At 45.7% G+C, this 71,021-nt stretch overlaps 4 protein-coding genes and 1 long non-coding RNA gene across 8 annotated transcripts; 1 reads left to right on the forward strand and 4 right to left on the reverse strand.

The window, feature by feature from the left end:
- Positions 1–6,857: 6,857 nt before the first annotated feature.
- Positions 6,858–15,784, reverse strand: LOC125525171 (ABC transporter C family member 10-like). Of its 3 annotated transcripts, none has more exons than XM_048690187.1 (14): positions 15,395–15,784; positions 14,017–14,083; positions 12,545–13,932; positions 12,024–12,344; positions 11,862–11,948; positions 11,690–11,767; positions 11,085–11,546; positions 10,814–10,978; positions 10,357–10,651; positions 9,169–9,383; positions 8,767–9,072; positions 8,207–8,270; positions 7,719–7,958; positions 6,858–7,554 (listed from the first exon to the last, which is right to left on the reverse strand). In XM_048690187.1, the coding sequence occupies exons 1-14, from the start codon at positions 15,404–15,406 to the stop codon at positions 7,445–7,447; spliced, it is 3,810 nt and encodes a 1,269-aa protein (XP_048546144.1). In that variant the 5' UTR covers positions 15,407–15,784; the 3' UTR covers positions 6,858–7,444. The 3 variants fall into 3 exon arrangements, with proteins under 3 accessions (XP_048546144.1, XP_048546145.1, XP_048546146.1); XM_048690188.1 differs by lacking the exon at positions 15,395–15,784 and adding an exon at positions 14,438–14,691; XM_048690189.1 differs by lacking the exon at positions 11,085–11,546.
- A 1,542-nt stretch (positions 15,785–17,326) lies between these two features.
- Positions 17,327–26,271, reverse strand: LOC125525170 (ABC transporter C family member 10-like). Of its 2 annotated transcripts, none has more exons than XM_048690186.1 (13): positions 25,972–26,271; positions 25,242–25,329; positions 23,012–25,050; positions 21,917–22,237; positions 21,755–21,841; positions 21,046–21,633; positions 20,774–20,938; positions 20,322–20,616; positions 19,541–19,755; positions 19,146–19,451; positions 18,822–18,885; positions 18,259–18,498; positions 17,327–18,060 (listed from the first exon to the last, which is right to left on the reverse strand). In XM_048690186.1, the coding sequence occupies exons 2-13, from the start codon at positions 25,255–25,257 to the stop codon at positions 17,951–17,953; spliced, it is 4,446 nt and encodes a 1,481-aa protein (XP_048546143.1). In that variant the 5' UTR covers positions 25,258–25,329; positions 25,972–26,271; the 3' UTR covers positions 17,327–17,950. The 2 variants fall into 2 exon arrangements, with proteins under 2 accessions (XP_048546143.1, XP_048546142.1); XM_048690185.1 differs by having other exon boundaries at positions 25,939–26,271.
- An 8,547-nt stretch (positions 26,272–34,818) lies between these two features.
- LOC125523531 lies at positions 34,819–36,753 on the reverse strand. Its single transcript, XR_007290283.1, has 3 exons — positions 36,276–36,753; positions 35,802–36,194; positions 34,819–35,356 (listed from the first exon to the last, which is right to left on the reverse strand). It is a non-coding gene; the product is annotated as an uncharacterized LOC125523531 (long non-coding RNA).
- A 23,928-nt stretch (positions 36,754–60,681) lies between these two features.
- Positions 60,682–61,344, forward strand: LOC125520851 (histone H3.2). Its single transcript, XM_048685884.1, has one exon. The coding sequence runs from the start codon at positions 60,753–60,755 to the stop codon at positions 61,161–61,163; it is 411 nt and encodes a 136-aa protein (XP_048541841.1). The 5' UTR covers positions 60,682–60,752; the 3' UTR covers positions 61,164–61,344.
- Positions 61,345–63,318: 1,974 nt separating this feature from the next.
- Positions 63,319–65,257, reverse strand: LOC125523142 (DIMBOA UDP-glucosyltransferase BX8-like). Its single transcript, XM_048688199.1, has 2 exons — positions 64,540–65,257; positions 63,319–64,396 (listed from the first exon to the last, which is right to left on the reverse strand). Exons 1-2 carry the CDS (start codon positions 65,255–65,257, stop codon positions 63,507–63,509), a joined length of 1,608 nt encoding a protein of 535 aa, XP_048544156.1. The 3' UTR covers positions 63,319–63,506.
- Positions 65,258–71,021: the final 5,764 nt, after the last annotated feature.

Below are 71,021 nucleotides of genomic sequence, written 5' to 3' on the forward strand. Positions count from 1 at the left end.
GTTGAATACCGGGAGCCCTCCCCGTAACCGTTTGGGACTCGCCTTTAATCGAGAAAACATGCTAACGGGCACGATTGGGTTACCCACGTCTGTATTGATGAGAATCCCGTAAAAGGGGGGCACACGATCTCTGCTTTGACAAGACGTGCCAAGGAAACCGCCTCGCAAAACACGCTGAGGTGGAAAAGTGAAAACGATTCGAGTGAAGGACTTGGCTGTAGTGTGATGACGCACTGCGGAATACGTCAGCAGATTTGATTTGTGTTAATATTATTCTCTCTACGGCAATATGTGGAAGCTTATTTTGCAGAGCCGGACACTACTCTTGGTGTTTACAATCTTCTATGAAGGACTTGGAGGAGGAACCCGCCTTGCAATGCCGAAGACAATTTGCGCGCCGGACTCGTCGTCATTGAAGCCTGGTTCAGGGGCTACTGAGGGAGTCCTGGATTAGGGGGTGTTCGGGTAGCCGGACTATACCTTCAGCCGGACTCCTGGACTATGAAGATACAAGATTGAAGACTTCATCCCGTGTCCGGATGGGACTTTCCTTGGCGTGGAAGGCAAGCTTGGCGATGCGGATATTCAAGATCTCCTACCATTGTAACCGACTCTATGTAACCCTAACCCTATCAGGTGTCTATATAAACCGGAGGGTTGTAGTCCGTAGGCAATCAACTCCATACACAACAATCATACCATAGGCTAGCTTCTAGGGTTTAGCCTCCTTGATCTCGTGGTAGATCTACTCTTGTACTACCCATATCATCAATATTAATCAAGCAGGACGTAGGGTTTTACCTCCATCAAGAGGGCCCGAACCTGGGTAAAACATCGTGTTCCCTGCCTCCTGTTACCATCCGGCCTAGACGCACAGTTCGGGACCCCCTACCCGAGATCCGCCGGTTTTGACACCGCCAGCGACCCTTGCCGGGAACAACGACTCCCTTGCCGGGAGTGGGCCGACTCGGTCGTGGGCCTCGTCAAGGCCCACGACTTTCTTCCTTACGGACTATATAAGAAGTCTCTGGCCAGTGAAGTAACCTAGTTTGGTTCACTCATTCCCTCTCGCGTGACCTAGCCGTCATCTACTGTTCCTCACTCTGTGCTGCCTCCGGCGATCCCATCCCGACGACCGCGTGCACGGCTGGTCGGGAGAGCAGGTGCCTCCGGAACCCTGTCGTTCGAGATCCTGCCCGGGAGAACGGCAATAAGGTTTTTGGGGAGCGTCTCGACGCGACTGCTCCTGATCCGTCCCCAACTCTGTTCGCCTCTGCTTCCACTACTTCCTCTGCATCGACACCATGGCCGACGACGCCGCCGCTAAGAAGAAGGCCACGAACGACGCTGAGGCTGCTGCTGCAGCCGCCGCGTTGGCCTGGCCAACCGGAGGGTATGATCTGTTCATCCCTCGTTTACTCGTATTTATGCTAGCCGTATATGTGTTGCTCATAGAAGGTTCGGTTCTATGTTCTGCACGCGCTAGTATGCTTAGGTATCGCTGTGAGATGCATACCTTTTATGCCATACTTACTGTTTACTCGTGGATTAGTCTAATCAGAAAAGTGCTAATATTTTCAACAAATATTTCATGTGTGATAGCTGCATTTGGACCAAACATCCCGACCTATACTCCGCCCGGGGTGGCCCAACCTAAACCAACCAATGCGAGATTGGCAGCGTGGAGAGGAAAGCGGCTACATTTCATGGCACGACGACGGAGGGAGAAGGCGTGAATCGATAGTAGGGGCAAAAAAGAAGGGAAGGGCTCGACAATTTACAGTCGCGGAGTTAGCCCAAAAGATGACGACCCATGTTGTAAACCAGAAGGCGGAAACAAAAGAGTAAGTTCGCGCCAACTCCTGTTCCACGAAAGCCACTAATCAGCGAGTACTCCTTTAGGAGCCCCTGTAAGAGTCAGTTTTAGTGGGCTGTGAGCGCGCCACTTAGCCGCCGCCACATGTCGCGCTCTGAACGCTTCCTTCAAATTTTGTTCTTTTTTCTGTATGTTTTTTCGACTTTTAGACTTTTCGGTTTTCCCTCGGTTTTTCTTTGGTTTTGGACCAAAAAAATTTGGCAACAAAGTGCATTATGTTTTTTTCCTGCGAGAGCACAAATTTACTTCTCGTGGAGGCACGGATTTGCTTTCGCGAGAGACACAGTCGTGTCTTTTAGAAAAAGAAAAAAATAAGTATTTTATTTCCTTTTGGAGAGGCACGGATTTACTTCTTGTGAAGGCATGGATTTTCTTCTGCGAGACACACAATCGTGCCTCTTGAAAAATGAAAAAAATGTGTTTTTGTTTTTTTCGTGAGAGGCACAGGTTTACTTCTCATATATGAAAAGATTCGCGAGAGGAACAGATTTGCTTCCACGAGAGGCACATCCAAAAAGGAAAAGATGTCTTTTAAAAAAACTTCAGGGAGAGGCACTAATTTACTTCTCATGTATAAACAAATTTGCTTTTGCAAGAGGTATAATCGTGCCTATCGTAAAAAAAAAGAGCTTTCTTTTTCTTTTTTTTCCGCGAGAGGCACAGGCTTACTCTCTCTGTTCCATAATACTCCGCGAGAGGCACATGTTTTTTTTTTTGAAAAAAGTTCGTCGAAACCTATCAACATGGAATCAAGTTTTGAAAATCTCAACGCGAGGAATCCAACGGTGAAAATAGTTTGAAATTTGAACACACGGTTTAAGAGATAAAACATTGAAATAAACGAATCTACAAAAAAAAACTCACAGGTTACGACAAGTGGCGCACATGTAGTGCGCCACTTGTCTCAATCTAACGAGGTGTGAGCCACCTTTGCAAAGAGTATTTCTTGATTAGTGATTTCGTTGCTCCGCGCTTAAGCACCCTCTTTTTTTCCTTTTCCTTTTCCTTTTTTAAAGAAGCGCCAGTTTTAGTTTTTTTTTGAGTAATCTCGCAAACTTTATTGAATCAAAGTAATGTCCATAGGTACAATAGTTGGGTCATGAGGATTGCCCAACCAAACATGCCCACCTAAGGAAAGATTACATGCATACTTTGCGAGATTGTGTGCCTCAAAATTGAAGTTTCTACACTCAAATAAAAACTTGCAAGAAGAAAAATTAGAGCTACAAGCTAATATTTCATGTGTGATAGCTGCATTTGGACCAAACGTCCCCTGATTGATATCCTTGACTACACCTTGGCAGTCGGAGGCAATAACCACGGCCTGAGCTTGAAGATCTTCTGCAAGTGCTATCCCCGGTTGACCTTGGGCATGGCCCGTTTAGGCCCCGTTCGGAGCAAAGGATATTAAAACGTAGGAATTTGACAAACCGTAGGAATGGGAAAGGAGAAGAAGAGCGAAACAGAGGATCTAGAAAGCGTAGGAAGCTTGAGAAAAATGAGTTCGGATCGCTGTAGGGAAAACACAGGAGGCAGCTTATGCATGGGCTGTGAAGCATAGATTAAAGTATATTTTATTCGGCGTACAATGCCTTACCTCCAAACTGAAGCAGGCACACAAAGGTATTACTATATTTTACTTGGATCCTCCATGCCGAACGCAGTTCATGGTATTTCCTTCGTTTTGGATTCCTGTGACTTTTCCTTTAAATTCCCGCAAACCGAACAGGCCCTTAACTTCTTTTTTTTATCATTCCCTCAATACGCATGCGTGGCGACTCTATCACGCTTAGTGCGAGTGCCTTTCCGTCTAGCAGAAGGTTTTGCCCCTGCGCTGTAGCTACTGGCCTGACCCACTTTCATCGGTTTTTTTCCTTCGCTGGGACTCGCTCGATCGAGCTGGTTGGTTCGTTCACCTCTCTGGGTGGGTTGGTTGCTGAATAGTTCGTTCCGTTTTCCTTTTTTTTTCCAAAAAAAATAACCTTTTCGTTTTTCTTTGTTAGTTCATGGGTTTTTGGTTTTGTCTTTTCTTTGCTTTTTTTAATCCGTTTTCTTCATTTTTTCTTGGTTTTATTAGGCTTTCTTTTCCTTTCCTTTATTTCTTTCTTAGAAGTTTTTCTTTTTTTCTTAGTTTTCAGCATTTTTCTTTGTTTCTTTCTCAGTTTTCTCAGTTTTCATTTTTTTGAATTAGTTCCTTCGGGTTTTGCTTTTTTTTTATATAGAAAGACTGTAAGGGAACCCCCTACAGTATAATTGGTGCAACAAACTTAAATTGCGAGTATCATGCCTTAAATCTGGGTGGGTGGAAAGGCATCAGCCCCTTCCCACCACTAGGCTATGCATTAGTCTGCGTTTTAGTTTTTTTAGTTTTCTTTGATTTTCTTTTGGGGGGGTTCCTTTTTTTAGTTTTCTTTGCTTTTTCTTTTGGGGTTTTTTGTTGAGTTTCTTCATTTTTCTTTGTTTTTATCGTTTTCACAGGTTTCTTTTTAGAACACATGTTTCATTTTTGTCAGTACACATTCAATATTTTTTGTATATATCTAAAACATTTTTCACATGCACGTTAACATTTTGAAATACCCCCCCCCATCCAGAATTACTCTTAGATTTGTCTACATATGAATGTATCTAGACACGTTAGTGTTAGATATATTTGTATCTACACAAATTTAAGACAACTAATTTAGGACATAGGTAATACATGATTAACATATTTTGAGAACTTCTATTATTTGACCTTTTCCATACACATGTGCATCTTATGTATATATCAACATATTTTTCTAATACACATTTAACATTTTTGAAATACAAGATTAAGATATTTGTAATACATGGTCAACATTTTTCTATACGCATTTAATATTTTTTCAAATGCTTTATGGCCATTTCTCAAATACAAGATTGACATTTTCTTATTATGAGGTCAACATTTCTTCTATTCGCATTTAAAAAAATTCAAGTGCTTGATTTACATTTTTTAGTATACATGAGAAACATTTTCTCTATACACATTTACCATTTTCCAAATGCTTGGTTAACATTTTTTAAAATGTTTATATAAAGTGTTTTTTGTAATATATCTATAATGTTTGGAAGGATAAGTAAAACTAAAATAAAGCAAAAAAAACGAAAATGAGAAAATGAAAAACAAATGAGGTTGCGGCCTCCAGCGCTCCTGGGCTGGCCCATCTTGCGCTCCACCTTCACGTGAGGCTTCCCTACGTCTCGCTCTAACCATAACGCAGTTCTTTTCAGCCAGTCCTACCGGTTTTCGAAAACTTCTTAAAGGTAGAGGTTCCACCGGTTTTTTCTAGAATTATTTTCCTTTGTTTTTCTTCTTCTTATTTGTTCTTTTCTTTTTGTTTTTCATTTTCTCCCTTTTTGTGGATTTCTTTTCTAATTCATGATTTTTCCCCAAATTTATGGACTTTTATTTCAAATTTGTGAATTTTTCGCCCGTGAATTTGTTTTCAGATTCATGAACTTTTTTTGAGTGCATTCAATTTTAGGTCTGAATTTTTTTCAACTTCGTGAACTTTGTTTTCAAACTTCATGGTATTTTTTAAAGTTCCACAAAGTTTTCTCAAATCTCGTGAACTTTTTCAAATTTCCTGACCTTTACATTTGAACTATTTCCAAATTTGTTAACTTTTTTCTATTTCATTTAGTTTCTCCAATTTTTGCAAACTTTTTTCGAATTTGTGAAGTTTTTTCAAATATCGTGATCTTATTTAAAAACAAACTTTTTCCCAATTTTCATGAACTTTTTTAAAATTTTGATTTTTTAATTATTCAAACTTCTTTGTTCAACTTTTTTAGAACTTAATGGTTGGTGATCAACCCATCAATAGGCGGCGGTCAAAGGTTGAGTCAAATCCGTGAATTTTTTTCTTTGTAGAATTTATGATTTTTTATATGTTTACATCTTACGAAACAAGATCCTGTTTTTTCTTTTAGCGAACAGTAATGGGACGGCCTGCAAGCACACACGTGAGCGCCAGGTTGCGCAAGTAGCGCTTAAGGCACTAAAGAGAGGCTCTCTGCGTTGGCACCATATTGCCCTCATCTCGTCTTCTCGAACTCATGAAAAATCGAACACGGCGGCCGACGGGATCCGCGCCACCTTTCCCCGCTGGCATGGCCGGAGAGAATTAGGAATGTTTGGCATCGAGGATGGAACGTGAAGGATTCTAGGATGGCCATGTCAGGCGCATGCCGGTGATGCGCTAATTGGCCTTTTCACTATTTATTGTAGGATGGCCATGTCTGGGTTCAAGTCTTACACTCGATATTGGTGTTTGCATTATTCCTGGATTTATTTTAGGCTTCCGGCGATGTGCATTCAATGGGAGGAGAATTTTCAGTCGACTACGAGACGTCTGTGGTGACTTCGTAAAATCTCAAGATGTTATGCCGGCTCAGTCACTTGGAGGTGCTCAACTGCTCATAAGGTAGGGTGTGCATGTGTGCGTTCATAGAGAGTGAATGTATGCTCGTGTATGTCAGTGACTTCAATTGTACCGTGTTAAAAAAAAGACTGGTATGAACAACAGTCGGTGAATTGTGCCATTCACACAGGGGAGGGCTTACTCCTACATTTTTCAGAATCCAGCGAAGCAAAGAAGCACAAAGGTGCAGGTACCCATTTAAAAAGTTAAAAAATATCCAATTTTGTTAATCAATAGTCATTCTTGGATTAGAAGATTTTTCTTCATAGTGAAAAAGTAGAATGAGAAAGCTAATGAACCTTAAATCCACCCTCGGAATTTACAAAGTCGACGGATTTTCCTTTTGCTACGCTCTGCACGTGCAACCTCGGGGATTTTGCTAGTTCAATGTGGAAACAGGGCCTTTATGTCCAACAAAAAAATTTAGACACGATGCAACCGATCCACTGATTCAGCCACGTCATTCAAAACCATGAACATGTGCAGAAACAACCCAATCCATGTGCAGAAACAACGCATTGGATCCTATCTATACAATGGCATCCTTTCCTCCCAAGTTTCTTTCTCAAACAGATCACAGTGCTCTGTCTCCAGTGTACAAACAAAAGCAAATACTCCGGATATGCATCGCAATATAAATAGGCAAGGTGCTTTCCGTTGGAGAAATACATCGACAACTGAAACCAATCAGATATATTTACATTGCATAGCCTGAAACCTCATGTATAAAGTCGACGCATTCAGCACAAGCTTGCTAAGCTGCTGTAAATGATGAGGAAGTGAATGCACTATCTAGTCGACAAAGGACTTGACCAAACACGTATCTGAAACTCGTATCGCAGGCAGAGGTTGCAGATTTGAAGTCCCTCCAATTTAGCGTTCTATATTTTATTACTGGAGCAAGGAGAAATCTTCAGGGATTTACTCTGTTCAGCTTCACCAGTCCAGCGTATTGCACAGAATTTCTGGTAGCAATAGATATCAAACGAAATTTTCAGGAAACTGACCAATACTCATTGACCAGAGATCAATTCAGGGATTATTGTATATCTTCAGGCATAACACTTTTTCCTAAGAGCTGATTTATCAAGTGAGCAATCAAAATCTGCAGTCTCTTCTAAATATCTGTGTTCGATGTGTGTGACCGGTACTCCTCGACCAGCTTGCAAAAGAGAGATCCTTCAGTTTCCATGAGCTTTGTAGGTTTGTCATACTCCACTGCTTTCCCTGGAAGTGTTCATATATAACTCATTAGTATGGGAAAGATCCAGAATACATTTCGCTTCAACTACAGTTTGTACATTCCATATTAATTTCGGGTCAATAAGACGATGAGTTCTACAAACAGGTCACTGTATGTTTCTTATAAATTGCTGGTAAGAGAAACATACCGTCGCTCATTGCAAGTACCAGATCGCAGTCCATAACTGTTGGTATACGGTGGGCCACTGTAATAACAGTGGAATATTTGAATTCTGTTCGGATCGTTTTCTGAAGGATAGCATCTGTTGCATTGTCTATAGAGGCTGTCGCTTCATCAAGAACCAAGATGCGGCATCTTCTCAGAAGTGCGCGTCCCAGACAGAAGAGCTGCCTTTGGCCCATACTCCAGTTCGACCCGTCTTGCACAACTATTATAGCCAGATCTTGATCAATACTATGAATGAGATAGTTCCAAGCATCATGCTAGCAATAGGATATAGCTTGTCTAGGACTACTAACTTTTTCACATATTTATTGTCAGGTGTATTTTCGTACCTATTTTGAATTTCTGAAATCACTAGTTAGAGCAAAGTGCTGTTTACGAATTTACTCCCTCTGTAATAATTAACAAATGAACTACAGAAACAACAAAATTTGATGAAGTGAAGTTTCCTACCATGTGAATCCAATCCCTGTTCCTTCTCCCGGACAGCTTCAAAAAGTTGACATTTGTCAAGAACCTGCAGCATAATAATTAACAAACAGAGTAACCACTTTAGTGATTCCTTTTGAAATCTGTCATAAACTCAGAAAGGGGAGCACTAAGCATTAAGAGGTGCGAGATAGCTTCAAGATGTGTGGCTCTACACTCCTACCAGGCCATCACCCTTGTTTGAGTACTGCTCAACTAAAATTTGGGTGCCCAGTTCTTCAATCAGTGAAAAATTGTCTAGTTCCTCCTAGGAAATCCAGTTTTTCTATGAGAAAGGCTGCTTGTCATTTCAGATTCCTGTAATTCAATTTATCCGCCCAATTTTTGTTAATGTCCTGAACTTTCTGAAACTGTTAGGTATATATTAAAGTAAATGATCTGAATTGCGACAGTGCTAAAAGAGGACTGCCTCATGATTAAACATTACATCAGGTTCTTTTGTTGTGATACCTTGTCATCATAATATTATCTGATCACTGGGCAAGATGACAAAAAGCAACATCATTAGCTGTGTAGAACCTTACCTCCCATATTTGTTCATCTGAGAACTGCCCAAGAGGATCTAGATTGTATCTTATTGTACCTTGAAAAAGTGTTGGATCTTGTGGAATGATACCCAAACGCGAACGCAGGTCATGCAAGCCTATCGTACTGATGTCCACAGAGTCTATAATTACTTTCCCTTCGGTAGGTTCAACAAGACGAAACAATGCACCAATTAACGTTGTCTTGCCACTTCCTGTTCGACCAACTATACCAATCTTATCTCCACCTTCAAACTTGCAAGTGATTCCGTGTAGTACAAGTGGAAGATCTATCCTATACCTGATCTGTCAAATGAAAATCAATTGCATACATTTGTAAGAAGTGTTAATAGGATTTTTTTGCCTTGTAAGATGTACGTGTAAATATTTATATCTGATTACCTTCAAATCCCTAATATCCACATTACCATTCTGGGGCCAATCTTGTAATGGTCGATTTTCTTCAACAACTTCTGCTGCTTCACTTTGTATGTCCATGTACTGGTTCACCCGCTCGACCGATATTATTTGATTCCCGAGGTTGCATTGGAATTGAATAGAGGCAACAAACATTATATTTAGGGAAAGACCATAGGACAATGCCATTCCCACAAAACCTTTGAAGGCACGAAAGCGAGGAATTAGTTCTACTATTTTTAATGTTAATGCAATTGGAATTAATTCTACTATGATAGTATCAAATACTTTATTTAGTTAATTTCGACACATGAGCATTAGGACTAAAACTGCATCTTCATAAAAGATACAATCCTATACATAAAATCGTCAGAACAAGTGTAGCTTGAGAACATACGGTGTTTTATACTCACCTTATTCAGACTGGCAGAATGCAGCAAATATATTTTTCTTGTAACGATAAACATTATTACCTTAGTTCATAAATACAAGGCGTTATAAAAAGCATTCAATCAAAGATTTATAACTTTGACTACTAGTATTATATAAGTAAGAAGTATTTGGACTGGTAGGTCAAAATACTATCATTAAATTTTTCATCGATAATATTTTCATACTCCCTCCGTCTAGGTGTGTAAGTCATCTTACGAAAACCAAATATTCCCAAAACACTAAGGCGCGGTGCATTAACTTTTACCTCGTTTCTTGTTTCTTGACATATCAACCAATAAGAGATGATGAGTGTGTATGCTTTTAATGACTTGAGACTTCCAAACACGACATGCAATGGTTAGTTCATTGCATGCAATGCTATTAATTAGCAAATAAACATTAAGGTCTCTCGTTTTCCCCTCCTCCTTGGTCACGGTGCACAACCTAAGATGACTTACTCACCTAGACGGAGGAAGTACTATAATTCTCTTCTAGTTTTCTACAAACATATACATATAAAAAGTACTGTTCAAATAAATTTGTGAGACACCCATGTCCTGTGTGAAACGTCATCTATTTACGAGTGGAGTCAATGAAAAGGTAGCAATATTTACATGTCAATGCATCTAACATCTAACACCTTTTACAAATCAGATGCAAGCAACAATGCCCATAGAATGAGCTGGCTACTCCACTTTGTCCAAATATTTCAATCACCATGGTGTTCATATAATTGCTTACCAGGGCTAAGGGTTCCTTGAGGAAGAAGGGCCATGACGAAGGCCGAAAAAGAAAGAACTGCGGCGGTCATTATCTCCAGTCGTTGAATCAACCATTCAGTTGCTGCAAAATTATAGAAATATGGACTGGCATTCTTGTCAACAAGATCCAAATTCTTAGCAAAGAAACGATCTTCTTCCTCAAAGGCCCTTATTGTTATAGCCCCTGAAATCGATTCACCTAAGTGATTTGCTAGAGCAGACATGGTAGTACCATTGATCCGCATCAATTCCTTGGCCGACGCTAGATAGTACCTCTGCATGAGCAAACATAACAGGTTTCGGTTAATGAGAACACCAAACTGTAGGCTCATTCACTCTCGGACGAAAATAGCAGCACAGAACATCAATTGGTGATTGAAATCGAATAATCCTACACATCAGCCTTAGCCACACAAAAACAAAGTCATACCAACTACCTGCAACCAAATTGCCAAAACTATCATTGGCACGGATACGGACAGAACTTGCCATGTAATAACAACCAATACCCCTAGATTGCCATATGCGATCAAGCTGCCACCAAGGCTAAGCGCAAAGGCAAATGGAATATCAAGGTCAACAATACACAAATCTGAAGAGACCTGCAGTAGAAGAAAAAAGGAACGAGTTAATCTATCGTAAGAAAAATCTCTGGGTGTAACACATAACTGAAATTTATTGTATTTTTGATTCATTTAGAATTCCTACCCGGCTAAGAACCCTTCCTAGAGGAGTAGAATCAAAAAAGGACATTGGTGCTCGGAACAATGAATTGAGCAATTGGGAAAATAAGGATCTTGATGCATGCATCCCGAGAACCACGACTAGCAAAGATCTTGATAGCAAGAAGAACATTGTGCAAACTCCGATAATAATGTACACGGAAATTAATTTCAGCGCACTAACATGAGGATTTTGGACATTAGCAGCCATCCACCAATTCTGTAATATTTGCCCAGCTACAAAAAATGTGTGGGAAATCATAGACAAAGAGAAATACAGGAGGCCTTTGTTCTGGCACAGGTAAAGCATATAAGGCTTAACTCCTGCATCCCCTGTTTCTCTTTCCTCTTTCTTGATCAGTTGATCTGCCGGTGATGGTTTCACAGATTCTGTATATCCACTTCCATGAATACCATATGTCTCCTTTATTGATACTCCCTCTGTAAACTAATATAAGAGCGTTTAGAATACTAAAATAGTGATCTAAACGCTCTTATATTAGTTTACAGAGGGAGTACTTCCTTAGATCTTTGAGTGGGTTTGCTGTTATTAAGATCCGAAACACCAATAGTATCATTATCGGCACTTACAAGGTCTTTAAATTCTTTACAATCTGCCAATAGATCTTGGTAAGGTGCAGACCGAATAACCTCTCCATGTGACATAAACTGCCAAGAATCATCAGTAGTTTTAGATGACATTAACAATTAAATAAAGTTAATTACAGAGAAATAGCTATATCTTCGAAGTGGACAGAGGTACCAAAATGGAGTCAAATACAGGTAGAAAATCCACTTGGTGCGTCACCAAAAGAACAGTCTTCTCTGATAGAGCACTCATGACATATTCCTGTTAGAAAGAGCTTCGTAAAACAGTTCATGGTCAAATAGAAATAGAATCTGCATCTGCTGATATCATCCTTACATTGAAAAGACTTGTGGATGTATGGGCATCAACAGCACTGAAAGGGTCATCAAGAAGATAAATTTCTGCATTTTGGTATAGTGCACGAGCAAGCTGGACCCGCTGCTTCTGACCACCACTAAGATTTACCCCTCTCTCCCCAATTTGAGAACAATCTCCATATGGCAACATCTCAAGGTCCTTGACCAACGAGCACCTCGTGAGTGTGTTGTGGTATCTTTCCTCATCCATCGACGATCCAAAGAGAATATTGTCTCGCACAGTTCCTGATTGGATCCATGCATTCTGAGAAACATATGCCATTTTCCCGCAGACTTGGATCTGGAAATTTTATGCAAAGATCATGAATTTGATATAAGGCTGTCAAAAAATGAATTGATTAACATACTTCATGTTAGCAAATATAGTCAAGCATAATTTTCATAAATTCCGAACCGAACATGATGCTTGTCAACAGGATATGTTTCTGTCCGAACATGGCATCTATTTCATTAACATATGAAGTTAGTAAAAAATCATACCATGCCTTCAGTTTTGGGGACCTCTCCGAGTACAGCAGCCAAAAGTGTCGACTTTCCTGATCCTACCTCTCCACAAATTGCAATCTTTTCTCCACCTTTGACTATCAGATTTATATTCTTTAGAGTATGTTTTGATGAGCTGTCATCCCATGAGAAGCTACACGAATTCATCGCTATAGGGTAATCAATGCCAACATAATATTTCTTCCTAACTTGCCCGTTTAGCTCAGGTGCATCAAGAAACTTTGATATCCGAGTGAACGCAACCTTAGATTGTATCACGGCTGCAATAACTTCTGGTACTAACCTTATTGGCTCTTGCACAAGATGTAGAGTTGCCACAAAGGTGAAGACATTGCTAGCATCAAGAGGGATTTTCAAAAGATAGCATGTCAGAAAGGTCGCTGCCGAAACCAGAACAGGTGAAGACCAGAACATGAAAATGTTGTATGCCCTCCTAAGCTGGAATGCTGACAACCACTTGTACTCAACCTTTCTCAACCCCTCAATGACCTTCTTGAAGTGAGATTCCCATGCATAAAGTTTCAAGACCTTCATATGAACTAATGACTCAGACATGGCCTTCAATCTCACATCTTGTGCTTCCATAAGTTTGCTCTTAGATTTGTGTTGCAGCCTGGCCAATGGAACGTTGGACAGTACGGTCATAACGATAACAACCAAAGATGAAATCATTGCAGCACCAACCACATCATATAGAATTGCCAGAGAAATGCAAATCTGAACACTTGTTGTCCATGTTTGATGGAACCAGTATGGGGATTCCCCAATCCGATACGCATCGATGATCACATAGTTCATAATATTTCCAGAAGAGTGCTTCATTTTTGCTGCATTTGATAGCTTCTGTTGTTTCTTATAAATAGCCGCTGACAGGAGTGACCTCACCTGCAGTCCTAATCTCCTAGTGCGGAAATACCACTGTCTCTGTGACAACGATTCACAGCATTTGCAGACGAACAGTAATGCAGCAAGCACATAACCTTCATGTTTAAAGGTCCCTTTCCCAAGTGATACATTGATGAATGCCTTCAGAATTATCGGGCCAGCAGACACAGTGAGAACCTTGAGCAAAGCAAAGAAACCTGAGACCAAGATGGCACACGTGTGACAGGAAACAATAGTCCAGAAGAATGATGGTGTGGCTGGAGATGGCGACAGGTTCTTGCCATTCAGCTTCTCCATGAGCATCGAATACTGGTTGCATGCTCGATCTGTGGAGCCTAGAAGTGGCATGTCTTTGTCCTCAAGGGGTTTCTTGTAGCCCATCTTCATTAGAGGATTCAACCACCAAAATGACATCTTGCTGAAAAACCCTGCTTTAGCAAAGGGACTCACCTGACTCTCAGAGTCAGCTAGCTCATCGCCTGAAAAAACCTGCTTTATTAGAAAACGCAGCAGTAGCGATGTAGCTTGCTATGTAAGTTGAGGAAGTTGAGGAGAGAATTTACTTGTGAGGGAACCCATCTGTGAGTGCAATTTGTGTTGCTCCCAGGTGGATAAGCTCCAGTTGCAACCCTGCACCAATCATGAACAGGGGACTATTTAGGACTTAAGACAGAAGAGATACTCTTTCTTTATGAAGGAGCAGGCAAAGAACAGATACTCTTTCTTTATGAAGGAGCAGACAAAGAACAGATCCTACAAATACTGCTACTGGAGCAACCTCAGAGTCCAAATCCCATGAAATTATTTAGAGGGACACACAGAAATTTGAACCCTCGCTCAGAACACAAAGATCACATTGCCACATAAAAAAATAAAGGAATCCCAAAGCTGAAGAAGAAAACTGGACGGTTTTGTTTGGCTACAAGAAACTACAAAAACTATTTTGTTTGGTGCCACAAATGAAGCAATGATGCCAGTGTTGACCTCTCTAGGCTGGTGAGTATGCAGCGTCCTCCTCCTCGCCCCAAACTATGCCGCGGGGCTCGACGCCGCAAGCTCTTTTATTGCTACTATGAGGACGACAATGACAACGTGCGGACGTGCTATGTGCGTGCGCGCAAGTTTTGTAATATCCTGCGATATGCTGAGATTGCAGCTTGAGAATCAAATCTTCTGCAACCCATTCCGGTGGTATTAATAGATGCAAACGGAATCACCTCACATGCCACATTATCTACTTCTGTTCAACTGCATAGAAACGGAATCACCCCATTCCACAATAATGTTACTCTTTCTTAAATGAAGGAGCAGACAAAGATCACACAGAGTGGCCGGCACTGCAGAGTGGAACAGATACCCAAATCCCACAAGGAACAGATACTCTTTCTTAATGTAGGAACGGATACTACAAATACTGGTACTGGGGCAACCTGAGTCCAAATCCCATGAAATTATCTAGACGGTCATACGGAAATTCGAACACTCGCTCGGAACACAAATATCGCATTGCCACATAAAAATCAAGGAAACCCAAGTCAGGATGTGTTTGGGCGTTTGGCTACAAGAAACTACAAGAACTGGTTTGCTCGGCTAGGAAACTATGAAGCAATGATGCCAGTGTCCAGCGCCGCAAGCTCTTTTATAAGTAACTACAATAGTGTATTCCAAGGCCCCCTCATCATGGAAAGCAGTTACTTGCTACTTTGAGCCACCCTGCTGATATGATGTGCGTGTGTACAAGTTTTCTAACATATCCTGTGGTATGCTGAGATCTAAGCTTGAGGGTCAAATCTTCTGCAAACGATCAATATAAATATACACCACGGGCAGTGGCCTCCATATGAATATACTACTAGTACTATGCAAACAGAATCACCTCACATGCCACATTTTTCTACTGTACTTATTACTGTGTGTCCCACTGCATAGAAACGGAATCACCTCGTTCCACATTGATGTGGGTCAAAACTGGGCCAGCTAAAGCAGCATCCATCGGCGGCGCTGGTGCGGACGAGCTTGGCGTCGAGGGGGGCGACGTCGGCGGTGGAGAAGCCGGGGCCAGGCCTTGAGTGCCTGGGCTCGGGTGAGGCCGCAGGTCGGTTCGGACGAGGTAGTCGTCGACGGAGGCGGTACGGTGGTGGTGGGAGAAGAGAGGAGGCGGGCCATGATGCAGCTTCGGAGGGCGGAGATGAGAGGTGGGTCGGAGCAGCCGGCGGCGGCGGCGGCGGCGGCGGCGAGGGAGGGAATGGGGAAAAGCCGATGGTGGTGGCGTGAAGATGAACTATGTGGTCTGGCCGGTCTGGTTCAGCCAAGTGTGTGGCTCCCACTCGTCAGCCTGATGCTGCTAGTTTTTTTAGAAGAGTCCCAGGAAGAGCTCGCCCACAAACGGCAGCAGTCCTGGGCAAACCTGCCCGACTGGGGCCGCAAAGCGAGGCCCACGTGCCAGCACGGTATGACCCGTTTATTATTTTATTATTTTATTACCCCTTAAAAATTATTTTGTTTTGTTTTTTACTTTTTTTTCTGATTTATTTTTTACATATAGACCCAAAACAGCCAAAAAAACAAATTAGCCCAAAAACATGGGGGCCATCAGGGATAAATGTGTCTGAGGGCCGGCTCATTTATTAAGTGTGTCGTGCCTGGGCTAGGAGGTGCAGCCCGCTTGCCATCCATTGATATCCTCGCAGCCCGCTTGCCATACTGGTGAACGGTCTAATGTCGAGCCTGATGTAAAAGAAGTGGTTCTACAATATGTTCATTTCTCCGATGTTTCTGGGGAACAACCCCTCCTTTAGATAAGACGTGTGCTCTTGTTAAAGTAATCTTGGAGCATATTGCCATAATAGAGGAGTAAGTTAAAATAGGTTTATTTATGGTAAATGAATTTTTTAATTTGGGCATTCATCTTATTCTCAGTCCACCCAAGATTGACTACATGATGAGGACAACAAAGAGATCTATGTTGAAGGAACGCACAACCGCCGGGCCGGCAGAGGTCGAAAGTTTGATCTTCTAGTGAAAAGGGGATGGATCAATCCCAAACAAGAAGACCGGTGGAATAGCTAGGGGGGTGTACAGGGTGGTCCATGGACCATCCTAAAATTTTTCCTATACCCTATATATTAAAGCAAAAGTATTGTTTTAAATATATATACTTAAATCCAAATGGAAAGCTCTATTGTTGGACCACCCTAGCTTCTTGGGCTGGCTATGGGTCTGCCGGCGTCATCCACATGGCAAGGGCCTATTCATACGTTTTCTAAATCCAGAAACCAAAGAAGCGTTAAACTTGCAAGTACCCATTTGTTATTTGTTAGTATTGCATATCAGCCCCTCGGACGTTGCCACCTTTGAGGTTCTGCTAGTTAGTATTCTATATATGTGATGAATATCAAGTGATACCATTGCTAGTTAGTATTCTACATACGTGAAAAATATGGTGATACCATTCGTTAAATGCTCTCATGATACCAACTTTGAATAAACAAATTTAAATGTTTCAAAAATTCTGATTTTCTATGTTCGCAAGGTATGTCTCTATGGCCCCTAAAAAATCAGATCCAAATTTGAAATACACATTAAAAAACAAAAAAGGCCAAATCTAGCATGAATAGTGGCACAAAAAGGCAAAAGCAAAATCAACACTGTTCACATCAGGATTGACTTTTTTTCTCAATGCGCATGCATTTTGTATTTGGACCTGAAATTTTTACAGGTTATAGACACATTCCTTGTGAACATCCATTTTTTTCCCAGAATTTTTTTAAACATTGAAAATTGTTTTTTCTTGAAATAGGGGCATGGGAGCACGTGGCAGTTGGTATCACTGGATATTCCCCCTCTACATGCGTTCAAAGCGGAAACAGAGCATTTACGTCCAACAAAAATATTTAGACATGGTGCATCCAGCCAGAGTGATTCATTCCGTGAACATATGCACCAACAACCCAATCCATGTGAGCAAATACAAACACTTTGTATATACATTGCAATACGACAAATGCAAGCTGCTTTCCACTGGAGAAATACGTCGACAATGGGAACCAATCGCATCTATTGACATTGCATAGTCTGAAATCTCATTTATAAAGTCAATGCACTAAGCATAAACTTACCAAGCTACTGTAAATGACGCGGAACTGAAGGCTCGACCATAACACTGTCAGCAAACACACATGCTGAAATCGCATCGTATGCGGAAGTTTGCTCTGTTCAGCCTTCTACTATATCTTCAGGGGTTTACTCTGTTCAGCTTCACCAATACTGAAGGGCAGAGGCAGCCCACCGTGTATTGCACAGAATTTCTGGTAAAAGAATTTCCAGACAATAACAGACAGATAGTACTGTCTTTCTTCATTCCAAACAGATGAATTCCTCTGAGGTAGCATAGATTACTGTGTATCTTCAGTCGTGGCGCTATTTTTGTAGAAGCTGATTTATCTTTTATTTCTTTGAAAGCTGCAGCAAGTAAGCAATCAAAATTGACAGTCTCTTCTAAATATTTCCGTTCGATGTGTATGACCAGTACTCATTGACCAGTTTGTGGAAGAGAGATCCTTCAGTTTCCATGAGCTTTGTAGGTTTGTCATACTCCACTACTCTCCCTGGAAGTGTTCATGTATAGCTCATTAGTATGGGAAAGATCACAATACATTTGGTTTCAAGTATAATTTTCTCGCAAAAAAAAAAAGGTTTCAAGTATAATTCAAATATTCCATATTGATTGATTCAGGTCAATAAGACAACCAGTCTTATAAGAAGATCACTATATTCCTTATAAGTTGCCGGTAAGAGAAACATACCGTCGCTCATTGCAAGTACCATATCGCAGTCCATAACTGTCGGTATACGGTGTGCAACTGTAATAACGGTGCAATATTTGAATTCTGTCCGGATCGTTTTCTGAAGGACAGCATCTGTTGCATTGTCAATAGAGGCTGTCGCTTCATCCAGAACTAAGATGCGGCATCTTCTCAAAAGTGCACGTCCCAGACAAAAGAGCTGCCTTTGACCCATACTCCAGTTTGACCCGTCTTCCACAACTATTAAGATAAGATCTTGATCAGTATCATGAATGAGATAGTTCCAAACATCATGCTAGCAAAAAGATGAGAGCCATTAAGAATCCGATTCGTGGTTGGAGATAAGTCTATTGGTGGGTTCGAAGTACTTGGGACCACACCCTCCTCTATTGCTGAAGAATACGCCTAGGACTAATAACAGTTTGACATATTTAGTGGCACATGTATTGTCACAGCTATTTCAATTTCTGAGATGATTAGAGCAGAGTTTCTGTTTGCCCAAGTTATTAGTATCAAAAATGAACTCCAGAAAAGAAACTATAGATAGAAGTGAAGTTTCCTACCATGTGAATCCAATCCTTGTTCCTTCTCCTGGACAGCTTCAAGAAGTTGACATTTGTCAAGAACCTGCAGCATAATAACAAATAGAGTAACCACTTTAGCTAGTGATTCCCTTTGAAATGTACATATGCCAGAAACTGAGAGACGGGGGCTCTAAGCCTAAGCTCAGTTTCAAGTGGTGTGGCTTTACACTCCTACCAGGCCATCACCCATGTTTGAGTTCTCCCCAACTAAAATTTGGGTGCCTATTTCTTCAGTCAGTGAAAAGTTGTCTAATCATTAGGTAAGACAAGAAAAGGCAACATTTATATCTGTGTACATCTTACCTCCCATATTTGTTGATCTGAGAATTGCCCAAGAGGATCTAGATTGTATCTTACTGTACCCTGAAAAAGTGTTGGATCTTGCGGAATGATGCCCAAACGCGAACGCAGGTCATGTAAGCCTATTGTACTGATGTCCACAGAGTCTATAATTATTTTCCCTTCGGCGGGTTCAACAAGACGAAACAATGCACCAATTAATGTTGTCTTGCCACTTCCCGTTCGACCAACTATACCAATCTTATTTCCAGCTTCAAACCTGCAAGTGATTCCATGTAGTACAAGGGGAGCATCTTTCCTATACCTTATCTGTCAGATGAAAATCAATCGCATAAATTTGTTAGAAGTGTTAATAGGATTTTACCGTGTAAGGTGGACATGTAAATATATCTGATTACCTTCAAATCTCTAAGCTCCACATTACCATCCTGGGGCCAATCTGGTGATGGTCGATTTTCCTCAACGACTTCTGCTGCTTCACTTTGTATGTCCATGTACTGGTTCACCCGTTCCACTGAGATTATTTGATTTGCCAGGTTGCATTGGTTTTGAATAGAGAAAACAAATGACATATTTAGGGAAAGACCATAGGACAATGCCATTCCCACAAAACCTGTCCAAGTACGAAAAAGGAATTAATTCTACTGTTTGTAATGTGATATTCATAAACTGTATATAATATCAGATAATTTATTTAGTTGCTCCGGCACATAAGCATTAGGACTAAAACATGATTTCCATAGAAGATACAAACCTATCCATAGAATCATCAGAACAAGTGGTAGCTTGAGAATGTTAATGTGTTTTATATTCACCATATTCTGCCAGGTAAAGTGCAGCAAATATAATTTTCATGCAATAATAACATTAATATCTTAATTCTCTAATCAGGACATCCTAGAAAGGATTTAGTCAAACATTTATAACTTTGATTACTATATTATAAAAAAATCTGGACTAGCAAGGTCAAAATACTAACATCAGATTTTTCATCGATATTATTTTCGCAATATAACTCTCTTCTAGTTTCTACAGATATGTCATTGGAGACCCATGTCCTCTCTAAAACGTTATCTATTTACAACTGGATGGAGTATCAAGTATGTTCTACTAACAAAAGGTGACTACTAAACTTTGTCCGGGTATTTGAAGTAACGTGACGTTCATATAATTGCTTACCAGGACTAAAAGTTCCTTGAGGAAGAAGGGCCATGACAAAGGCAGAAAAAGAAAGAACTGCGGCGCTCATTATCTCCAGACGTTGAATCAACCATTCAGTTGATGCAAAATTATAGAAATATGGGCTGGCATTCTTGTCAACAAGGTCCAAATTTTTAGCAAAGAAACGATCTTCTTCCTCAAAGGCCCTTATGGTTATAGCCCCTGCAATCGATTCACCTAAGTGATTCGCTAGAGCAGACTTGGTGGTACCATTGATCCGCATCAATTCCTTGGCCGAGGCTAGGTAGTACCTCTGCATGACCAACCATGATAGTTTTCAGTTAATGAGACACCCTAGACTACTGACAGGACAAAAACAGCAGCAGAGAACATCAATTGGATTGCTGAATGAAATCAAATAATCATAGACATGATGCTTAGCAATAAAGAAACAAAGTCATACCAATTACCTGCAGCCTAATTGCCAAAACTATCATTGGCACAGATACAAACAGAACTTGCCATGTAACAACAGCCAGTACCCCTAGATTGCTATATGCGTTTAAGCTGGCACCAAGGCTAAATACGAAGGCGAATGGAACATCAAGGTCAACGATACTCAAATCTGAAGAGACCTGCATTAGAAGAAAAAGGGAGCGAGTTAATCTATCATGAGAACATTCTCTGGGTATAAAACGTAACTGAAACTTGTTGTATTTGCCATTGGTTTAAGAATTTTTACCCGGCTAAGAACCCTTCCAAGAGGAGTAGAATCAAAAAAGGACATCGGTGCACGGAATAATGAATTGAGTAGCTGGGAAAATAAGGATCGTGATGTCTGGATCCCAAGAACAACGACTGCCAAAGATCTTGATAACAAGAAGAACACTGTGCAAACTCCGATAATAATGTACACAGAAATTAACTTCAGCGTACTAACATGAGGATTTTGGACATTAGCAGCCATCCATGAATTCTGTGATATTTGCCCAGCTACGAAAATTATGTGAGAAATAATACAAAAAGAGAAATACAGGAGGCCTTTGTTCTGGCACAGGTAAAGCATATAAGGCTTAACACCTGCATCCCCTGTTTCTCTTTCCTCTTTCTTGATCAGCTGATCTGCCGGTGATGGCTTCACAGATTCTGTATGAATACCATCTGTCTCCTTTACTGATACTTCCTTAGATCTTCGAGTGGGTATATTGTTATTAACATTGGAAACACCAATAGTGTCTTTATGGGCATTTACAAGGTCTTTAAATTCTTCACAATCTGCCAATAAATCTTGATAAGGTGCAGACCGAATAACCTCTCCATCTGACATTAACTGCCAAAAATCATCATTAGTTTTAGATGACATCAACATATAAAAAAAGCTAATTACAGATCAATATAAGTCAGAGACAAATATCATCATATGGTGAATTTTCCGAAGTGAAGAGAGGTACCAAAATGGAGTCAAATACGGGTAGAAAATCCACTTGGTGCGTCACCAAGAGAACAGTCTTGTCCGATAGCGCGCTCATGACATATTCCTGTTACAAAGAGCTTCGTAAAACAGTTCATGGTCAAATAGTAATACGATCTGCATATGCTGATATGATCCTTACATTGAAGAGACTTGTGGCTGTATGAGCATCAACAGCACTGAAAGGATCATCAAGAAGATAGATATCTGCATTTTGGTATAGTGCACGAGCAAGCTGGACGCGCTGCTTCTGACCACCACTAAGGTTTACTCCTCTCTCCCCAATTTGAGTACAATCTCCATATGGCAACATTTCTAGGTCCTTGACCAACGAGCACCTCACGAGTGTGTTGTGATACCTTTCCCTGTCCATCGGCGATCCAAAGAGAATATTGTCTTGCACGGTTCCTGTTTGGATCCATGCATTCTGAGAAATATATGCCATTTTCCCACAGACTTGGATCTGAAATGTTTATGCAAAGTTTAAGAGTTTGATATTAATCTGTATGAAAAAAATAACATCATGTTTCCAAATATTGTCCTTTTTAAGGAAGTGCAAAAGCTTTGCATCTCATTGTATTGAAAAGGCATGAACAATGTTATTTACATGCCCAAGCAAGGCAGGAACAGAACAAGAAACAGAGCAAGGAAAGGAAAAGGGGCGAAAAAGGTGTTGCGCAGTCCAGCAACAGTTCATGACGGCCAGCTAGAAGAAGAATTTCACCTTCCTGGGCGCTCAGGACTTCCATGTGAACTTCCAGGAGCTGCAGCTCACAGAGCCATGGAAGGTCGCCTTGTAGCATGACCGCGCAGAGTAAACTGCGTACTCTGTCCAGCGCCAACTTTCATAACGACTTTGCAAACTGAATATGATGCTGTTGTCAGCAGGCTATGTTTCTTTTAAACATGTCTAAATGTCTACATTCTGAATATGGCAACTATCTTCGTTAACCCTAAGAGATTAGCTCTTAAGTTGTCAAGAAATTAATTGCCACGATTACGATACATTCTATATAGTACACAGATGTATTATGATTAATTGTACATTTTGGGATATTTTTAGTGTATATTTTGAGATTATTTTTTAGTTGCAAAAACTAGAAACTACGACGACCCAAGAGTTTAAACAGATCATGCAATAAAAATAAAATTCTTAGTAATGCAGAGCAGTTAACTTCTGTAGCAATGCATGAATGCTAGCTAGTTTCATTAAAAGATGAAGTTAGTAAAAACATACCGTGCCTTCAGTCTTGGGGACCTCTCCGAGTACAGCAGCCAAAAGCGTGGACTTTCCTGATCCTACCTCTCCACAAATGGCAACTTTTTCTCCAACTTTGACTGCCAGATTTATATTCTTCAGAGTTGGTTTTAATGGATTCTCGTCCCATGAGAAACTGCACGAATTCATCGCTATAGGGTAATCAATGCCAAAATAGTATTTCTTTCTAGCTTGCCCGTTTAGCTCAGGAGCATCAAGGAACTTCAATATCCGAGTGAACGCGACCTTAGCTTGGATCACGACGCCAATAACATCTGGTATTTGCCTGATTGGGTCTTGCACGAGACGTAGAGTTGCCACGAAGGTGAAGACATTGCTAGCATCAAGAGGAATTTTCAGAAGATAGCATGTTAGAAAGGTCGCTGCCGAAACCAGAACAGGTGATGACCAGAACAGGAAACTGTTGTATGCCCTCCTAAGCTGGAATGCTGTCAACCACTTGTACTCAACCTCTCTCAACCCCTCAATGACCTTCTTGAAGTGAGCTTCCCATGCATAAAGTTTCAAGACCTTCATATGAACTAGTGACTCGGTCATGGCCTTCAATCTCACATCTTGTGCTTCCATAAGCTTACTCTGGTATTTGTGTTGCAGTTTGGCCAATGGCGCATTGCAAAGCACTGTGATGATGATTACAACTAATGATGAAAGCATTGCAGCGCCGACCGCATTGTATAGAATTGCCAGAGCAATGCAAAGTTGAACACTTGTTGTCCATGTTTGATGGAACCAGTACGGGAATTCCCCAATCCGGTAGGCATCGACAGTCACATAGTTCATGATTTCTCCAGAAGAGTGCTTCATTTTTGCTGCATTTGATAGCTTCTGCTGTTTCTTATAAATAGCTGCCGACAGGAATGACCTCACCTGCAATCCTAATCTCCGAGTGCGAAAATACCACTGTCTCTGTGACAACGATTCACAGAATTTGCAGACGAACATTACCGCAGCAAGCACAAAGCCTTCATATTTAAAGGACCCTTTCCCAAGCGATACATTGATGAATGCCTTGAGAAGCATTGGGCCAGTAGATAAGGTGAGAACCTTGAGCAAAGCACAGAAACCCGAGACCAAGATGGCACGCTTGTGACAAGAAACAATGGTCCAGAAGAATGATGGTGTGGCGTGCGATGGCGACTGCTTTTCGCGGTTCAGCTTCTCCATGAACATCAAGTACTGGTTCTGTGCTCGATCTGTGGCGCCTAAAAGCGGCATGTCATTGTCCTCAAGTGGCTTCTCATAGCCCATCTTCATCAGAGGATTCAACCACCAAAACGACATCCGGCTGAAAAAACCAGCTTTAGCAAAGGGGGTTACCTGACTGTCAGAATCAGCTACCTCACTGTCTGCCTCCGTGTTCAGGGGCTTGTATAAACCATTGCCACTTCCTCCGTGACCCTCTTCATGATGGCTGTGCCGAATGCCGTAAATAAGCATGAGAACTGCACCTGGTAGGGACAAAATATCTAAACAGGCCTTCACAGTCAGCGCCTTCTCTGCAACAATATCAACGACCGAAGAAGAACAGATGAATGCCGCATAGACGGTCAGCAAGACCGGCCAAAATTGAACAAATGCAGCCCCAAGAAACCGAGGCCTGATGCTGAAAGCGAAGCTGGTGAGGATCAAATTCAACCCCTGACATACTGTCACAAGCCACCAGTGTGGAAGATAAGCAGAATCATCCTGACTGAAGCCACTCCCCAGCATCCACAGTCCAAGCCCAAGATAAACCAAACCCAGGGTGCCACTGAACACCACAGCAGACGAGTGCAGCGGTGAGCTGAGCGTGACGAGCTGCCGCGCCGATGCTCTCCTCTTTGGAATTTTCACAAACAGCTGGAGCGCGAGCGCGAACAGGAGCAGCGCGACGATGCCGGTCGCCGCTAGATGATTCATGCAGGTGGAGGCGTCGAATATCTCCTTGAACGTACATGAGGCCACATCTTGGTGGGAGCATATTGGGCTCCCACACAAGCTCATCACCCAAGAAGAACCTGGAGCACAGTTACAGAGCACCCGAGTGAGACGAGATTTCAGTTTTGGCAACCGCCGAATCTGCAAAATTACTTAGCCGTGTACTAGAGTGCTAGTTGTTGATGGTCAACAAGGTAGCAACAATTATTCAGGTATATGTGCAGTCTGAAAAACAGAATTTTAAAATGGGGAAGTTGGGGAGGCGAATTACCTGTGAAGGAACCCATCTGCGCGATGGATCTCTACTGATGTACTGCTGCACTTCCTTGTGGATCAGATGAGCTATGGTGTTTGCAGCCCTGCAGCGACCAAGACATGGTCAGAGGAAGACAGCAGTGAGGACAAAGAGCAGATACTGTTTTTAATGGAGATACGGACAAGGAACAAAATCCCCTGAAGAACTAGTATTGTGCTGGAGCGAGATCAGAGAGTTCAGATTCCACGAAAAAACAATCCAGGTGTTTCCTGGCTCTCACGGCACAAAGATCACAGCGGCAGCAGCGATCATGGAGCGCCTCACCGTTCGCAATCAATCAAGAAGAAGAAGAAGAAGAAGAAGAAGAAGAAGAGTGGGTGCAGCTCTGACTTGGAGAAAAAGAAAATCGACAGGAGCCGCAAATCGCGGGCCTGCGATGAATCCGCGGGGAACCCGGGCGGAAATCTTGGGCAATGCCCGACCGCCGGGCGCAGAAGAGAAGGCGGCGATCGTCCAAGAAACAGGGGAGAAGACCGAACCCCCTGCCGCCGCATTGACCCCCGACCCCTGCCAGTCTCAGAGCCAAGAACAGAGCAGAGCAGGAACCCACCCCGGACACCCGTTCCAAGAAGACGAATCAAATACAGTACTGTAATAAAAAGGAAATCCCCCTTTCCCCTGGATCAAGCACGATTCCCGAGAACGAGCAGACCTTTCTAGTCCAAGCGATGGTGCCAGTGTTGACCTCGGTAGCCGCCGCCGCTGGGGGTGGAGAGCTCGAGACCGCCGTCGCCCCTCTTCTTCGGCGCGAGCTTATCAGTGTGTTGACGAACGGGAGCCGACCAACGGTCCTTCCGTCCGTCCAAATAGTTGCTGCAGAGCTCGTCGCCGCGAGCGAGTTTATTTACGGGGGCGGCACGAGGTGTGCGCTGCGGGCGCGCACGTGACGGGGCCGGTGAGCTTTTCGAGCCGACGACGTGCCCCGCATCGCTTCCCTTCTCTCCTCTCCTCTCCTCGTGTCTGTCGTCACCGCGGCAGGGGTGGATGGATGGCCCGAAATAACTGCGATCGAGCGAGCGGGCGTCGGTCGTGGTCACGACGACGTGTCGTCGCACGGCCGCGATAGAAGACGATCGGTCTTGCGACGCCTGGCTATCGTCTGCGGGGTGTCCGGCCACCGTACGTACGTACGCCTGGAGCGAGCGGGCCAAGCGCGACGTGAAAGTATTCTAACACTTTGAACGAACTTTGTCATAAAATAAACTTGACATAAAAGTATTTCATGATCTGACCCTTTTAACAACGCCATAGCCCGCGGCATTTCTGTTAAAAAAAAACGCCGAGGTACCTAGTTTCTGATCAAAGAAGAAACGTCGAGGTAGCTAGTGTTTCTGGCCATCATAGAAACGCAAAAGAACCATGGCGTTGCTGCCCGTTTTCATGTGCATGTGCAACATGGATGAACAACCTAATTAATAAGGCTAATTAATTATGATCAAAAAGGGCAGCAATGTCATGGTCATTGACGTTTCCATAATGGGCTGCAACGCCAGCGCCTTCGGCGTTTCTTGCCTGGTCCGCAACGCTAGCTACCTCAACGTTTCTTCTTTGGTCAGACACGCTAGCTACTTTGGCGTTTTTATGTTGCACAAAAACGCCGCGGGCTATGACGTTACTAAAATGATTAGATCATAAAATACTTTTACGTCAAGTTTATTTTGTGACAAAGTTCGATCAAATGGTCAGAATAGTAATTTCGTCCTCCATCGACTGTTCAGTGTCGAGTGCCCTGTATAGTTCTTCACCGGTAATTAAAAAAGTTAGGCGTCAATCACGTCCAAACTACCGTACTCCATCCGTCCATATTAATTTTCGCAAGTTGTACAAAATCAGCGGCAATTAATATGAATCAGGTGTAAGAGTAACTTCAATGGGGCGAACCATTTCATCCGCGGCCGTCCGTTTGGGTCGGCGCGGACAAAAAAGCCGGCCTAACGCGCCGACCCAAACGGACGCGCATCCGCTTTCGTCCGCCTGCCGACTCATTTCTGGCCCATTTTTTAGACTGATTTGCGTCGGCGCGGACACAAGACGGACGCGCGCGCTTGCCCTCTTTTCTCACCGGGCCCGCTGGTTGGTGGCACATTGAATTCACGCACTCGCCCCGCCTGCTACATCGCCGATGCCGCCGGCAATTTTTTCAGATTAAAATGGATACATAGATAGTTCTAGTATACAGAGATAAAAGAAAAAGATCACTACTCGTCGCTTTCTGACTCCGACTCGGTAATGTCCTCCTCCGACGTTTGAAGGTAGGCGTCAGCAAGCTGCTCGTCTTCAAAGTCCTAACCCGACGTTTCTTGTAGCTTCAGTTTCAATTGAGCTACCTGCTTCCGCGAACGATTGTCCTCCCGATAGGCGGCTCGCTCCCTCCTCCTCGCGTCCCTCTCCGATCTCAATTGCTTATAAAACTGGCGCTCGTCGACGATAGTTCCGGAGAAGGCGCCGGAACGGCGCTCGCGGACTCCGCGAAAATCCGAAGCGCGTAGGCGGCGGATCGACATGGTGGCGCAGAAGCGGCGAGAGTGGGCGGCCGACAGAGTGTGGAGGGAGCGCCTTCTTTTATAGCGAGCGCCGGCCGCGGCGCGCACACGAACCTTTCCCGCGCGCTGGAGCGCCAAAACCAGCGCACGCGACCCTTTCCCGCGTGTTGGAGCGTCAAAATTAGGGCGACGGCACGATATTAAACGCGCGCGGTCATGAAAATGGGTCGGCCCGTTGGGCGCACTGCCGACTCAAAACTAAAAAAGGACGGACGGCGGGCGGACGGCCGACCCAAACGGACAAAAACGCTGTCCATTTGGATCGGCCCGTTGGAGTTGCTTTAAGGAAGTAACCCATTTTATACTGATTCAGGGAAATGCATGTGGGCACAGCCTTTTTTTTTCCTTCGAATATTGGTAGTTGATCTATCAAATTCAATTTATCAGAGGGAAAAAAAATAAGTACAGGCGGACAAGAGAAGACACAAGTGGGCAAGCACCCTGAAAGAAAAACTAGGTGGAAACCAAGAAGAATACCACCGGAGCTACGCATCAGTCAATCACACCTGTAACAGCATCTACGGCCGGATTTTGGCAAATCCGGCCCTCTATACGTTCGTGTATGGCCTTCATATATTGTGTCGCACATTCATGTACCACAAATACCGATCCTTAAATTCATGCAATCCATGCGCGTGAATCATACGATATAAATTGTTCGAATTCAACCGTTCGAAACAAAAGCAAAGCAAATCACAGTTCAACAAATCGGACATACCAAAATGAAATCAATATCCAAGCGTGGCGAGTGGCTCGCTTGTCGGATCACTGGCCGGACCCGGCCATCCATGCCGCCTGCTCCGAACCCAGGCGGGCTGCGTCCTGCTCCACCGGCAACAACGCCTCCTACATGATCATGGTTTGCAAGCATTCATCATATGTAAAATGAACTAGTGGTCTATGCAAAACATTGAACATGTCGTATATAACTTTGATCAGACAGGAGCAAACAAAACGTACCAACTTTTGTATGTCATTCCGTCGAACATGTCGAGTGCAGCCCGGGCGCCGCCGGTGCGCATGCTCATCCGCGCCCGAATGAGCTGCGGCGAGTCACATACGTCAACCGCCGACATTTGCGTGGGTGGAAAACTATTCGGAATGGCCCAACCGGCTGTCGAATCCTTCTCCGTCCCAACGGGGTCGGACGGAGTAATCCGCGTCAGCGCTCGGATGGAAGGGGTGCGGGGTTCCAGGCACGGCGGGGGAGACAGCTGCTCGAGCATGTCCGCACCTCCCTGTGCCGCCGCCGCCTCCCTCTCTCACTGCCGGCGTCGCCGCATCTTTGTGGCGACGCTCTCCGCCTTGCAAGACGCTGCCAAAGAAGGGACACGGAGGGACGAGGTGGACTGTGTCTCCGTTGCGGCGTCGGGGACGGGCTGGACGACATCAACGACAGCGGATCGGGACCAATGGTGAGGATGGGGAGCAAGGGTGGCGGACGACGAGGGCTCAGGCGCGGGAAATGTTGGAGGGCGGCGGGAGGAGGAGGAAGAGTTTGGTGAATTTGATGCAATTTGTGGTGGGTTCGGGCTGTCGGGTACGACGTCGCGGGCGCCCCATATCCGCCTCATATTTGGGCTGGATATGCGGGGTGCTGGTCAACCCGGACATTTGAGTCCCGTTTAAGGAGCATGTCTGGGTTGAAATTTAATGACCAGTCAGTGATCGGGTAGCCCGTCCGAACATTTGAGACGAGTTTGATGCGTCCGGCTGTAGATGCTCTAAGATTCCATCATGCAAGGATTCCGACCGAACTACCATTCTTCATGTTCTCCTCTCAATTTTCCTCAAATTAAGCATTTGCGGCGGCTTCCTGAAGACTCCTCTATAATCCTGATTATTGATGACTTTGATCTTATCATCTTACATTAACTTTAACGATATATTATTATTGTGCGTATCTACGAATGCAGAGACCGTGAGGTTTAACATTCTCATTTTCTTTTCTTTTTGTGGCTTTCGTCAAAAGAAATAAAATGTGTTTCACCGGTGTGACCAGCGACGTCGCGATAGTGATATATATGGGCATACCAAAATTGTCGTCCCTCGTGTTTATTAAAAATCAGCAGTGTTGTGAACTGGACGACCGGAAGAATGGCCGGGTGAGCGTCTGGGGCGCCTTCAGCCCGCAGGACGTGGCCATCAAGATCAGGAAGCGGACCAACCGGCGCGTCGAAATACTAGAGCTCTGGGAGGCCGCAGGGCCGGGGGGGCGGCGACGAGCAGGGCGTCGGCGGCGGGCAGATGCCCTGAAACCCACCTTCTATGCGCCGTCAGAGCACTCGGATACTGCTCCCGTTAGCTTCTGTGCCTGAAACATTCAGAGGATTTACCCTTTCTTGTGTGCGAGCTTATAAATCATCATTTTGATCTGTACTCCTCATGACCTGTTTTGAGTGACTTTACCACTTAGTTATTTCCCCACTGACGGCCTGCTTAATCTCGACTTCTTGCTAACCAGCATCATCCAAGCTACAAACAAGCTTTTTTTTAGTTTACAAACAAGCTAGTCTGAATGTAAAGATCTTTTGCATTATTATGAACACCCCAAAGAGTGTAAAATTAATCAGGGTATCTACATCCAAAAAAGAGGAGTATACAGAATTATCTGTGGCTATTCTACAAATGTAACGCCTTGATCTGTACACCCCAAAGTGCTCATTTGTGCGGGTTGATTCACAGCAACGCCAGGGGCCTTTTTGCAAAAGAGCACGCGCTGACCGGGTATGCACCCACACGTCCACATGGCGCTCTCTAATTCGTCAGAACCAAATTTGCACATTTTATGCAAGTTGAGGGACTGGTTAGGGTCGAATTTCAAGTTGTAGGACTAAAGCATCACATTGAGAGCAAGTTCTAGGACTCCTAGTGCTTTTAACTCATTCAAAATATAGTGCGCCCGCGTTTTCTGAGGTCTAACTTTGACCATAAATTTAACCAATGAGACCAACTACGACGGGAGAAAAAATTATATAATTGAAAACTTCTTTCGAATACGAATGCATTAATATAATTTTTGCTCCCGCTACAATCAGTTTTGGTAGTTAAATTTATGGTTAAAGTTAAAACATGAAGATAAAATAAGCACTACATTGTAAAATGGAGAGAGTATCTGAAAGGGTCAATTAATGTGAGCAGTGCAGCCACAAAGACGTGTGGTACGTACCTGTCGCGAGGAGGCAGCGATCGACAGTGATCAAAGCCTCACAAACCGATGCTCCCGTCTATAAGTTACTTTCCTCGTCCTATAATATAAAACGTTTTTACAGAGGGAGTAGTAAGTACGAGCCAACAGATCGGTTAGCAGCGATGCGTCGTCGCTGTCACATGAGCTCGGCGTGGTAGACTTGCAGCAAAAAATACGTAGTTGTTAGTTGTTAGGTTTCGTGGGCAGGTTGGCCTGGGGATCACACGTCTCAGCAACGGACATACTCACTCTGTTCATTTGTATTACTCCCTTCGTTCCAAATTACTTGTCGTAGAAATGGATGTATCTAGAACTAAGATGCATCTAGATACATCCGTACTTGCGACAAGTAATTTGGAATGAAGAGAGTAGACGTTTGCATAATTTAAAGCTCAAAACAATTCAATGTCAACTGTTGAAAAGGTTTTACGGGAAAGAATGGAGCGAGTAGAATCTGCTGGCCGGTGATGCGATCATCAGGCGATAGCGATGCGATGGTCGATCATTGGACGGCCTGGATTGCATTGCACTGTAATTCAAAGCTTGTTTGTAAAGTATTCCCTCCGTCTGAAAATAGTTGTCTTAGAATGGTTGTATCTAGACTTATTTTAGTTATAGATACATTCATTTTATTCATTTTCAAGGATAAGTATTTCCGGACGGAGGGAGTACTCCGTACTTGTAAATTGCAGGAGAGTAGGAGACGGCGTACCTGCTCTGCTGATTGATACCCTGATAGTGATAGGATAACTATCAACGGCCTTTCGCCACGAAGCCTTTGTCCAGTCCGGCGAGTCGATAAGTACAGAAGAGTGGTTCAGAAGAGAAAAGGTGTGCTACCTTTTTGGAGTTTCGTTGTCGGCTTTAGTGTAAGCTGTACTAGGTATCGGTCATGAACCGTGACAGCCCATTGAGAAACTAATCAAGTGCAAGCCACGGCTAAAAATGCTCCGTAAATTCAGGATCTTGTTATTAGATCAGGATCAACGACCTCTGGAGCTACGAAATAGAGTAGTACTATTGGCCACCTAGAACCTGTCCTGGCCGTCAAAAAAGAGTGTCCCTGTCACTTTAGCTGGGACAATCACTGTTAGTTTTTACTCTGTGTATAAGATTTGTGTCTCAAGTTAAACTTCATAAAATTTAACTATATTTACGGTAGAAAAAATAACATTAACAACACTAAAGTAACACAGTCTGAAAATTAAGTTCATTGAAGAATCAAATGATATTGATTCGTATTATGAATGTTGATATATTTTTTATAAAGTTAGTCAAACTTTGTGAAGTTTGACTTCATGCTGAGTAAAATGGGACATGATCATCTCAGTTGACTAAGGCATCTCCAACACGGCACAACCAGTCCAGACATGATGATCGCGGATTCTCATTTTGGGCTGGATCGGTACCATGTTTGAGATTCCTGAGGCCAGCCTTAAACCGAAGGGCGGTCTTCGGGAGTTCGGATGTTCACCACATAGCATGTGACAATCCGGTCCCGTATGAAACCTATGCTAGCTCTAACACCCTCGCCACATTAACACAGCCTCAGTGGCCAGCCACCTGCCCGCATTGAAGCCGAACCGGCCGACGCGTCATTCGAGAAGCCTACTTCAGCTTTTAAGTCGGTTGGCTTCCCTCTCCCCGAACCCCATCCATACGCTCCACCCTTTTCCACAGCCGTCAAAAACCACAACTCCATCAGACGACGCAATGGGCAAGAAGATGATGGAGGCGGAGAATGAGTGCCAGATGCCAGCCATGGTGGCCGCTTGGCCCAGCGTCCCACCACACTAGGATGATGGATCCGAAAGAGAACCGGATCCAATCCGCGTCGTCGCCTGGTCCGTCTATGTCCACCACTTCTAGTCCATCGTGAAGGAGGAGTTGGTCGACGATGACAATATCAATTGGGTCCAGTGTCGTAATACCCTCTGCGCAACGCAGTGTCCAGATCGAAATTCACATGTGGCCATCCCACCACATCGTCGATGTTTTGGCCTTGATTTGTCATGAATTGGTTCTACCATTGTTGTCCATATAAGGTAATATGTTTATTGCATTTTCTGGTCCCATCACTTTTACACCAACTTTAAAACTCCCTCCGTTTTTAAATGTAGCGCACATTAGGTTTTTTTTAAAGTCGAACATGCATGTCCATGTTTGATCGAGATTATAGGAACCATCGACATTGATGACTTCATGTTGAATCTAATGAATACTAATTTTGTATAGTGAATGTTTGTTTGTTTTTCCCCTATAAATTTGATCAAACATAGAGATGATTGATTGACTTGAAAAAACTACTAAGAGCAAGTACAATAGTATGCTTACAACCCGCTTACATGGTATTTTTGTCTATGTGAAGAAGAGAGATGTGAAAAAAATAAGGAAAGTGGACTCTCATGCAAGAACCTAACTATATGCCTATTCTTAGACAAATACAATAAATGTTAAGGTAGATAAGAGAGAAAATAAAGAAAAAGTATTAATGTCATAGCCAACCTTATAGTCCATACTATTGTATGAGCCGTCATAGATGGCAGCGAGCTTGAAAATACAAAGGTGAACATGGATGCGCGCGCACCCACGTGAATAGTAAATTCATAAAAAATACTATAGAAAAATTAAAATTTTCTGGAATTTCACATTATGAACCTTAGTCGATCATTTTACTCACGTGTGAAGTTTCATGATGTATTGACACCAATGATATTCCTAGTGAAGAAAATACAAATGCAACCATACTATTCATTAAACGGTGTTTTTTAATATAGCTTCCATTAGCTTCGATTTTGTCATTTTTGCCTAGATTATCACGGATGTGATTTCTTCATGAAAATACATACACAAGTATACCGGTTGACTATATTAAAAAATAAATTCACATATTTTTATTTTTTTCTAGCATTTTTTGAATTTACTATTCATAAAGGGTGCGCGCGCACCCATGTTCATCAAATCCGCGTCCGCAACTAGCTGTACTATTAACTTGCTCTAATATACACGGCGTTTTAAAACAGAGTAGTTGTGTGCGCATCCGAACAAAGACCGTAATTTAACCTTTCATTTGGAAAAGAAAGTACTCCAAGTCGTCGTGGTTCACTGGTTCTTAAAAGCCACCAGTGCCTCGCAGTACGTACCACAAGTCATACTACAACTTATTGCGACGAGGCAGCGATCGATAATGATTTGTTTGCTCGTTGGTGTAAGTCAATAAATAACTAGAGTAAAATACAGTACAAGCATGGCCCAAAACAGGCCGTAGTTGTTGAGAAGGCACTCGTCGGTCCGCGTCGATGAGGCCATGTAAAACTTCTCCACTGCGTAGCCCTGTTTCTGTTTCTGCCACACACACGCATGCATGCCTCCTGTGGGTCGTCACGACTGACGACGCTATAAAGTTTCATGGACGACATCGCTCGGCGGGCAGTTCGGGACCACGGTGACAGTGATCATGACTTGATTCTCACAAGCCCACGCTCCGTCCAGTGAGCTACGAGCCAACGGAGCAATCGGCAGCGTCATTGTCACACGAGCTCAGCATCCTGGACTTACTTTATCAATCTTGGGTTAAGTATATTCTTCCTTCGTGAGATCTTACATCAAGACCCATCTAAAATAACATCAAAAACAGCCGGCTACGTGCATGCTTGACCGTCGTGGTGATCCACCGCTCGGCTCATACTCTCTCCGTCCCAACAAAATAAATGTCTTTTTTTTTGCGGGGAACAAAATAAATGTCTTAACTTAGTATGAAGTTGACATACTTATTTTAAAACGAATGGAATACTTCAAATTGCATTAGAACATACTCTTCAGCCGCCCTTCCTTATTAAGCACATACTCCCTTCGTCCTGAAATTCATGTCGCACGCACAGTACAATGATGTTTTTGCAGAAAAGCCCTTAAACTTCTAAAGCTCTGACAAATAAGTCTCCATCTCGTTCTTCCTCCTCCGTCCGTCGCCCGCGCGGCGCCATGGCCAGCCGCCCGTTGCCCAAGCAGGTCCTGCTCTGCCGACGAGCCCGCCCAGGAGGCCACCCACAACAGGCCCTGCACCGCCGACGAGTCCGCCCAGGAGGACCTCCGCCGCCCACCCACGAGCAGGGCCTCCGCCACCCACCGCCGTTGCGCTGGTCCACTTTGCCCCTGATTCTGCCGTCCACCGCCGCCACTCTGGTCCACTTTGCCCCCAATTCTGCCGCCCACCGCCGCAGCGCTGGTCCACTTCGCCCCCGATTCGGCCGCCGGCTACTGGTGGTGGTGGTTGTGGTCGACAGCCACTAACCCGCCCACGAACAGGATCTTAGTAAGATTGAGATCTCTTCGTACTGCTGTAAACAAAGATTGCAAGAAGATCTTAGTAAGATTGAGATCTTACTAATTATTGTTGCATGAGTATTACTAAGATCTTACTGATTGTTGTTGAGCATTCTGTACAACAACAACATTGATTTGAATTTTTCTACTGAATTTAAATGATGGGACTAACAGAATTTTGTTTACTGAATTTTTCTTTCTAAATTGCTGCTGATCATGGTCATGGTCAAAGACTACTTTCAAAAACGTTGGATGCATTCAGTAGATGCATAATGCATGATCATGATCAGAAACTGCTGAAAATGCAGTGCCTACACCATTCTATACCAACCACACCACAATTCAGAGAAAAATGAAGCATAGACCTACTCCCGACACACCACAATTTACACAGGATCCACCACATTTTGGAGTAATTTGCAGTAAGGAATTGACATCACTAAACATCTTGGAATTGACCTGCGAAGAAGACAGCAGGCGCTGCCGTCGAGTTTGCAAGGGGGAGCCTTTGCTTGTGTCGTCTGGCTCGTCGCAAGGAGGAGTACATAGTTTCAGATAATACGTATACCTGTGACTGGAAACGCTGTTGGACCCCATGGAAGAGCTGCTCCTCTGATGGAGTACCTGAAAACACCCAGTTGTGTAAAGCCCAGTTTTATACCTGAAAATTCAGATTGTGAAGAATTTCCAATCAAAGTCCATACGAATTTCCAATCAAAGTACTCCAACTTAAATGATTCAGAATAAAACAAGGTTCAGAAATGTTGTCTCCAACTTAAATTCAGAATTCTACTCCTTACAGCACACCAGCGACAGATCTTGACACACCGGCACACCCATCTCCTCAAGCTCCTGCACGCACATAATCGATCACTTCCCCCAATCACTACGGCATACCGCATCCAAGGAGTCATACTCAGCTCGATTTGGTACCTTCTAGAGCGACTCACCGGCGGAGCACGCCTGCTTGGCGTCAGCACTCACCAAGGTAGGACCTTGATGAACAGCTCCATGGCGTCCGTCTCCTGACGAGCAGGCGTGGATCTGGCCGCCACCATGGCCTGCTCGATGGCGGACATGGATGGAGGCAGCAGGGAGGAGCTCACCATGGAGAAGGAAGGAGGACGCAAGCCATGGCGACGAGGGACTCAAGGAAGGGGCAAAGCCGTTCCTTGAGCTTCGCGGGGGAGCTGTGGCGCGGCGGAAGCAGGATTTGCAGGGTAGGGAGGAGAGAACTGGGCGGGGGAGTTGCGCGGGCGAGCGGCGCCGCGGCTCAGCGTGGGGGAGCTGCGAGGCGTCGCCGACAAGGGGGTGAGCGAGCGTGGGCGAGCTGCGCAGTCGGAGGGGAACGGGGACTGCGGGTTCTGTCGGTATAAGATAGAGGGGTTTTCTGCAAAATGTAGCTACAACATGAATTTTCGGACGGAGGGAGTACTTAAAAAAACTCAAGGTCCTTCTCCTTTCTGCTCCTCATAATTCCAACTGTCGTGTCAGCATCACCATTTGCAATGAGTTTTATTTTCTCTCGGCAGCATAGATTATAAATGTCCCACCTGATAAGCCCGCACTTATCGTACGAATCGTACCTGCTGATGAAGTTGTCCATTATTATATGATTTCTTATCCCGGCCGCTTCCATCACCAATATCTCCGCCCTCTTGCCATCTCCAATCCATCTGTGCGACCACAGAAAACAGACCTTGTCGGGCCGAGCGATCGCGTGGTTGTGATCATCCACGAATGACACGATGAACCAAACACCACGTTCTCTGTCCAGCTTCACCACGATATGTGCACCGCAGTCGCAACGAGTCTCCGGTCTAAGCCCGCGCTTGCGGCCCTTCATGGTTATGAACTTGCTCTGCCTTCTCCCTGCCCAGGAGCAAAGAAACCGCCGGTATCGTATCATTCCTGAAGCACCTCGTTTGACCTTCTGTTTCCTAATGCTAAACCCATGCTCTTTGGCGTGATTGTTGTACAATATGTACGCATCCCCTTGCGACCGAAAGGTCATAGCCATGACCTTCCAATGTGTCTCCAGCATGTGCTGCTGCCTTCGAGCCTCCTCAATGTTGATCCCTCCCTCATCGTGATCACCGCTAGAACCATCTGACTCCTCCTACAAAATTCATATGAACATATATATGTCAATTACTATCATTTAATCCATACTATTGATGGATGTACAACATCTATCAACGAACCTGGCTCAAGTTGTCTGCGAATGATTCCTGCAAAACTATTTTGCACGTTGTCAACATCCACATCTTCCTGCAAATTTGTATACATAGATAAATAGTTAGCCCAGCCATACTTTGCAAACTCAAAAATGAAATCAAAATACACGTCACTTACGTTTTCAACATTTGCTGGCATATGACGAGACCGAATCGTTGTCGCTGATGTAATCATCTTCGTTAAAAATATCTTTATCACTATCACTCCGAGTCACCTTATCAATACCATTCTCATCCCCCGTGAATGAGGTTTGTTCGTTCGTGGAAACATGCCTAACTCGCAAAACTGCACAACATTGAAAATTTATCATCTGTTAAGTTTCGTACAGTGGATATAGCCCAAGTGCAACACTAGCTCTCTACATCATGCGGTCGTCCCTGGAGGCGCCGCTGCGACAACATGTTTACATGAACCCTAAACCCTAGATCACTACATGAACTCATCACTTCCATCGTCTAGCATGCTAGGTTTAGATGACGAGATTAGATGGCAAACCTTGGGCCGCGGTGTAGACGTTGCCGGCGTAGGACGACGGGCCTTCAGGCAGGGGTCTAGCCGGCAGCGACGTGCAAGACGAGGGTGAGATGCAAGACGAAGGCCGCAGTGTAGACGTCGCCGGCGTAGGTCGACGTGCCTTTAGGCACGGGCCGGATCCACGACGGGGGACGGCAGCGCGGTCAGTCGCAGCGGAGGCGCCGTCGGACGGCGACGTTGAGATGCGGCGTCGGATGGGGTTCAAGTGGCGGTGATCGGCCGCGGCAGCGATCGGACAGTTCAAAAAATGGAACGTGACGAGCGTGATCGCCGAGCAGGCGAGAAGATCGTCCAGACGCCTTTTTTACCGTACACGCGCGGCGGCCTTTTATTTTGCATGCGTGCGGGTATACATACGTCGGTCTATACAGTACGATAGGAGGTGGGTATACATTTCTTCTGTATAAGCATTATACCCTTCTACGTTTTTTTTGGGGGGGGAGGTGTTGTCTACCGAAGCACATCTCAAAGTTAAATTATATACCCTAAAAATAGTATCATGAAAACCTCTTTCAAATATTCAACAATATTTTTTTTTTGACATTAACTTACAATTTGTTAGTCAAATCTATAATTAAAGTTGGGCACAAAATATGAAAAAGACCAATAAACCCAGGCAAAGGTAGTACGTACTCAACAAGTCAGGCGGGGACGTGTGGTGCCGACTTATTGCGAGGAGGCAGCGATCGACAATGATTTGCTGGTTGGTGTATATAAGTAAATAAATACAGTACAAACATGGCCCAAAACAGGCCGTAGTTGTTGAGAAGGGCACCAGCCGGCATCTCACCGGGTCCCTGTCGACGAGGCCACGTAAAACTTCTCCACTGGATGCTTACTATAGCCCCATTGTCCTGTTTCTGCCACACACGCATGCATGCCTCTTGTGGGTCGTTACGACTGACGACGGTATAAAGTTCGACGGACGACATCGCTCGGCGACTTGTTGGCGTACAACCACGGTGACAGTGAGCATGACTTGATTCTCAGAGCCGACGCTCCAGTGAGTCCATAAGCTACGAGCCAACGCAGCATCGGCAGCGACGCGGGGCGTCACTGTCACACGAGCTCTGCATCGTGGACTTATTTTATCACTCTTGCTAAATCTTACTCGACTAAGGCTTGATCGATGCTATACTTGTGAGATCTTATGTTAAAACTCATGTAAAAGTACACCAGAAACAAACTGCTAGGCTACGTGCATGCTTGACTGTCGTGGTGGAGCCTTGATCGACCGCTCGGGTCGTACTCCCTCCGTCCCAACAAAATAAGTGTCTTAACTTAATACAAAGTTAAGGTAATTATTTTGAGACGGAGGAAATACTTCACAGCTCATTTATAAAGTACTAGTAGGATGCAAGCGATGGGGTAAATGTTCTGTAAACTCGCGATCAGGGCACCATCGTTACTAGATCACAATCAACGGCATCTGCAGCAGCTAGATCCTGTCCTGGCAACCAAAAGGAGTGTCATTGTCAGCTTGGCACCAGGACAATCACTAGCTAGTACTGTAGTTGTTGGACGTGTCTAGTGAACGGTCGGCTGTCCACTAGTGCAACCGAGCGGCCGGCTGAAAAGGAAAACCCTCTATCCCCCATGAAACAGAAAAATAAGGGGCCATCAAACCGACCGATCGACCGGTCACCAAACAAACCGATCAAGCGGCCACCAAACAGAAAACGCCCCATGTGGCCAGCTGTCCTCAGCTCGCACCCACGCCCCCGCTCGCCCCCACGCCTCAGCCGCTCCCACGCTGCCTTCTTCTTCTTCTCCACGACAGAAGCAAATCCAACAGAATCGCCCCCAATCCTTCTTCCTCCTCCTACACAGCCGTCATGGGAGCCCCAAAGTAGAAGGAGCTGCTTCAAAAAAGAAGATCTAAAGGGCAGGGTGGTCAGAGCCATACCAGGCAGTAAGATCAAGTAGGTAAGCCCCCTCTGCCCCTCTTCACTTCCCCCTTTCTTCTACTGCATAGGCATATGTAAACCCCCTTCTCCATGAATCTAGGACAAATCCATGAAGAAACTGCTTCAAAAAAGAGGTGAATCTGGCACATCACACCAGCCTACTTGATGTTACTGCTGGATGTGTTAAACATGTGAAAAACTACTTGATGCATGCCAAACAAGTTTCTACCACCTGGATGTGTTAAACAAGCCAACTAAAAACAAGTTCTCTGGCCAATTAAAACATGATTAAAGCCAACTCAACAAAGCATTGTAGCCAAAAACTAAACATGCATTCTACCAACTTCTAGTTATTGTTTGCAAAATGAACAAAAAATTGACTGCCCAATAGATATGTGCAACGAAAAATTCATAAATGTGCAACTGAACATGCATCCTAGCCAACTGAACCTATATTCTGGCAACTCGGCATGCATGCTAGCCAAATCTAAAACATGCATTGTACCCCACGTGTTTTCTAGCCAACTAAAAAACATGTATCCTGACCAAGTAAACATGTATATTTGGCAATACATGTTTGTGAGTGAACATTTTAGAAAAACTGTAGTATATGTGCAAATAAAAAACATGTTTTTTGCTCAACTAAACATGCATGTTGGCCAAAAACTGAGAAAATGTATCCTGGCCAACTGAGACATCTATTCTAGCCAACTAAATGCATTAACTGTCCAACTGAACATGCATGTTGGCCAAAAACTGAAATAAATGCAATCTGGCCAGCTGAGACATCTATTCTAGCCAACTAAAAACATTGAATGTCCAACTGAATATGTATGCTGGCCAAGTGGAAAAATGCATCCTGGCAATTGAGACGTCTATTCTAGCGAAAACCAGAAATCTGTTTATGCTGCTGGAGCAGGTGCTGGAGCATCACCATCTATGCCGAGGTCAAAAGATGGTGCATCGCAGAACCCGTCACCATGATAAGACTTTGATCTTCGTAAGGGCTCAAGGACCAGGGCATCTCCTTGCGGCACAAACACGGGTGCATCGTTCACTAACTTGGTTCGCAATAGTGTTGTAGTTGGCGGCCTTGGAGGCTTGCACCTATTTATAATGTTGAACACCTCCTCTTGTGTTAATGGTTGTTGAAAGTCAGCTCTTGGGGACGGCACTTTGATAGTTGGATCACCTCCTTTTGTGTTTGGCATTGAAGCATCTCTATGAGTAGGCACCTTGGGGCTTGCAGTTGCAGTGGTGCCTTCCTGACCAGCTGTGGTGGTTTTGACTGTGACCATGCTGCTAACTGACACATTAGTTGGCACACTGGTATCTGTAGTTGGCATCTTTTCAGTCTGAGTTGGCAGCGACCTAGCAGAACTTAGCACCCCTGCATCAATGGCTGCGGCTCGCAGTTCTCTCTCGTCTCTGAACCCCAAACCTTTTGTGGCCTCTTCCCCCTTTGTGCCCCTGTCAAACTTGACAATCTTCTCCTTAGGTGGTTTTGGTGGAACTGTTGAAAGGGGAGTCTTCCCCTTGATCTGTTGAACTTCTGTGACATTGGTTGGCTCTCTGCTCACTACAGTTGGCATATCAGTTTGAAGCACAGCTTCCTTGACCATATTTACTTCAGCATCTGCACTCATCATCTTCTCCTTGGTTTGAGGCAACTGCAGATTCTTCTTCATTGAAACTGCTTTACGCTTCTGGACTACGTGAGGGTTTGCCATGGATGCTGCCTTGCTCTTGCTGGAACTTAGGTCTGGGAGCTGCTTTAAATATTCCTTGTATTTTTCCTTTGAATGAACCCAGTCAAGACCCTTTCCTGCTTCCTCCATGTCAATTTGATTCTTTTCAGCATCACTTGATAAGAACAGGCTCTTGTCAATGGCAAAGTTGATCTTCTCACACATATCTTTGTCACTGAAATCTGGCACGGGAAAGGTGGTTGGCAAAGCTGGCTTCAAGTTGCATAGCTTGAACATATCAATGCTGCCCTGAGACTCTGCTTAGTCATTTTTCTTTGACTTCGGCAAATCCTTGTCTTTCCAGCAAGTTTTGTCAATCAACATCTGTAGTGTGCTCCTGCTACTCAATGAATTGCTGCTGCTGGCAGGGGTGGCAGAAGTGCTAGTCCTCCTGGATGTGTTGCCATCTATACCACCAGAACAAGGGGCGTTGTCATCATCATCGTCATCGCTGCTGTCGCTGCCTCCATTGGATCCCCTTTATCATCACCATAACCATCCTCGTCTTCTTCATCATCGTCTTCTTCCCTCTCACTGCCATCAGCTGCTGCGCCTTTGTCTTCTCCCCTCTCACTACCATCAACTCCTGCCCCTTTGTCCCCGTCCCCCTCTTTGGCCTCACCTTCTTCTTCCTCCTCCTCTGCCTTACTATCGTCTTCCTTGTCCTCCTCCTCTCCTTTGTCCTCTTCTTGTTTGTCCTCCTCCTCCTCCTCATCTTCCTCTTCCTCCTCCTCCTCCTCCTCTGCATCTTCTTCATTGTCATCCTCATCCTTGTCCTCCTCCTCTGATTCATCCGCATCTGTGTCCTCCTCGCCGTCAGCATCTATCGCTGCTTCCATTTCCTCATCTTCTTCTGACTCATCCTCAACAAACTCTTCTTCTTCCTGTATAGTTGATCCCCGTCTCTTTCTTTTTGGAGCATGGCATGACGCTCCAGTTTGCATTGATGGCTGCTGTACGTAAGGATCAATATCTGGTTCCTCGTCATCGATCTTGGCAACTGCTTGAATGAAGGTGCCAACCTGTTACAGCCTTGCATAGCTCATTGACCACTTTCGCAATCTTTGACTTTTTCTGCATCAACACAAAAAGATTCAGTACTGATTCAGTTAGAAAAAATAAAAAGTAAAAATGTCTGTAACTGACCATGATGTGATAAGCAAAAATGACTAATACACACTTTCTGGCCAACTAAAAACATGATTCTAGCCAACTACACATGCACTGTGTCACAAACTAAAAAACATGCATTCTGCCAAAAGTTGATGACAATGGTTGTAAATGAACACTTTGACTGTCCAAAAGAACATGTGCAACTACAGAAGCTTATATGTGCAACTGAACATACATCACAGCCAACTGAATTCTTTATTCTCACAACTACAAAAGTTATACATGTCCAACTGAACATACATCCCAGCTAATAGAAAAAAATTGGTAAGTGGTACAAGTTTCTGTATGCAAAACAGTAACCTGCGGATTGTAGGTTATTGGTAACTTGGATGCCACGAATGCTTCAGCTTGCAAAATTCCACCAAACAGTGGTGTCTGCTCCGTGCCTCTATACTCCTCTTTAAGCCGATGCGGAAAAAAAAGAGAAACAGAAAATAACAAAGGTTATCAAAATAGATTTGTATATTGAACGAAATCACACATTACAACCTGTGCAACTACAACAAGATACTGGGGTAGACAAATTCAACTATACATATATGCAACTGAACAAAGACATAAAAATTGTGCAACCCACATGGCATCTAAAAAAAAGTTTCTACCAACTGATGCAACACATATGTGCAACAAGATTAGTAAAACTATGCAACTTAAAAAAGATGGTGTGCCAATTTAAAATGAACATGTGTGCAGATTGCCAAACTTAAAGCTACAAGCTGTGCAACTACATGCATTGTTGTGCCAACTGATAACAGTTTTCTGTGCAATTTCCAAAAAAGTGACCAGACATCAAAAGAACATAGAAGGAAGACACTGTTGGAAAAAAACAAAAAAGAACTCACTTGTAATTTGCCGAACACACCAGGAGAGATAATATCCTTCTTGATCACCTTGGCAATTAGAGTGCTATCCCATGCATTCCATCGTATCGCGCAGTTGCTTACTGGGATGTCATGTACGAGCGCATCAAGGTATAGTATCTGCACCAGACCCAAACAAAAAGAAAAAAAGCCAAGTTCAGTTATTGTTATTAGTATTTCAGCAAACTATATCTACACAGAAAGAACAAGAACAGATGGAAAAAGTGGTCGTTTTCACTAACCATCAAGTGATACAAGCAGTAGCAGACAGTTTGCTTCTCCTAGTCCATGTTCCGGAAAGCTTCATTAATGTGTTCTGCTACAAAGAGGCGGATGTTTGTATTCTTTAGCATTTGATGATCTAGCACAAGTTCATAACACTTTGGGCTGAGCTTTAAGGCCGTGGTTGGTGCTAGAAAAGTGCTGAAGGCAACCGCAAGCCATGCCATAAAGAATGTGGCATCTGTTCTTCCAGCCATATCCTGAATCATCTTGAGCCATGTAGTGATCTGGGGATGAGAATTTCCAGTTATGTTGAAAGCCTCTCTGAATCTCCTAGTGGCATCCTTGTCAACTAAATATCTGACTTTTTGACCCCTGTTTGGGAAATCAAATACCCTCTGAACACTGTCAGCATCGACACGGATCCTTCCCCTTCCTGGGAAAACCATTTCAGAGGTCTGTGGCTGATAGGACTGCACCAGGAACTTAGTGAGGTCTGCTGGAAGTGTGTCTGATAAGTTCAATAGCCCCCCGAACAACCTTGAAACTAGCTCTGACTTCTGTGGTGGGGTTAGAGAGCCGTTGAAATTTGCAAACCGCGCTGGTGATGCCCTTATCCTGCCTGCTTGTGATGGTCGCTCCACACCTTCCCCTGCAGCCACCTCAACTCCTTCACCGCTGGCCTGTTGATGAGAAAATGAAAACATTACAGAAAAATTAAACACAAGAGAAAAACAAGAATGAAAAAAAACTAGCAATCATCATTTGGATCAGTACTAGAATGAGCTATATATTCATAAAATGGATCATGCCAACTAATATGATGTATTTGTGCAACTAATACAGCTCATGAGGACAACTGCAACACTGCCAGTGTGCAACCTTCAAAAAAAATAAAAAAAGTACGAGACCTGGCAGCTACAAAAAGTTCTAGTGGATGTGCAACAATAAAAAATGATATTGCAAACAAGAAAAACAGCAACTAAAAAAAGGTTTGCAAAGAACTATTCAAATAGATCATAAACACACACAAAAAACCCACATACCTCAGCATCTGCTGCGGAAGATGCGACAGCTTCTCCAACAACTGCTGTCTGCACACAAAAATGACCACTGATGTCAACTATGAAAGATGCCACAACTACAAAAGGTTGTTATTGACAAACTAAAAACAAAAATAGTGGTGCGAACTGCTGCATAATTTCATCACTATCTAAAAAAGCGAGAAAAACACTTATATTCAAGATTTTACTTACCCTAGAAGATGACTCAGCTCCCTTACCAAGTGTTGCACGTCTAGTCCGCTTTACAACACGGAACTAATCAGCATCCTAAGAAAAAAATAAAAAACATGACCATGGGAGAAAACAAAAAAAATGTTATATGACCCAAACAAAACCAAAAAAATTGGACTTGTGTCATCAGCATGCCACTTACCTCAACATCCTCTCCCTGCTCAACACTCTGCGCAGGTCGTGGCTAGCGATTAGCAGGACGCTTCGAGTTCCGGCGAAGCGGCTGACTTCCAGAACGCTGATTAAGCAACCAAAAGAAAACATGAAAAAAAGAAGACATTAGCATACATGCATAAGTTGAAAACAACTCAAAAACAAAAGAAAAAAAAGTGAAAAAAATACATCTCCTTCATTGCCATCCGCATCTCCTCCTATTATAACCATTTTTGCCCTGTGGCAGGAAATACAACAAAAAAACATAGTTAGAAGATGTGGACAACCAACTAGTACAATGATGCAGCCAACTGGGCAGTAAACCTTGTGCAAACTAGACATCAAATAAGCCAACTAACTTTTTTCTGCCTAGCTATTACTTGCCAACTGTGACAAGTAATACCTAGGCATCAGGCTCAGATTTACTTGGTTTGAAATTCTATGCTCCTTGGGTAATGAGACTGATCAAGCTTCACTCTGCGATCTCATATCAGCCCTCAGCCCGCAACCATCGGATCTTCTTGCCAGATGTGGATACCTCTGCTGAAGCTATATATCCTGAGCCTGCCAAGCAACCTTTGAGTCTTCAGAATGCAGAACACCAGAGCTTCACTCAGAACGTTGAAGGTGTTGAAGCCATCTCCAGGGTGTATCCTTTGGCTGGCACTACACGTGCGCCACACCCTGCTTCAACTGAAGACACTGACAGTGCCACTGCTTCAAGACCCAAGAAGCGCACTCGTGTTCTCAACGACCGAGAGCTTCTTGTGGCCCTTCATCAAAAGCAGGATAGGCATCATGACTGGTTGAAGAGACAGATGAAAAGCCTCTTGGTGGATGTAAATCGCATCCGAAATCTTGCCACCAAGAACGCTTTCGTTGCCCATGAAACCTGTCGCCGCACATGGAAAGGGCTAACGATGATGCTTTCTGAAGCTGATCTTCAAGAGGATGGCTTCATTGAAAGATTCAAATTTGACTCCACACCACTTCGAAGAGCTGTGCTGCTGGGGACTCCATCTCTTGAAGACTCTGAGTTTTCTTCATCTACCGCCACAGTCACTGCCAGAATCATTGATGAAGAAGACGATGCTACCTCACCGCCACCTGCTTCAGCACCTCCAAGCTCTTCTACACCGCCAAACAACGCCAACAACCCTGGTACTTCAACTACTCCTCATGGGAACGAGTAGAGACTCTCTGTCTTCAAACCTTTTTGGTCATTACTGACAAAAGGGGGAGAAGCATATGAGAATGATAGTCTTCAAGCGGGTTCATATGGGCGGGTGCCTTATATTTTGCTTCGTGCTTACAACTCTCGTTTTCTTTGCTACATTTGGTTCTTATGAGTTGTAACACTTAAACCAGATGGTCGTCTGCTACTTGTTTGCCACCCTGTTTTGCGAAGATAAATTCCGCATGTGCGATGATAAATTCCACACTTATCTCATTCTGCAGACGTCCATTTTCCATTATGCATGTCATTATCTTCATATATTTTCACATGCATAGTGGATTGTCATCATAAGCTGAAGTGGATCTCCACAAGTACAACCTGCCATGTGCATTTGCATTCCAAAAGCAAATTAACTTATATGCACATCTTCAGGGGGAGCCCGTACAACTTATGAAGACAATTCCTTATCCTTTACAATTTCACAGACTATATTCCCCGTTGAAAACTTCAACTAGTTTGTCATCAATCACCAAAAAGGGGGAGATTATAAGTGCATCTAGTGCCACCCCTAGTTGGTTTTGGAGTATTGACGACAAACCTAGTTGAGGGACTAATGTGTTTGTGAGAATTGCAGGATAACACAGGTAGAAGTCCCTCATTGATTCGGTTTTACTACCAGAGATGACCCCTAAAAATGTATGAAGACATTGAAGTCAAAGGTGGTATATGAAGATATTCACATTGAAGACTATGACAAAAGAAGACACGTTATGAAGCCTATGGAGCTCGAAGACTTAGATCTTTCGTAGTTCTTTTTCTTTTGTGTTGAGTCATAGGAACCACCGTACTGTTAAGTGGGGTCCAGGAGAACCAGTCAGAATGACTGAAGTGATGCCTAAACCAAAAACCTATGTCTTCGAGTGAAGACAATGAGAGCGAATCTTGTCCAGAGCCGGACAAGTCAGCTTTGCTTGTAGCCCAAGTAAAGTTGCCATGAGAGTTTGAAATCTGACCGTTGAGACACGTGTCGGTTCCTTAGTGACTCAGGGTCATTTCGGACAAATCAGGTCGAGTTGCCAAGTGGCTATAAATAGCCCACCCCCTACAACCATAAACGGTTGGCTGCTCAGATTGAGAGTACGGCTTTTGTCGTTTGAGAGCAACCCACCTCGAAGCCTTTGAGAGAGAGAATTCCTTGCGAGGATAAAGCCCTAACCATCCAGAGCCAGAGTACATTGGGCATCACTTAAGTCTTCTTGTCTGTGTGATCTGAAGACTTATTACACTTGAGGACTGTGCATCCCCAGACGGTTAGGCGTCGCGTTCAGAGCATCCAAGAGACATTGTGCATTGCCAGTGAACGAAGTCTGTGAAGGTTTGGGAGTCTACCTTGAAGACTTACCAGAGTGATTGGGCGAGGACTATGTGACCTTAGCTCAAGGAGAATACGGTGAGGACTTGGTGTCCTGAGCTGCATGTTCAGGACTGGGTGTCCGGGACTGTGTGTCCTAAGGTTTAAATACCTAGCCGCTCCAACCAGACGTACAGTTGTCACAGCAACTGGAACTGGTCCAACACATCATTGTCTTCAACGAGTCACTGGTTTCATCTTCACTTCCTTTTACTTACTGATCACTCATTGTGAAGTCATTGCGTGTCTGTTCTATCTTTTGTCTTCACAACGTAAGTGTATGATCTGTTTGGTTTCATAGTATCTTCCTACATGATCCTAATTACACTTCAGCTATTTGTCACTGTGCTTTCACTCTGTTGATACTTGACCATGGCTTGCCTAGTGTAGTCTAACTTCCGCTGCATAGTAATAGGCATATCTCTACTGTTTGTCTTCATAACTTTCACGTTTTGAAGACTTTCATAAAAATCGTCTATTGACCCCCCCTCTAGTCGATATAACGCACTTTCAAGCGGGGGTAGTTCGCGTCGTTCCCGAACCCTAGAGAGCATTCCCCTCGCATTTCGGCACCATCCGCGCTCCGCGAGATAGAGAGAGGGAGGAGAAGCATGTAGAAGTGGAGGGCGAGCATACCTCCGACGGCGAGGAGCACCAGCGATTCCCCCGCGAGGAGAACCGCCCGCAAGCCGCCGCCAATCTAAGCACTCCGCCCGCCACGCCCCGTTCGGTGGAGAGGATGGCGAGGAGGAAGACGAAGACGGAATAGGGAGAGAGAGCACGTTGCGGCGAGGGATTTCAGGCGCAGATTTCGAAAACCGCCGCCCACGACCCCCACTACTCTCTCCTCTACCGCTTAAAGGTGGGCCTCCCACGTCCGGATGCGGACAAAACCGCCCACGACCGCGGTGCGTGACCAATCCAGACCAGGTGGCACCTGGCGGATCTGGGCGCGATCGCTCGCGCGATCGAACGGCCACGAGTCGTCCGCCCGACTCTATTAGTTGGTGGCCGGCCACTTTTTAGATTTTAGGGTAGTTGTTTCAGGGGAGTGGATGATGTGTCAGGTTTGGTCTCAGGTTGATTAGAGCTCTTCGTTGGTCCTTCCGTCTTACGGCTCCGTTGCAGTCCTGCACCAACCAACGCATGAACAAGAAACCATTCAGGACAATGAGCATGAGAAAATTGCACAAACCATTAAGTTGATTTTGCACAGAACACTTGATGAGTGCATCCCATTTGTAAGTGGACATGAGGTAATAAGACCTGCTAATATCCGCAATTTTAGTTAGCCGGAGCGGACTATCTTTGCATGTTTTTTATACCACGTTTTCAGTTAGAAGCAGGACTCACATATTAGAATAAGAAACAGATAGTGTACAAGAGAGTTTTTACGTCACCTTGATACTCCCTAAAGCATCTGCAGCGTATCCCTTTTAAAGAAAAGTCGTATACAATAAGTTGGTCCAAAAACATGCTCCAGCATACTTTTGATGATAAAAAAAAATCACATTGGCTGGCTAGCGGGCCGAGGCGCAACTTGCCACTTCACTTGGCTGGACATGCTAGCTTACCTGCTAGGTTTTTCAGAAAAAAAAAAGGTTGCATCACGAGTAAACTGGGGGAAAACAGAGTGTCGGTATACTGAAAACAAGGAAAAGAAGATACTCTGGTTTTTGTATATAAAATAATTTCATAAATTCGAAAAAAATAAAGAAAACTCATAGGAGCTTAAAAAAATGTTCATGAATTTGAAAAGTAGCTCGCGAATATAAAAAAAGTTCACAAATATCAAAAAAAAGTTCATGGATTTTAGACAGTTCGTCTATTTTAAAAAAAAAACATGAAATAGAAAACAAATTCATCAATTTAAGAAAAACAAAAATTTGAAAGAAAATCATTGACTTTTTTAAAAGAATATGGATTTTGAAAAAAATCATCAATTCTGAAAAAAGGTTCACAAAAAATGAAAAAGATCATCAATTTTTGAAAATCTTTCTGAATTTGAAAAAAAATCATCAATTTTGAAAAAAGATTAAAAAATGAAATAAAATCATGAATTTGAAAAAGATCATCAAATTTGAAAAAAGTTAATAAAAATGTTCATCGAATTAGAAAACAAGTTAATCATTTTTTAATATATTCAAAAAAATTGAAATTTTTCATCAATTTTAAAAAATGTTCACAAATTTAGAAAAATAAAGAAAACCCCGGTGAAAAACACACAAAAAAACTAACAGAAAGAATATGAGCCGGCCGGGGGTTTCGCCTTGTCAAATACCATAGCACCGCCATCACCGTCCACCGCGCCACCCCATTGTCAACGTGTGCCTCCCCTCGTCGCCGCCGCGCACAACCTCGGGCTCATTGCTTCGCCGCAGATATTGCCACCACGCGTGCCTCCCCGCTGCCCGACCACCTGCTCCGCCACTACCGGCCCGCCTCTCTGTGGTCCGAGGACGCTGTGGACTTCGGATCGGCGGGCTAGACACGGACTATAGGATGAACCATCACCTTGTTTTACTTGTTTGCAGGAGGAGGATAGCGTGGATCACATCCTCACACAATGTTCATATGCTAGAGAGGTGTGGGATCAGTGCTTCAAGGCTCTGCAGATTAACATCCAGGCTCCTACACATACGGGCATGTTCATAGATTAGTAGCTTGTTAAGAGAAAGAGTTTCACTGGACAAACTAAGCGTGGCTTTGACTCGTTTGTGATTGGCACATCTTGATCACTGTGGAAGCAACGGAATGTCAGGGTGTTCAACAGAGTTCACGAGTAGAGATCGCCACCACAACTCATTGAGCAGGTGCTTCTGGAGGTTCGAGATTGGAGGCTTGCTAGCTTGGGCGTTGGAGGATTATCCTTTTGTGAGAGAGTGACCTAGCTTGTTTAGCTGGTGTTGGTGTGGGGTGCTTGCCAATCGAGATGCTCACATCTCGATCTGACATCTTATGATTATACTTTCTGCTTTTTATAAAAATATGGTACGTTATTGACGTACTTTTGAAAAAAAAAGCAATAAGCATGACTTGATTCTCACAAAGCCGACGCTCCAGTCCAATAGCTACGAACAAACGGAGCAATTAGCAGCGATGCGTCGTTAGAGTTTGACGAGCATGGCTTGTGGCAAAAATTAGTTGTTAGCTTGGTTACGTGTGTCGCTTGATCGTCGTGCGTGCAGACAATCGAGTGGTTCAGAAAAGTGTACCAGTTTTGGAGGCTTGGGTGTAAGCTCTACTAGGTAGCATGGGTCATGACCACGACAGCCCATTGAAAACTAATGAAATGCAAGCGCAGCTAAATGCTCCGTCCGTAAACTCGCGATCAGGGCAGGGCAACCTTGTCATTAGATCAGAATCAAGGACCTCTGCAGCTACGGGATAGCGCCACTGGCCTGCCCTAGATCCTGTCATGTCCTCCAAGAACGGGCGTCGTTGTCAGTTTGGCACCAAGGACAATCACTAGTGGAGTACTAGTAGTTTCAGGGACGGACGGACGTGGAGGTGTCAGGGTTCTGGTCGCGGTTGATTAGAGCATCTACAGCTGGGTCTCTCGCACCCGTCTCAAATGTTCGGACAAGCCGTCCGGTCATTGTCTGGTCATAAAAAATCGATTTAATCGAACCTCTCAAACGTCCGGACTAACCGGCACCCCTCATATTCAACCCAAATATAGAGCGGATATGAGACGATCCGGGCACGTCCGGGCGCGTCCGTCTGACAGTTCCGGTCCACCACGGACCCCACAAAAAAACCCAATCCGGACGGCGAGCTCAAACCCTAGCTCACTCTCTCCCTCTCTCGCTCCGTCCGTCCACTCATCTCCCTCTCCGGTTCTGGTCCCATCCACCACCATGAGCAGCTTCGGCAGCAACTCCGACTCAGAGCTCGACTACGAGGAGGAGATGGCCCTCCGCATTGCGCTGTAGCGGTCCTAGGTCAAGACCGGCGGCAGCTCCGGATCTGGAGCGTTGCCGCACCTCCCGCACCGGCGCAGCGCGGACGCCAGAGCTAGACCCTCCCGACTCGCGCGCAGCGACGCCCCGTTAGTACAGTCCGCGTCGGCTCCTTCCCTTACTGTCCACTCCCGCAGGCGGCCAACGCTGGGTGCTTCTGCCCGCGCCTCCGGCTCGCAGGCGCACTCCAGAGACGGAGGCGCGCGCGAGAGGCAGCGTGCATGGCAGAGGGAGGCGGCGGAGCAGTGTGCGCGCCGCCGCCTCGGGACGGAGCCGGGCGCCGGCCAGGACGCCGCGTCTCCTCGCCTGGGTGTACCGTCGCTCCCTCGGGACGGCGAGACGGACGCTAGCCGCCTCCGACAGAAGAACGCCAAGGCGCTCCGGCGAAGGAGGCAGCGGCGGAGAAGACTCGGGTGGCAAGGCTGAAGCGGGAGCAGGACAGGACGGATGAAGAGGCTCATCGTCGTCTCCGACTCCGACTCCAATGGCGGCGACAATTGCACCTCGTCGTCCGACTCCAATGGTGGACGCATACAGCTGCGCCGGCGACCGGAAGGGCAAAGGCCCGGCGAGGAAGTGGTGATTCCGGCCCCCCTCCTCCTTAATGTTTATATCGTTTTAGTTGTAGAAATTTATAAACTTGTCCGTGGACGAACTATGATCTTTTGGATGTGATGAAGTATGTTTATCTGTTTAAAGCCTATCTTGTATTCCTTTGCAGCTTGATTTTAGGATAGGTCAACGTGTTCATAGATAGTATGGATATAAGACGTCGGATATGAGATACGCCGATACAGAATGGTAAATATGAGGGGTAAAATGGAGCGTGGATCGTCAGGACTGACGACGAGGCATGACTTGATCCTGACAGTGCACCGCTCGGGTCCATCAGCAGCGACGCCGACGCGTGTCACTGTCACGCTAGCTCAGCGCCATAGACTTCTTCTTCTTTTTTTCTTTGAGCTGCAGCGTCGTAGACTTACAGGCTTACAGCAACGCTACGTCGCTTGTAGAGAAAAGAAATTCATCATATTTATCGGGCCGCGTCCGTGCACGGGTGTCATACTGACATACTACTAATACATAACATATTCCTTCTTTTGTTAATGATCTAAATACTTTTATATTTCTTCACAGAAGGAGTACAAAATAGCGGTTGAAAAGGGTTCGATAGAATGTGCCTAGCTTGGAATCTTGTTGCCGACCGGATGTTGTCCGACGCACGTTACGTACTGGCGAAATACGTTTGTGTAGGAACCGTGGTCGACCCAGAGCATCTGTAAGCCTTTTCTTTTCCTTCCGAAGAGCAGGACCCTTCTTCTCTATACGAGGCAGGCAGAGTAGCTGCGCGCGCGCGTCGTCGCCGGGTGGAGGAGGGCGGCTGGTGCCACCAGCAGTCCGGCTCAAGGAGCCTCTCCTCGCGAGCAGAGGGATGGATGCCGCCAGGTGAACTGGCCAAAGAACCTCGTGCAGCACTACAACTGGGCAAACTAGACAAAGATTCGGCTAAAGTTCGACGAACATGACATTACATAAGAAAGTTTAGTAAAAAAAAACGACCGCACTACAACTACGGGCCCAAGAATGCGCTGAGCGCCGCGAAGTCGCCGACGTTGCCGCCATCCCCGTCGTTGTCCTCGTCGTCCTTCTCCTCCTTGACGCGGCCGCCCCTGCTGGACCCCTGCCCGGCATCGCCCTGGCGGACCGCCGGCGGCGGCGCGTCGTTGTCGAGGACGACGACGCCTCCCTCGTCGTGGCCACGGCACCGATCAGCGAACTGCTCGTAGGCGTGGCACTGGCGCTCCAGCTCCGTCTGCGCCCAGTCTTCGCGCGCCCACTTCAAGGCCGCCGCGTCGTCAAGCTCCTCCTTCACGCCGCCGGCGAGCCCTGACTCCGTCTTCGGTTTGACGTAGCGGGGAGGACCCGAGGAGGAGGCGCGCCAGCCGCCCTCGTTGATGACGATGTCGGCGCTGTGGGTGCGTCGGCCGAGCGATGTCTTCACTGCGGGCTCGGTTTTGACGCCGAACACCGCTGGCGAGCCGGAGGAGTGGGAAGAGGAGCGGGAGGAGGAGTGGGAGGACGAGGACGAGGAGGAGTTGAACCTCCTGGGCATCCACTGCCCGGCGGGGGATCGGGGCGGCGACCGCGGCAGGGTATGTCAGCGGCGGGTCGTTACCGCCCTCGAGGTGCTGGAGAACCTCGTGCAGCGTGCGACCGGGGGCGCCCCACCACAGGCGGCGTCCCTCGCTGTTCTTGACGACCCCACCACCGGCGCCCTGTTGGTGGAGGCCAGTCGCCGCTCTTGCCGGTGCTGGAAGTACGCCGCCCACGCCTCGTGGTTGTTGGCGGCGTACTGTGGGAGGGCGTGCTGCTCCTCCGTCAGCAACGCCCACACGCGGCCGACCTCATCGTCGAAGTAGTCGGCGCATGCATTGAAGCCGGGCATCGGGGGAATGGGGACGCCACCGGCGCTGATCCTCCACCCGCCCTGCGCGCATGTCGGGAGGCGTCGGGATGTTCGCCTCGAAGAGAAGATACGCCTCCCACCCATGCAGCGAGCGACGGCCGAAACCGTTGGCCGCCGCCGCGTTGCCGGGAAATCGCCCGCCCATCGTCGATGCTGGGCTTGGGGAGAGAGGGGAGGATCGCTGGCGGCAAGTGTGCACAGGGAGAGAAAGGTAGAGCACGGCGGGGTGTGGCCAGAGGTGAGGGGGGCGTCGTTTTTATAGCGGGGCACCGTGTCTGCGCGTGGCGGGAGAGGGGGCGTCGCCGCGCCGCCCGTGAGGAATCAATGGAAGGCTGATCGGCGGCTGCCTTGGCATTGATTCCCAGCAGAAAACTGAGGTGTTGTGAGGACAACGAGGCGAGTGTCACTGACGCGGCGGGCCCGCGGTTAGTTCGCGTTAAAATCGCTCGCCCGGGAGCGCTCCTAGGCGCCCCAGCGCGACGGGTTCGACCTGGGTCCGCCGGCCTTAATTTGGGCCTAACCCAACGAAAAACGGCCAATTTTCACCCGTCAGCGCTAAAAAATCGCCTGAGAAGTGGCATGTTGGGGGCGCGGCTGGAGATGCTTTTACAGGCCAAAGAGGCATCCATCTGGTAATGCTTATGTTTTTTCAGGCGCAAACAATGTATTTTGTAGATTTTTTTTTGAACACGGTATAGACGCAAGCGCTCATATATACAAGCATACACTCAGTCTTATAAACGCACGCACGCACATCCATGTATTTTGTAGATACTAGGACATATGCCCGTGCATTGGACCGGGAAGGATAAATTGGCGTGCATCTGCAAGCACAACACCTTGTGCTTCGGTACGAAGAAAACACTAATTGCCCGATCGTTCAAAACGCCCACCCACGCGGTACGATATCCAGACGATGCCACTGCCGGCAGACAGGCGCACGAACCGAGGTTTAGAAAAATCGTGACGGTCATGTTATACTCTCTTTGCAAGGTATTATTAGACTGGTGGACCACTTGGTCTCAGCTGCACAATAATCACAAAATGAGTTTTGATGCCGATGGTAAGGACATCTCCAATGCGAGGTAATACATATTTTGCCCTTATGTAGTTTTGGAAGGTAACGCACACGTTCGAACCGAAATGCTTCAGATATTTTTAGGACTCTCATGCTATCCCTTATTTGTTCGCTCGGCTTGCGGTTAGACCATGTTTTCTGTTCTCGGTATTTCGTTGTAAACCCACATTACCCAAAAAAATAAGGACTATGTGTTAGAGGACCTCTTAGGAAAAATAGTTTTTTTGGCAATCCAAGTTTAAATGCTCTAATGTTTGCAGCCCTGAAATCCTGGAATGCATCCTTTTCATATAAGTGTCTTGCAACATGCACACATCCTCATATAGATCCTCCCATTAATAGCCCACAATTCCTTTTTGCAATGCATGTAGACGTCATATGCATCTCATTCCTTTTAATCATACAATTCCTTCCATCCTTTCATGTATGGCAATATCCTTGCATCCCATAAATAATCCTTAAATCCATCCTTCCTTTCATAGCCCGAAATTCCTTTTTTTTTACAATGCACGTATGCAACGTCATGCACCTCATTTTCCTTTTAATTATCCGTTTCGACTGTCTAATCCCATACCTCATCTTAGGGCTTGTTAATTGCCCACATACCGACGTATATAAATTGGTGCGTTCTGATATACTATAGCGAGGTGGGACTATTAATTCAGAAAAGAACATTATAACACAAAGGAAAAGCTAGCTTGCTGATTGCCTTCTTAGAAAGGACGAAAAGGTTGTGAGTTCGATACCTTGACGGCGCAATAATTTTTGCCTAAGCCCACTCTCCTATTGCCGGGCTGCCACTTCAGCTCGGCCCGAGGCCCACGAGAGGAGGGAGATTTAGGAACGGAACAACCTAAAAGCTGGGTCTCAGAACAGAATTTGTACCTCATATCGAAATATTCTAGTCTTTTTGTTAACGTGAACTCTTTTTTTTTGCGCAGATTGTTAACGTGAACTCTTGGCGTGTTGGTATGGCATGTGTCATCTCATGTTTTGGTTGGGGGTTCGATTCCATGACCTTTTCTTTTTCTACCGGAACGAAACCTTTTATCTCTTGGCCACTTAAAAATAGTCAATTGTAAAAAAAAACAGAGACCTTTAGTACCACCTTGAATATGTCTTAAATTCAAACTGAAAGCGTAAAATCACGGAAAGAAGCGTATTGTGACAGTGAATCCGACAAAGTCAATCCATGCTTTATTATTAGGGAGATATATATGTGTTCCAGAACATTCTTGCATGTTTCTTGGCTCAAAACATTTAGCCAAGATAGCCCATTATGTCCCATTTGGGTCAAACTAACTTTTGAGCTTTGCCGCCTTGTCCGCTTGTATCAGACTCCTTCCCATCCCTCAAAATAAAATAAAATCAGACTCCTTCCTCTTTTTTCTTTTCAGTATACTTGTTATAAAATTAGAAGGCGCTATCCTTGGTCAGATAATATAGTACATTTTTCTCTATTTGGAACTACATGTTTTTGCTTGCCTTTTCCAACTCTCCTTTAATGTAGCTCGTGTCCAAACTTTATTCCTATGCAATTATGCATGCCCGCCGTTTCTACGAACATATTTTTCGAGAAATAGAGCTCTACAAAGATTGCATTGCATTTTAGTATATGTGAAGAATAAAAATATGGAAAATTAGATGACATCTAATTTAGGCACCATTGCGGAATCATAACAGTTTTCAGAGCACTTGAGTGTGAATATCAAAGCAGGTTGTATCATAAGAAGAGTGAACTGGACTGTATTTGAAGCTCCTAGATGATAAGTAAAAAAAAAGAGGTAATTACACCAGTGGTATCTCAACTTGCCGCCAATGTTCACTTTGGTGCATAAAGGTGAAAAATACACCGAACTGGTGCTACAACTTGGCTATTTGGTTCAAATACGGTTCAATTCACGTTTTCATACATCCGGGCTGCTGACTAGGATGACAGCGTGTCTGCGGGACCCGTTGTCAGCCACTGCAAGCACGCACAGGGGCGTGTGGCTGGAATGTTATGAAAAAACCTTTCATGTTTTTGTTTTTGCACAGAAGCCCCTGAGCCGGTGGGATACAACACCAATGCTTTGGCCCAGCCCCCAAATCCCTAACCCCGTTCCCCTTTCAGCCGCAACAGCATAAGTAAACGGCGGCGGGGAGCCCTGGAGCTGGTCGTCGGCGGCGAGCCTTCGAGCTTGTCGGCAGCGGCGAGCCCTTGACCTGGTCGGCAGCGGCGAGCCCCTAGAGATGGACTGCGGCTGCGAGCCCTAGAGATGGATGGTGGCGGCGATCCCTAGAGCTGGACGGCGGCTGCGATCCCCTAGAGCCGAGGTTAGTGACGCCGACCACCTCTCTCATCCCTTCTGTCACCCATATTTGACTCCCTCTCTCCCATGTTTCATTTGTTGTCCATGTACAGATGGGTGGCACCGGCGTACCGCGAATGGTCGACGTCGGGCGAAGATGGAGGAAGACGATGAGCAATGGGTGAAGATTCTTCTTTCTATATTGGGGCAAAAATCAGGTATTCAATTCGTATCCCCTCTCTAGTACTCTGGTTCATAAAAAATGGGTCGTTTCGATGATTGCGATTGGAACATAGGACCATGAGCTGCCGGGTGTGCTCGGTTGCATGGCACAACAATAGCTAGACGTGCATTTCAGTGGGCTAGATCCCAAGGGCGACTTGTGTGGGCACAGGAATGCGCGTGCTCGATGATTTTTGGTGTGGTAGTACTCCCTCCGTCTAAGTGTGTAAGTCACCTTACGAAAATCAAATAGTCCCAAAACACATAGGCGTGGTGCATTAACTCTCACGTTGTTTTTTGTTTTTTGACAGAAATAAAGGAAACAACCAATAAGAGATGTGAGGCGTGTATGCTTTTAATGACTTGAGACTACCAAACATGACATGCAGTGGTCAGTTCGTTGCATGCAATAGTATTAATTAGCAAATAAACATTAAGTTCTCTCGTTTTTCTCTCCACCTTGGTTGCGGTGCACAACTTAAGATGACTTATTCATCTAGACGGAGGAAGTATGAGGTATAAGCAAGTGTTAATTCTGGAGGTCCTCTTAATTATGTGATTTGTACATAATGCGAGTACATCACATCAATTATAATTGGAGCCTCTTATTACTATGTGAATTGTTGATTAACAGGATGAGAAGAAGCTGACGGACAAAGATGGTGATATAGAAGCTCTGAAGGAGAAGCAGAGAATGGAGAAGAGATCAGTTGCTGTACAGAGATAAAGGATGAGAATGTTTGTCGTATTGTATTTTGTTTTAGTCACAGTAATGTTTGGAATGGCTGGCGGGTCCTAATGTATTTTGTATAAATGTATTTTGGTTTAGTCGAGACAAAACTCAATGAGATGTACTACTGAATTGCTTGGTCTGTGTACTGACTGGAAATAGCAATTTGAGATGTTTTGTTTCCTGTACTGGAATAATATAATCACAAACTGAGATGTTTAGAGATGTTTAGCTAACACGATATTTTCATTTTGACATGATTGTAAAACATGATGCATCTCAAACACAATACATCTTGTAGCAAACCGAACTGAGAGTATATAGCAAAAATTGAGAAATTAATACAAATGAAAGCAATGTTGACAACAAACATGATTTGAATCGAATAATTCATGTGCGTTCAGATATGCATGATAATTAACTGTAACTTTGACAGTAGTACATGATAATTAACTTCACAGCAGCACTAAATATTATTGCCAAATCTTGGCATGCACATTGTGAAGAGATACAAATTTTGACAGCAACAATGATATTCGGTACCAAATTTTCGATAGCAACACTATGAACAAGTCTGGTACATAACATTGCAACCAAATACTTAAAATTTAAAGTACGTAACATTACATTCGAAATGTTCGTTACAGTAATAAGAAAATAAGAATAGGTCCTGTAATCAAAATAGGCCTCTAAGCAAAAGATCAAGTTCATTATTGCATTTTCAACAAGTTCAGACATGAAATTGTGTATCAAATTTCCCATCTACATGGAGAGGAAGTCATCAGGCCATTCATCCCCTTGTGGTGCATTTTGTGTGATGGGCTCCTCCTCTGCTCCCACATGTGAGTTATCTGCATTTGCTCCTAACATCAAGTTCCATAGTCCAGCCTCTGGTTCTGTCCTTCCTCCATTGTCGTATACTCTTCCAGCACCTCTTGCACCTCCTGTAGCATTGCCTCTCCCGGCTCCTCTCCCACCTCCTGTAGAATTTCCTCTCCCATTTCCTGATCCACCTCTTCCTGTAACTTGTCTCTTCCTAACTCTTGCATTTCAATTTACCTGATGTTGCGATCTTCTCCGAGCTAGGGAAGGTTGGTCGTGCAGGGGTAGTCGCTAAAAATTCTGATGGCCAATCTGTTGTTGTCCGCCGAGAAGCGACCAATGGAAGGCTTGTACCTGAGTTGGCCGAGGCCTTGGCTCTTCGGCGATCTGTTTATCTTGCATGGGAGGAAGGATGTGACTCGGTGATCTTCGCCTCCGACTGTCCATCCCTGGTGCAGAGGGTCAATTCTTCTGTCCCTGTCCGTTTGCTGGTGGGCTTAGTGGTATTGGACATCAAATATGGCGTGTCGAGCATCTCTTCTGTGTTGTTCAAGCACATTTGTCCGCAGTCTAATGTTTTAGCTCATTATTTAGCCAAGTCTTGTATGGACTCTAATGGTTTTTGTGTTTTTCATTCTACTCCGGTTTGCATCCGGAATACTCTATGTAACTACGTTGCTTGATTAATAAAGTGTTGACGTTTTCTCAAAAAAAAACCACCAAAAAAATACGGGCAAATATGCATTTTGATCTACTAGCAGCAGTACGTTCGAAATGGCAGAAAAGAAAAAGGAAGCTCGTTCACCAGTGTGCCAAAACGGAGCTCATCCACAAGTCCGCGGCATCGCTCACAGAGCACGCGGATCGCGATCCGCGTGACGCAGCAACTCCAAATCGCCGCCCTCCATTTGGCTTCGATCCAACGGCGCCCATCCCACCCTCCTCCTCCCAGCCCGCCAGGCCGAAATCCGGAGCCCCAAATTACCGCGCGCGACGGCGCGAAGCGCCAAACCCATCCTCGTTCGATCCCCTTTAAAACCCACCTCCATTCTTCCCCAATTCCACCACCGCCAAGTGAAATCCCAATCTCCAAAGCCAGATCCGCAGCCCCTCCATCCCAATGGCCCGCACGAAGCAGACGGCGCGCAAGTCCACCGGCGGCAAGGCGCCGCGGAAGCAGCTCGCCACCAAGGCGGCCCGCAAGTCGGCGCCGGCGACCGGCGGCGTGAAGAAGCCCCACCGCTTCAGGCCGGGAACCGTCGCCCTCCGGGAGATCCGCAAGTACCAGAAGAGCACGGAGCTGCTCATCCGCAAGCTCCCCTTCCAGCGCCTCGTCCGTGAGATCGCGCAGGACTTCAAGACCGACCTCCGCTTCCAGTCCTCCGCCGTCTCCGCGCTCCAGGAGGCCGCCGAGGCCTACCTCGTCGGGCTCTTCGAGGACACCAACCTGTGCGCCATCCACGCCAAGCGCGTCACCATTATGCCCAAGGACATCCAGCTCGCCCGCCGCATCCGAGGGGAGCGCGCCTAGGTTCGTCTTGGTCGCCGGTAATACTGGCCAGTTGTTCTTGTCCTGTGATCCGGGTGTGTGTCCGGTGCTTCTGTTTGTTTGTGTTGATATGATGTGTCGTCTGGTCCTATGTATCTCGATGCTCGAATGAAATCGCAATGGCAACGGAAAGATCAGTTATTGATCTGATGCAATTTTTTTACTGCAGTGTCAATGTTTGATTATAAATTGCTCCGTGATTCTGCAATGCGGTGCTCTGTTATTTTTGTTTTGTCGCTGTGTGATTCAGTTTTATTGCGCCTGTTTTTTTTGCACGTTTCTACAGGCATCAGGTGAATTCAATTGAGCCTGTGGCTCTGTTCGATGTGATTCTGAACTTGGCTGGGCTGAATTAGCTGAAGCTGAATCCCGCATCACATCAACATATCGCCACTTGACCTTCATCTCCATTTCAGACAAAATAACTGTTGTGCTCTGTTGAAAATTTGCAATGGATGTCATCTACTTTATCTCCATTTCTCAGATCTTATTAATTAAATTCTGTGAATTGATGTTATGTTTGCTGAATGATATCCTTCTGGGGATGATTCTCGTGCTGTTTTTTCTGGTTGAGATTGTTCATGTCTTCATGATGATTCTTGTGGATCAGAAGCTTGCGGTTGACAATTACAGTAGATACTACAGTTATTTTGTCTGATCCTTTCAGTACTATCCATTTAATCTAACAAGTTTACAGCATGCAGTTTCTACAAGCTGATTGCTTGTTGTACAAAAGAAAAAGAAAAAAAATTTAAGGCTATTGTTTAAGGCCATTATTTTCTGTATCATCCTACACCGCTGTTAACTGACAGAATGCACAATTTGGTGTCAGAAGCACTCTCTCCAAATAAACTCGTGCTGTGATCAGCCTATGAGAGTATGAGACTATGTCTCAAAATTTTCTTGAAAGATTAAAAGTGGTTATGAGTACAAGCCACTCATCACTGCAGTTGCTATGATATTGTTTGCAGCTTCTGCGGCATGAATCCCATCCCGGCTCATGTAGTTCTGCGGGTCTCTGCAGGCCGTCGCGCTTGCAATGTCGCCGTTTACAAACTTGCTGGCACACATTTGGGTTAAAATTGTGAGCTCTGTTACTGTATCCGGAGCAAGCCTTGGTGTAATGCGGAAGCTACACGAGGAAGGCCAACCAGTTTCAGTAGTACGAGTACTGAGTACTGTGCTTGACATTTGTATTTTCAGATATGGATATGAACCAAAACGACCGATGTACTCATTGGATGGCAGACATGATTCTAGAGGGAGATTACCATGAGCTTCTGGATGCCTTAACATCTCAAGCATTGATCATTGGGCTCTGTTAATTATTTTGGCCATTTCATCAAGTTACAATAACCATCATATGTACTACCCCCAGTTACCTGTATTGTCCCCTATATATATGTGTCTGGCAACTGAAGGAAGAGTTTGCCTGGAAGTCTATCGTGTACAGAAAGCTGCTTGAAACACCACGTCTACCCGGTCAGAGAATGGTGGAATGGAAACCTTCAGCTCCGTCTTGACTCGCCCAAGGCGCTTGCCTCTCTTATGATGCTCATCTCTTGGGAGGTTTGGTCGGAGCGCAATGCTAGAGTCTTCCGCAACTCGGCGGCCCCTTTCATGGTCATCATCAACAAAATCAAACAGGAGGTGTTACTTTGGGCTATGGCTGGAGCGAGACATTTGGGTGTTGTAGTGCCGCGAGAGTAGGCCTCTTATTTGCCGCTTTGCGGTTTCTGTCTAAAACTTTTTTCCCTTTAGCAATGAAATGGTAAGTCTTTTGCCTTGTTTCAAAAAAAAAAAAGCTGCTTGAAACATGAGGTGAGTTTTATAGTCTCCTGTACAGCAAACAAAATCCATCTTGGTCTCAACTGTAAAATTCACGAAATTCAGACAATGTTGGTAGTGTCATTCTGTCAGGAGATTTTTTTTTCACCACAGGTGCGGACCGATCCGATCGCTGTGTTGCCTAACTCCTTCATCTGTCGGAGCTGGATGGCGAGGGAGAGGGGGCTGATCCCGGCGACGAACAGCGACACGTCGAGCGTCAGCGCCGTCAAGCCAGCGTGGCAAAGTTCATGTGCATCGCGTGAAGCATTACGAAATCAAGCGTGGGTTCAGCTTCAGTCACCACCACTCACAAAGGAACCAATGTTCTTCATTTGACACAATCATTTAACATTTTCATCATCCTTGTTACATATTGCTCCGGGCTTGTGCTTCAGAAATTTCTACTAGTTGTACATCAGAGTGCCATCGAATCAATAAGTTTCCTTTATTCGACATGAGAGAAACCAAATCATATAGATATATGGAATTATTCAGTCAGAATGACTTGATGAGAGCGACCAAATCGCTGAGATGCGTGTGGGACGACCCACGCTCGCCGATGCCATCCTCCGCGGCCATCTTCAGCGCCTTCATCCTCTCCCCGATCTCCCGCCCCTCCCCGCTCTCCATCATCCTCCCAATGGCGGCCTTGATGCTCCCTCTCTCCAGCCGGTGCGAGCCGTCGACCTCCACGCCCACCCTCCACACGTCGGCCACGTACCTGGCGTTGCCGTACTGGTCGCCGTGCAGCGGGTGGCAGATCATCGGCACGCCCTCCGCTATCGCCTCCACCGTCGAGTTCCAGCCGCTGTGCGTGAAGAAGGCGCCCACCGCCGGGTGCGCCAGCACCTCCTCCTGCGGCGCCCAGCTCACGATCACGCCGCGCCCGCGCAGCTCCTCCCCGAGCCCGTCGGGCAGCTCGCCGGACTCGAACCCGCGGATGAGCTTGGGCCGCACGACCCACACGAACGGCCGCTTGCTCAGCGCCAGCCCCCACGCCAGCTCCACGAACTCGTGCGGGTCCATGGCGGCCAGGCTCCCGAAGCTCACGTACAGCACGCTGCCGGGCTCCTGCGTGTCGAGCCAGCCGAGGCATCCGCGGTCCGCCTGCGTCTCGCCCAGGCTGCTGGACTTGGCCGACGGCGCCAGCTTGTGGAGAGGCGCGACGGCGAACACCGGGACGGAGAGGTCCTCGCGGATCCGCTCCAGGTTGGCGGCCTCGATGGCGCCCAGGGTGTTGATTACGAGGCCCGAGGACTGGCGCGCCCCGGCGACGGTGTGCCGGAGCAGCTCCGCGAAGTCCTCCAGCTTGCTCGTGTCGTGCCGCAGCAGATCCTTCACAAGGTACGGCGGCAGCTCCTCCACCGGATCGTCCTTGCGCGCATCTGCACAGATCCATCCACATCGAGCGAACGGTCTCAGCTCGTGATGCATTCCCAGCTTGACCGATAATGAATCCAATAATGTGTTTGCTGATCGATCTAAAAAAATGGCGAATGAATGAAGGGGAATCAAGCGAAGGCATCACCTTGCACGGGCAAGTAGGCCTTGTCAATCAAGGTCTGGTACGCCATGTAGACGCGGAAGATGGCGGCGCTGGCGGTCATGATCCCCAGCGCCGGCACGCCGAGCTCCCTGGCCACGGCCTGCGCCGAGTACCACACGACGTCGGTGATGACGCAGAGGACGCCGCCGTCCTCCGCCTCCTCCTCGGCGAGCAGCGCGGCCAGCCGGTCCCTGAAGGGGGCCTCGGCGGCGTCGTTCATGGCCATGCCCATCCTAGCGATGTCCTCGGACGCCGCCAGCTCCGGGGGCACCTCCACGGGGAGGGACACGAAGCGGTAGTCCGCGGGGTAGTCGGCCGGGTCCGGCACCCGCTGCTCGGTGTGGAACACGGTGACCGCGAGGCCGCGCGCGTGCAGCGCGCCCGCGAGGCGGAGCACCGGGTTGAAGTGGCCGAGGAACGGGAACGGGAAGAACACCACGCGGCGGCGGCCCGCTCCGGCCATGGCTGCCGTCGACGTCGTCGTCTCTAGCTCTCTCTCTCTACGTGCAGCGGGCGGAAGGCTCGCTCTGAGACCGATGAAACAGCCAGAAATGGAGGAGAAGACTTTATTGTCGCTCGCCGGGAGTGCGGACGCGCGACGAGACCGCGCGAGCTGGCGCTGTCCCTGTCGGCCGGTGAGGCTGCGCGGGGCGTGGGGCGCTACCCTATCCATCGCCATCGCCATGTGGGCTACCATCATGGGGCGGCATGATCATTGGGTCACGGAATCTCACGCTTGCCACGAGATGAATTAAGATGATTATCTCATGCTTACCCGAGTTGGATTGATAAGATTGATACCGGAGTTTAGTATAGCAGTCATTGTACTTTTTTATAAAGGACATTTTTATTAACTCAGATGTGTATAAAACATGACGAGCACGTCTGGGCTCTACATAACTAATAAGATGCACACAGCTAAACAAAGCAGTTTGATAAAAAAAAAACTGACATATCGGCAATGGTAGAGTTGTATAAGACCAACGCTATGGCCCGGTTTGGTTCATAAGTTCTAGGACTTTTTTTAGTCCCAACTTATAAGTCATAAGTCCCTAAAAAGTCCTTATCTGTTTGGTTCCTGGGACTTATAAGTCTCTGTAAGACTATATTACAACTATAAGTCTCTCCTTAAAAGTCTTATTTCATAAGTCCCAAATGCCCACTTTAAGTCCCTGTAAGTCCCTCCTGTTTGGTTTAGATGGGACTTATTGGGACTTTTTTAAGTCCCTAAACTAATAAGTCACTGGAAACAAACACCATCTATGTCTATATCGAAAGAGTTGGCGGTCCGATCCAGAATTCTGTTGCCAACCCTGACGGGTGAAAACCACCGAGGCCACTCGCTCGAGCTGCATACACACCGCTTTAAGCAACGTTTGATATTCCGTTCTAGTAAGTGTAGACCATGTATGAAACGAGTGTGTACAATGAAAAATAACGTATAAAGGGAAAGTGTTTTCGCCATTGAAGGCCAGATCATACAGTTCTTGTACTTGTACGGCTGACTTCGCTTACTTAAAAAAAATCACTCCTTCCATACCAAAATATAAGACATTTTGTACTTGAATTTGAACTGCACAAACATTTTGCATTTCAATGCGGAGATAGTATTTCATTTCGATCTATCACTTTGTTCTGATGTTAAAGCCCTCCATACTTAGGCTTTATCGTCCCTCCATTTTTCAGTTTATTCAAATCGATTTTTACATACAAGAACCGCCTGCGACTGCACCACCCCCTTCTTCATGTGTCTCATTGTCCGCTGCCTCCGACCGCACCACGCCTCGTGACCTACGAGCACATTACGCCTGATAGCCGCACGCCCTACCATGGGCCGGCCCAAGGGAGCGAGCTTCATCTAGTGGGCAACCTTTGGTAAGCAATCCAAACAATTTAAAAAGATGGATTACATGCGGAAATTAGAAGGTGCCCCTTGAATCAAGAAGTATAACATAATCTTTTGTATCCAAATCATTCTAATACGCTTGATCTGCAGTTGAATATGATGATAGCATTTTTATGTAACTTTAAGATCCTGCAAACTTTTAAGAGGGGTCTACCAAGCAAAACTCTTTTTTTGCTTTTATAAAGATGATATTATAAAGTTGGAAAATTTTGATTTTTGGTCTTAGCCCTTTTTTCTGCAATAAAAGAAAAGCCAGGGCATCTTTTGATTCAAAGGGTTTTCATAGAATTTTGAAGAACTAGAATTCCCTATGGTCTTCTTCTATCTTGGTTGTTTGATCCATAGGATTGAATCCTTTGTACTACTTCCTCGTAGGATTTGTAGCATCCGGTTCCGTTTGAAAGATTCCTTTGTTTTTCTATGACGCAATTAAACAAATTAAAATATTATAGGATTAAGATGAGCATGACATTGTAATACTATGTTTTTCTTATTCCCGTGCTTTTAAAATTCCGCGAATCACCACTCTGTTCTTAAAACCCATCAGTGCAAGCCATACAACGGGTGTGGATGTACATACGTCGGTACGTGTGGCACGACTTGGGGCGTGTTTGGTTGCCGTCGGCTATAATACCCGCATTGTATACGCTTCTCCACTCAACCTGGCTCTTGAAAAACAGTCTCATATGCGACATCTGCTACTTGTTTGGTTGCCTGCATATGGACTGCCTGCATTAGTGGATCAACTTTGGCATGTTGTTTGATTACCTGCATTGTCTCGGTGCATACAACTACATGTTGTTTGGTTGCCCGCATGGGGTATGATTAAGAGCTAGCACTTGCACTTAGCACACAAGGTTAAGAGCTAGCAGAGAAAGGGGGAGAAGAAATGCAGTGTGCGGCCGACCATAGCGCCTGCGATGGATGGTGGTCGTGACGCCGTGTCCGACATGACGAGTATGGAGTCATGGACGAGCGACCCCGTCGGCGGCACGGCGAGCGACACCGTCGACGAACTAGTTACGGTGCTCCCGCAAAGACAGTTGACAGAGGAGGAGAATGCAATGCCCGCGCCATGGTATCGTCAGTGCAGTGGATGAGAGAGGAGGCCGAGATGATCGACACCGGAAATGACTCCGGTGTAGTAGGGCGAGAGAGAGGAGGCCAAGATGATCGACCCCGTCGGCGGTGCGGCGAACTGCAGTATGCACGGAGGCAGAGGACACAAGAAGCAGTGTGCGCGCCATTGCAGCGTCAGTGCAGTAGGAGGACGACAGAGAGTAGGCTGAGATGAGCGACGCCGGAAACGACTCTAGTGTAGTAGGACATGGGCAAGGAGATTAAGGGGAAGGGCTTCGGCGTCGAGAGGGGTGAATAGGAGGGCTCCGAGCAGAGGACAGAGGAGCTCGACATGGCGGCGTCAGTGCAGTAGACTGCTACTCAAAAAGAGATAAAGCTACGATCGTCGAAACCAAAAATTTAGAACATGAATGTTGTGAGAAACTGCGAGGTTAGGCTGTTGGTCAAAGAAAATTTCAAATGATCGATCATGCGCGACGAATCTAACAAAATTCGTCCAGAATAGCTCCAAACAAGAAGACAAGATTAAGAACTTACGGTCGACGAAACTACGAACCGATCACCTAAGTGAAACCGTAGCATCGAGGTGCATCTTTTTCGTATAAAGCTTACCACGAATTAAAGCATCGTTGTATAGATTAGGCGTGCATGGAAGAGAGCATCGTTGTGTAGAGCTTAATGGAGGTTGAAGAAGACACCATCTCCTTTTGCAGGGCCCCGCTAGCTGTGCTTCCGCTCTTCGAAAGAAACTGCCAATCAGAACGTTTCCGGGAAACCAGGCCCAGAGGTGTTTTAAATAGCATGCGATGCAGATCTAATAATGTATGCGGGCTATCAAACAGACTGAATTCTTTTCACACGGGTCTGATCAAGGTCTGATCAAGATGTATGCAGGCAACCAAATACACCCTTGTTGCATGGAGCGGATCACCATTCACCACTGATTTGCGTCCCTCGTTACTGTACATATGTAGTACTACTTGCTCAGCACAAAATGTCCGGAAACAGGCTGTGGTAGTTGGCAAAGCAATCGGCATCTCCCATCTGATGCGGCCACGTAGCACAACTTGTCCACATCCCCCATTTGTTTTCTGTCGTTGCTAGGAGGAGTAGCAGACACGCCTGCATGCCACCCTTCTTTTAGTAATATTCTACTGTACGTACCTACTCCTACTGAAGCGTGGATCGTCACCACTGACGACGCCATGCAGGATAGCTAGACAAGACATCGATCGGTGAGGTGGTCACCGGCCGTGCAGAGCCAGCGACCGTGCCCATGATTGTACTCAGGTACCACCTAGAAGAAGGTAGGGGGAGGGCGTACGTGTCCCAACACAACAACACACACGACCCCAGAAACAAAACAAATTGCACTCGCGTCCTTGGGATCACCGGACCTCGCCGTCGTCAGGTGACTTAAAACCAGTGATTTAGAGCATCTTCAGCCGCGCCTCCAACAGGTTTCTCAGGCCACTTTTTCGGTGCCGGTGTCAAAATAACGTCCCAGTCGCGCCCTTAGGACGACGACAAGCGCTGGTTCGGCCCTTTTTCCCGCCCGACAGGCCGAACCCGGCGCACTGAGGGGCGATCGGGGGCTCCGGCGCGAGGGAAAAGCGCGGCTGGCCCACACCGTCAGGCGAAAAGTTAAGATTTTCTTTCCCGACTCGCCTTCCACCCCCGCGCCCTCGGCCGCCACTAGCTATATCCCGGCGTCGTCCGCCGCCCTTCACCGCTAGATAGCCATTCCCCGTCGGAAAAATAGCATAGGTTCGCCGCGGCAGCCCCTCCAACAACAGCTGGGCATTTTCGGCCGCGGAGGGGCAGTTCGACGGGTGCACGCCCACCAGGCGCAAGGTGTTCGGCGATTTTCCTGCCTCGACGTTGGACTCGGATGACGAGGAAGCGCTCGCCGCGCTGCTGGAGGAGGAAGCCGAGGCCGACATCCAGGAAGAAGAGCATCTGATGGTGCTCGCCGCCCTCGCACAGCTGCTGGCGAGCAATGAAAAGCCGCGGCGAGGTGGCTCGGCGCCGGGGCGGGTGAAAGCAAAAAACCGGCATCGTCTCGAAGGCTACTGCATGCTCTACTCCGACTACTTCGCCTGCTCCACTTCACGGTGACAAAACATTTCGGCGCCGTTATCGGATGAGCCGAAAGCTCTTCCTCAGGATTGTGAATTCCATCCGGGAGTTCGACAACTACTTCAAGTGCAAGATGGATTGCACGAGCAAACTTGGATTCACCTCGATCTAGAAGTGCACGACAGCGATGAGGATGCTTGCATACGGAGCTCCCGGTGATTCACTGGACGACTATGGGCGCATGGCCGAGTCCACCAGCATGGAGTGTTTCTACAAGTTTTGTCGGACAGTGGTGGTAGTGTTTGAACCGCAATACTTGAGAACACCCAATGCGGAAGACACTGCTCGGATCCTAGCACAGAATGCAGCAAGAGTATTTCCTGGGATGCTGGGAAGTATCGACTGCATGCATTGGAAATGGAAGAATTGCCCATTTGCTTGGCAGGGGATGTACTAAGGCGCCAAAGGCGGTTGCAGTGTGGTACCGAAGGCGGTGGCCACACAGGACCTCTGAATTTGGCACTCCTTCTTTGGTATGCCAGGAACTCACAATGACATCAACGTGCTGTAGTGCTCTCCTGTCTTTGCCAAGCTTGTTGAAGGTAATTCTCCTCCGGTGAACTTCGAGATCAATGGGCGGCACTACAATAAGGGGTACTATCTAGCTGATGGCATCTATCCGAGATGGTCGATATTTGTGAAGACGATCTCAGACCCTGTGCCAGGAGGCAAGAATGTCTGATTTGCGAAGGTTCAGGAGGCTTGCAGGAAGGATGTCGAGCGGGCATTTGGTGTGCTCCAATCTCGATTTATTGTTGTCCGGTACCCCGCTCAGACCTGGTCGAAAGATCAAATGTGGGAGATTATGACTTGCTGTGTCATCTTGCACAACATGATCATCGAGAGCAAGCAAGAAGACCTAGTGTTTGACACTGAACCATACTACAAGCAGGGTCATCTAGCCGAAGTTGATCACCAGCTACCGGCAACCTGGACTGCCTATCTCAATATGCGTCAGGAGATCCGAGACCCACAGGTGCATCATCAACTGCAGCAAGATCTGATAGAGCACCTATGGAGGCTCAAGGGCGATGCCGGGCGCGACGTGTGATAAAATATGAGTTTTTATTTGTTGAACTATATAATTTGTATTGAACTATTTGTTGTTGTACTATTTTGTTGAAGTACTTGATTTTTCTGTGATGAAATATGTGATAAAAAAATTATGTTGGTAATTGAACGCCGAGCAACGGCGAACCACGCCGGGCTTATTGTCGCCGAAATGAGGTTGAAAAGTGGGCCAATATCGGCGTCTGGGGGCGACGACTGGGTACGGAACCGCCCAGAGGGTGATTTTTATACGTCATGGGGGGCAACGGCTGGAGATGCTCTTATAAGT

The sequence above is a fragment of the Triticum urartu genome, chromosome 7 (genome assembly GCF_003073215.2).
Source record: "Triticum urartu cultivar G1812 chromosome 7, Tu2.1, whole genome shotgun sequence".
Taxonomy (NCBI): domain Eukaryota; kingdom Viridiplantae; phylum Streptophyta; class Magnoliopsida; order Poales; family Poaceae; genus Triticum; species Triticum urartu.

Excerpts from the sequence above, each read along its gene's own strand:
- LOC125525171 (XM_048690187.1), bottom strand. Across the intron at positions 12,345-12,544 it reads TCCCCAAAACTGAAGGCATG|ATCCAAGTCTGCGGGAAAAT; the intron begins GTATGATTTTTT and ends TAAAATTTCCAG. Across the intron at positions 11,547-11,689 it reads GTAAAGAATTTAAAGACCTT|TTTACAGAGGGAGTATCAAT; the intron begins GTAAGTGCCGAT and ends CTCTTATATTAG.
- LOC125525170 (XM_048690186.1), bottom strand. Across the intron at positions 21,842-21,916 it reads CAGCCACAAGTCTCTTCAAT|GAATATGTCATGAGCGCGCT; the intron begins GTAAGGATCATA and ends TCTTTGTAACAG. Across the intron at positions 19,756-20,321 it reads TCAAGGAACTTTTAGTCCTG|GTTTTGTGGGAATGGCATTG; the intron begins GTAAGCAATTAT and ends GTACTTGGACAG.
- LOC125520851 (XM_048685884.1), top strand. The coding sequence starts at position 60,753 with ATGGCCCGCACGAAGCAGACGGCGCGCAAGTCCACCGGCGGCAAGGCG.
- LOC125523142 (XM_048688199.1), bottom strand. The coding sequence starts at position 65,257 with ATGATGGTAGCCCACATGGCGATGGCGATGGATAGGGTAGCGCCCCAC. Across the intron at positions 64,397-64,539 it reads GGCCTACTTGCCCGTGCAAG|ATGCGCGCAAGGACGATCCG; the intron begins GTGATGCCTTCG and ends GGATCTGTGCAG.